Source organism: Strix aluco, chromosome W, assembly GCF_031877795.1.
Source record: "Strix aluco isolate bStrAlu1 chromosome W, bStrAlu1.hap1, whole genome shotgun sequence".
In the NCBI taxonomy this organism is placed as follows: Eukaryota; Metazoa; Chordata; class Aves; order Strigiformes; family Strigidae; genus Strix; species Strix aluco.
The window spans coordinates 11,724,689-11,795,855 of NC_133970.1; positions in this window are offsets into that span (position 1 = coordinate 11,724,689).

Consider the following 71,167-nt stretch of genomic DNA (forward strand, 5'->3'; position numbering starts at 1 on the left):
ATGCTGCAAATCATTTCACTGGAAAATGCCTCCTTTTTATGCTCCAGATGCCTCCTTTAGGGCACGATGTCTGAATGTTAGGTCCCAAAGATTTGGTTAAGAGCCCAAAGCTTTGAGTCTAGGGTTGAAAGCCTGCTTTTTACTCTACAAACCCTCCTGTTTAGGGTACAAACCCTCCTTTTTGGTGCACAAGCCCTCGCTGTTAGGGTGCAAACACTCACGTTAAGATTCCCAAGCTTCGAGTCCAGGGTTGAAATCCACATCTTTATGCTCCAAACGACCGCCTTTAGGCTTCAAATCCGACTTTTAATTCTGAAATCCCACTTTTTTACGCTCCAAACGCTACATTAAGGGCACAAAGTCTCCCTTTTAGGTCACAACGCTTCCTTTTTAGAGTCCGGAACGTTGGTTCCAGGGTTGAAAGCCTCCCTGTTCTGCTTCAAAGCGTCATTTAGAAGGTACAAGCCCTCATTTTTAGGGCGCAACGCCTCATTTTTTGGCCGCGAATCCTCCTTTTTAGGGGTCAATACGTCCTTTTTGCTGTAAAATCCCTCACTTTTATGTTCCAGACATCTCTTTTAGGGCACAAAGCCTTGTTTTGTGGTCCCAAAGCTTCCTCTTCAGAGTCCAAAGCTTTGATTCTGTGGTTGAATTCCTCGTTTTATAATCCAAACCCTCACGTTTATTGCACAAACCCTCATTTTTAGGGCCCAAACGCTCATTTTTATGCTGCAAATCATTTCACTGGAAAATGCCTCCTTTTTATGCTCCAGATGCCTCCTTTAGGGCACGATGTCTGAATGTTAGGTCCCAAAGATTTGGTTAAGAGCCCAAAGCTTTGAGTCTAGGGTTGAAAGCCTGCTTTTTACTCTACAAACCCTCCTGTTTAGGGTACAAACCCTCCTTTTTGGTGCACAAGCCCTCGCTGTTAGGGTGCAAACACTCACGTTAAGATTCCCAAGCTTCGAGTCCAGGGTTGAAATCCACATCTTTATGCTCCAAACGACCGCCTTTAGGCTTCAAATCCGACTTTTAATTCTGAAATCCCACTTTTTTACGCTCCAAACGCTACATTAAGGGCACAAAGTCTCCATTTTAGGTCACAACGCTTCCTTTTTAGAGTCCGGAACGTTGGTTCCAGGGTTGAAAGCCTCCCTGTTCTGCTTCAAAGCGTCATTTAGAAGGTACAAGCCCTCATTTTTAGGGCGCAACGCCTCATTTTTTGGCCGCGAATCCTCCTTTTTAGGGGTCAATACGTCCTTTTTGCTGTAAAATCCCTCACTTTTATGTTCCAGACATCTCTTTTAGGGCACAAAGCCTTGTTTTGTGGTCCCAAAGCTTCCTCTTCAGAGTCCAAAGCTTTGATTCTGTGGTTGAATTCCTCGTTTTATAATCCAAACCCTCACGTTTATTGTACAAACCCTCATTTTTAGGGCCCAAACGCTCATTTTTATGCTGCAAATCATTTCACTGGAAAATGCCTCCTTTTTATGCTCCAAACGCCTCCTTTAGGGCACGATGTCTGAATGTTAGGTCCCAAAGATTTGGTTAAGAGCCCAAAGCTTGGAGTCTAGGGTTGAAAGCCTGCTTTTTACTCTACAAACCCTCCTGTTTAGGGTACAAACCCTCCTTTTTGGTGCACAAGCCCTCGCTGTTAGGGTGCAAACACTCACGTTAAGATTCCCAAGCTTCGAGTCCAGGGTTGAAATCCACATCTTTATGCTCCAAACGACCGTCTTTAGGCTTCAAATCCGACTTTTAATTCTGAAATCCCACTTTTTTACGCTCCAAACGCTACATTAAGGGCACAAAGTCTCCCTTTTAGGTCACAACGCTTCCTTTTTAGAGTCCGGAACGTTGGTTGCAGGGTTGAAAGCCTCCCTGTTCTGCTTCAAAGCGTCATTTAGAAGGTACAAGCCCTCATTTTTAGGGCGCAACGCCTCATTTTTTGGCCGCGAATCCTCCTTTTTAGGGGTCAATACGTCCTTTTTGCTGTAAAATCCCTCACTTTTATGTTCCGGACATCTCATTTAGGGCACAAAGCCTTGTTTTGTGGTCCCAAAGCTTCCTCTTCAGAGTCCAAAGCTTTGATTCTGTGGTTGAATTCCTCGTTTTATAATCCAAACCCTCACGTTTATTGCACAAACCCTCATTTTTAGGGCCCAAACGCTCATTTTTATGCTGCAAATCATTTCACTGGAAAATGCCTCCTTTTTATGCTCCAAACGCCTCCTTTAGGGCACGATGTCTGAATGTTAGGTCCCAAAGATTTGGTTAAGAGCCCAAAGCTTTGAGTCTAGGGTTGAAAGCCTGCTTTTTACTCTACAAACCCTCCTGTTTAGGGTACAAACCCTCCTTTTTGGTGCACAAGCCCTCGCTGTTAGGGTGCAAACACTCACGTTAAGATTCCCAAGCTTCGAGTCCAGGGTTGAAATCCACATCTTTATGCTCCAAACGACCGTCTTTAGGCTTCAAATCCGACTTTTAATTCTGAAATCCCACTTTTTTACGCTCCAAACGCTACATTAAGGGCACAAAGTCTCCATTTTAGGTCACAACGCTTCCTTTTTAGAGTCCGGAACGTTGGTTGCAGGGTTGAAAGCCTCCCTGTTCTGCTTCAAAGCGTCATTTAGAAGGTACAAGCCCTCATTTTTAGGGCGCAACGCCTCATTTTTTGGCCGCGAATCCTCCTTTTTAGGGGTCAATACGTCCTTTTTGCTGTAAAATCCCTCACTTTTATGTTCCAGACATCTCTTTTAGGGCACAAAGCCTTGTTTTGTGGTCCCAAAGCTTCCTCTTCAGAGTCCAAAGCTTTGATTCTGTGGTTGAATTCCTCGTTTTATAATCCAAACCCTCACGTTTATTGTACAAACCCTCATTTTTAGGGCCCAAACGCTCATTTTTATGCTGCAAATCATTTCACTGGAAAATGCCTCCTTTTTATGCTCCAGATGCCTCCTTTAGGGCACGATGTCTGAATGTTAGGTCCCAAAGATTTGGTTAAGAGCCCAAAGCTTTGAGTCTAGGGTTGAAAGCCTGCTTTTTACTCTACAAACCCTCCTGTTTAGGGTACAAACCCTCCTTTTTGGTGCACAAGCCCTCGCTGTTAGGGTGCAAACACTCACGTTAAGATTCCCAAGCTTCGAGTCCAGGGTTGAAATCCACATCTTTATGCTCCAAACGACCGCCTTTAGGCTTCAAATCCGACTTTTAATTCTGAAATCCCACTTTTTTACGCTCCAAACGCTACATTAAGGGCACAAAGTCTCCCTTTTAGGTCACAACGCTTCCTTTTTAGAGTCCGGAACGTTGGTTCCAGGGTTGAAAGCCTCCCTGTTCTGCTTCAAAGCGTCATTTAGAAGGTACAAGCCCTCATTTTTAGGGCGCAACGCCTCATTTTTTGGCCGCGAATCCTCCTTTTTAGGGGTCAATACGTCCTTTTTGCTGTAAAATCCCTCACTTTTATGTTCCAGACATCTCTTTTAGGGCACAAAGCCTTGTTTTGTGGTCCCAAAGCTTCCTCTTCAGAGTCCAAAGCTTTGATTCTGTGGTTGAATTCCTCGTTTTATAATCCAAACCCTCACGTTTATTGCACAAACCCTCATTTTTAGGGCCCAAACGCTCATTTTTATGCTGCAAATCATTTCACTGGAAAATGCCTCCTTTTTATGCTCCAGATGCCTCCTTTAGGGCACGATGTCTGAATGTTAGGTCCCAAAGATTTGGTTAAGAGCCCAAAGCTTTGAGTCTAGGGTTGAAAGCCTGCTTTTTACTCTACAAACCCTCCTGTTTAGGGTACAAACCCTCCTTTTTGGTGCACAAGCCCTCGCTGTTAGGGTGCAAACACTCACGTTAAGATTCCCAAGCTTCGAGTCCAGGGTTGAAATCCACATCTTTATGCTCCAAACGACCGCCTTTAGGCTTCAAATCCGACTTTTAATTCTGAAATCCCACTTTTTTACGCTCCAAACGCTACATTAAGGGCACAAAGTCTCCATTTTAGGTCACAACGCTTCCTTTTTAGAGTCCGGAACGTTGGTTCCAGGGTTGAAAGCCTCCCTGTTCTGCTTCAAAGCGTCATTTAGAAGGTACAAGCCCTCATTTTTAGGGCGCAACGCCTCATTTTTTGGCCGCGAATCCTCCTTTTTAGGGGTCAATACGTCCTTTTTGCTGTAAAATCCCTCACTTTTATGTTCCAGACATCTCTTTTAGGGCACAAAGCCTTGTTTTGTGGTCCCAAAGCTTCCTCTTCAGAGTCCAAAGCTTTGATTCTGTGGTTGAATTCCTCGTTTTATAATCCAAACCCTCACGTTTATTGTACAAACCCTCATTTTTAGGGCCCAAACGCTCATTTTTATGCTGCAAATCATTTCACTGGAAAATGCCTCCTTTTTATGCTCCAAACGCCTCCTTTAGGGCACGATGTCTGAATGTTAGGTCCCAAAGATTTGGTTAAGAGCCCAAAGCTTGGAGTCTAGGGTTGAAAGCCTGCTTTTTACTCTACAAACCCTCCTGTTTAGGGTACAAACCCTCCTTTTTGGTGCACAAGCCCTCGCTGTTAGGGTGCAAACACTCACGTTAAGATTCCCAAGCTTCGAGTCCAGGGTTGAAATCCACATCTTTATGCTCCAAACGACCGTCTTTAGGCTTCAAATCCGACTTTAAATTCTGAAATCCCACTTTTTTACGCTCCAAACGCTACATTAAGGGCACAAAGTCTCCATTTTAGGTCACAACGCTTCCTTTTTAGAGTCCGGAACGTTGGTTGCAGGGTTGAAAGCCTCCCTGTTCTGCTTCAAAGCGTCATTTAGAAGGTACAAGCCCTCATTTTTAGGGCGCAACGCCTCATTTTTTGGCCGCGAATCCTCCTTTTTAGGGGTCAATACGTCCTTTTTGCTGTAAAATCCCTCACTTTTATGTTCCGGACATCTCATTTAGGGCACAAAGCCTTGTTTTGTGGTCCCAAAGCTTCCTCTTCAGAGTCCAAAGCTTTGATTCTGTGGTTGAATTCCTCGTTTTATAATCCAAACCCTCACGTTTATTGCACAAACCCTCATTTTTAGGGCCCAAACGCTCATTTTTATGCTGCAAATCATTTCACTGGAAAATGCCTCCTTTTTATGCTCCAAACGCCTCCTTTAGGGCACGATGTCTGAATGTTAGGTCCCAAAGATTTGGTTAAGAGCCCAAAGCTTTGAGTCTAGGGTTGAAAGCCTGCTTTTTACTCTACAAACCCTCCTGTTTAGGGTACAAACCCTCCTTTTTGGTGCACAAGCCCTCGCTGTTAGGGTGCAAACACTCACGTTAAGATTCCCAAGCTTCGAGTCCAGGGTTGAAATCCACATCTTTATGCTCCAAACGACCGTCTTTAGGCTTCAAATCCGACTTTTAATTCTGAAATCCCACTTTTTTACGCTCCAAACGCTACATTAAGGGCACAAAGTCTCCCTTTTAGGTCACAACGCTTCCTTTTTAGAGTCCGGAACGTTGGTTCCACGGTTGAAAGCCTCCCTGTTCTGCTTCAAAGCGTCATTTAGAAGGTGCAAGCCCTCATTTTTAGGGCGCAACGCCTCATTTCTTGGCCGCGAATCCTCCTTTTTAGGGGTCAATACGTCCTTTTTACTGTAAAATCCCTCACTTTTATGTTCCAGACATCTCTTTTAGGGCACAAAGCCTTGTTTTGTGGTCCCAAAGCTTCCTCTTCAGAGTCCAAAGCTTTGATTCTGTGGTTGAATTCCTCGTTTTATAATCCAAACCCTCACGTTTATTGTACAAACCCTCATTTTTAGGGCCCAAACGCTCATTTTTATGCTGCAAATCATTTCACTGGAAAATGCCTCCTTTTTATGCTCCAGATGCCTCCTTTAGGGCACGATGTCTGAATGTTAGGTCCCAAAGATTTGGTTAAGAGCCCAAAGCTTTGAGTCTAGGGTTGAAAGCCTGCTTTTTACTCTACAAACCCTCCTGTTTAGGGTACAAACCCTCCTTTTTGGTGCACAAGCCCTCGCTGTTAGGGTGCAAACACTCACGTTAAGATTCCCAAGCTTCGAGTCCAGGGTTGAAATCCACATCTTTATGCTCCAAACGACCGTCTTTAGGCTTCAAATCCGACTTTAAATTCTGAAATCCCACTTTTTTACGCTCCAAACGCTACATTAAGGGCACAAAGTCTCCCTTTTAGGTCACAACGCTTCCTTTTTAGAGTCCGGAACGTTGGTTGCAGGGTTGAAAGCCTCCCTGTTCTGCTTCAAAGCGTCATTTAGAAGGTACAAGCCCTCATTTTTAGGGCGCAACGCCTCATTTTTTGGCCGCGAATCCTCCTTTTTAGGGGTCAATACGTCCTTTTTGCTGTAAAATCCCTCACTTTTATGTTCCAGACATCTCATTTACGGCACAAAGCCTTGTTTTGTGGTCCCAAAGCTTCCTCTTCAGAGTCCAAAGCTTTGATTCTGTGGTTGAATTCCTCGTTTTATAATCCAAACCCTCACGTTTATTGTACAAACCCTCATTTTTAGGGCCCAAACGCTCATTTTTATGCTGCAAATCATTTCACTGGAAAATGCCTCCTTTTTATGCTCCAGATGCCTCCTTTAGGGCACGATGTCTGAATGTTAGGTCCCAAAGATTTGGTTAAGAGCCCAAAGCTTTGAGTCTAGGGTTGAAAGCCTGCTTTTTACTCTACAAACCCTCCTGTTTAGGGTACAAACCCTCCTTTTTGGTGCACAAGCCCTCGCTGTTAGGGTGCAAACACTCACGTTAAGATTCCCAAGCTTCGAGTCCAGGGTTGAAATCCACATCTTTATGCTCCAAACGACCGTCTTTAGGCTTCAAATCCGACTTTAAATTCTGAAATCCCACTTTTTTACGCTCCAAACGCTACATTAAGGGCACAAAGTCTCCCTTTTAGGTCACAACGCTTCCTTTTTAGAGTCCGGAACGTTGGTTGCAGGGTTGAAAGCCTCCCTGTTCTGCTTCAAAGCGTCATTTAGAAGGTACAAGCCCTCATTTTTAGGGCGCAACGCCTCATTTTTTGGCCGCGAATCCTCCTTTTTAGGGGTCAATACGTCCTTTTTGCTGTAAAATCCCTCACTTTTATGTTCCGGACATCTCATTTAGGGCACAAAGCCTTGTTTTGTGGTCCCAAAGCTTCCTCTTCAGAGTCCAAAGCTTTGATTCTGTGGTTGAATTCCTCGTTTTATAATCCAAACCCTCACGTTTATTGCACAAACCCTCATTTTTAGGGCCCAAACGCTCATTTTTATGCTGCAAATCATTTCACTGGAAAATGCCTCCTTTTTATGCTCCAAACGCCTCCTTTAGGGCACGATGTCTGAATGTTAGGTCCCAAAGATTTGGTTAAGAGCCCAAAGCTTTGAGTCTAGGGTTGAAAGCCTGCTTTTTACTCTACAAACCCTCCTGTTTAGGGTACAAACCCTCCTTTTTGGTGCACAAGCCCTCGCTGTTAGGGTGCAAACACTCACGTTAAGATTCCCAAGCTTCGAGTCCAGGGTTGAAATCCACATCTTTATGCTCCAAACGACCGTCTTTAGGCTTCAAATCCGACTTTTAATTCTGAAATCCCACTTTTTTACGCTCCAAACGCTACATTAAGGGCACAAAGTCTCCCTTTTAGGTCACAACGCTTCCTTTTTAGAGTCCGGAACGTTGGTTGCAGGGTTGAAAGCCTCCCTGTTCTGCTTCAAAGCGTCATTTAGAAGGTACAAGCCCTCATTTTTAGGGCGCAACGCCTCATTTTTTGGCCGCGAATCCTCCTTTTTAGGGGTCAATACGTCCTTTTTGCTGTAAAATCCCTCACTTTTATGTTCCGGACATCTCATTTAGGGCACAAAGCCTTGTTTTGTGGTCCCAAAGCTTCCTCTTCAGAGTCCAAAGCTTTGATTCTGTGGTTGAATTCCTCGTTTTATAATCCAAACCCTCACGTTTATTGCACAAACCCTCATTTTTAGGGCCCAAACGCTCATTTTTATGCTGCAAATCATTTCACTGGAAAATGCCTCCTTTTTATGCTCCAAACGCCTCCTTTAGGGCACGATGTCTGAATGTTAGGTCCCAAAGATTTGGTTAAGAGCCCAAAGCTTTGAGTCTAGGGTTGAAAGCCTGCTTTTTACTCTACAAACCCTCCTGTTTAGGGTACAAACCCTCCTTTTTGGTGCACAAGCCCTCGCTGTTAGGGTGCAAACACTCACGTTAAGATTCCCAAGCTTCGAGTCCAGGGTTGAAATCCACATCTTTATGCTCCAAACGACCGTCTTTAGGCTTCAAATCCGACTTTTAATTCTGAAATCCCACTTTTTTACGCTCCAAACGCTACATTAAGGGCACAAAGTCTCCCTTTTAGGTCACAACGCTTCCTTTTTAGAGTCCGGAACGTTGGTTGCAGGGTTGAAAGCCTCCCTGTTCTGCTTCAAAGCGTCATTTAGAAGGTACAAGCCCTCATTTTTAGGGCGCAACGCCTCATTTTTTGGCCGCGAATCCTCCTTTTTAGGGGTCAATACGTCCTTTTTGCTGTAAAATCCCTCACTTTTATGTTCCGGACATCTCATTTAGGGCACAAAGCCTTGTTTTGTGGTCCCAAAGCTTCCTCTTCAGAGTCCAAAGCTTTGATTCTGTGGTTGAATTCCTCGTTTTATAATCCAAACCCTCACGTTTATTGCACAAACCCTCATTTTTAGGGCCCAAACGCTCATTTTTATGCTGCAAATCATTTCACTGGAAAATGCCTCCTTTTTATGCTCCAAACGCCTCCTTTAGGGCACGATGTCTGAATGTTAGGTCCCAAAGATTTGGTTAAGAGCCCAAAGCTTTGAGTCTAGGGTTGAAAGCCTGCTTTTTACTCTACAAACCCTCCTGTTTAGGGTACAAACCCTCCTTTTTGGTGCACAAGCCCTCGCTGTTAGGGTGCAAACACTCACGTTAAGATTCCCAAGCTTCGAGTCCAGGGTTGAAATCCACATCTTTATGCTCCAAACGACCGTCTTTAGGCTTCAAATCCGACTTTAAATTCTGAAATCCCACTTTTTTACGCTCCAAACGCTACATTAAGGGCACAAAGTCTCCCTTTTAGGTCACAACGCTTCCTTTTTAGAGTCCGGAACGTTGGTTGCAGGGTTGAAAGCCTCCCTGTTCTGCTTCAAAGCGTCATTTAGAAGGTACAAGCCCTCATTTTTAGGGCGCAACGCCTCATTTTTTGGCCGCGAATCCTCCTTTTTAGGGGTCAATACGTCCTTTTTGCTGTAAAATCCCTCACTTTTATGTTCCGGACATCTCATTTAGGGCACAAAGCCTTGTTTTGTGGTCCCAAAGCTTCCTCTTCAGAGTCCAAAGCTTTGATTCTGTGGTTGAATTCCTCGTTTTATAATCCAAACCCTCACGTTTATTGCACAAACCCTCATTTTTAGGGCCCAAACGCTCATTTTTATGCTGCAAATCATTTCACTGGAAAATGCCTCCTTTTTATGCTCCAAACGCCTCCTTTAGGGCACGATGTCTGAATGTTAGGTCCCAAAGATTTGGTTAAGAGCCCAAAGCTTTGAGTCTAGGGTTGAAAGCCTGCTTTTTACTCTACAAACCCTCCTGTTTAGGGTACAAACCCTCCTTTTTGGTGCACAAGCCCTCGCTGTTAGGGTGCAAACACTCACGTTAAGATTCCCAAGCTTCGAGTCCAGGGTTGAAATCCACATCTTTATGCTCCAAACGACCGTCTTTAGGCTTCAAATCCGACTTTTAATTCTGAAATCCCACTTTTTTACGCTCCAAACGCTACATTAAGGGCACAAAGTCTCCCTTTTAGGTCACAACGCTTCCTTTTTAGAGTCCGGAACGTTGGTTGCAGGGTTGAAAGCCTCCCTGTTCTGCTTCAAAGCGTCATTTAGAAGGTACAAGCCCTCATTTTTAGGGCGCAACGCCTCATTTTTTGGCCGCGAATCCTCCTTTTTAGGGGTCAATACGTCCTTTTTGCTGTAAAATCCCTCACTTTTATGTTCCGGACATCTCATTTAGGGCACAAAGCCTTGTTTTGTGGTCCCAAAGCTTCCTCTTCAGAGTCCAAAGCTTTGATTCTGTGGTTGAATTCCTCGTTTTATAATCCAAACCCTCACGTTTATTGCACAAACCCTCATTTTTAGGGCCCAAACGCTCATTTTTATGCTGCAAATCATTTCACTGGAAAATGCCTCCTTTTTATGCTCCAAACGCCTCCTTTAGGGCACGATGTCTGAATGTTAGGTCCCAAAGATTTGGTTAAGAGCCCAAAGCTTTGAGTCTAGGGTTGAAAGCCTGCTTTTTACTCTACAAACCCTCCTGTTTAGGGTACAAACCCTCCTTTTTGGTGCACAAGCCCTCGCTGTTAGGGTGCAAACACTCACGTTAAGATTCCCAAGCTTCGAGTCCAGGGTTGAAATCCACATCTTTATGCTCCAAACGACCGTCTTTAGGCTTCAAATCCGACTTTAAATTCTGAAATCCCACTTTTTTACGCTCCAAACGCTACATTAAGGGCACAAAGTCTCCCTTTTAGGTCACAACGCTTCCTTTTTAGAGTCCGGAACGTTGGTTGCAGGGTTGAAAGCCTCCCTGTTCTGCTTCAAAGCGTCATTTAGAAGGTACAAGCCCTCATTTTTAGGGCGCAACGCCTCATTTTTTGGCCGCGAATCCTCCTTTTTAGGGGTCAATACGTCCTTTTTGCTGTAAAATCCCTCACTTTTATGTTCCGGACATCTCATTTAGGGCACAAAGCCTTGTTTTGTGGTCCCAAAGCTTCCTCTTCAGAGTCCAAAGCTTTGATTCTGTGGTTGAATTCCTCGTTTTATAATCCAAACCCTCACGTTTATTGCACAAACCCTCATTTTTAGGGCCCAAACGCTCATTTTTATGCTGCAAATCATTTCACTGGAAAATGCCTCCTTTTTATGCTCCAAACGCCTCCTTTAGGGCACGATGTCTGAATGTTAGGTCCCAAAGATTTGGTTAAGAGCCCAAAGCTTTGAGTCTAGGGTTGAAAGCCTGCTTTTTACTCTACAAACCCTCCTGTTTAGGGTACAAACCCTCCTTTTTGGTGCACAAGCCCTCGCTGTTAGGGTGCAAACACTCACGTTAAGATTCCCAAGCTTCGAGTCCAGGGTTGAAATCCACATCTTTATGCTCCAAACGACCGTCTTTAGGCTTCAAATCCGACTTTTAATTCTGAAATCCCACTTTTTTACGCTCCAAACGCTACATTAAGGGCACAAAGTCTCCCTTTTAGGTCACAACGCTTCCTTTTTAGAGTCCGGAACGTTGGTTCCAGGGTTGAAAGCCTCCCTGTTCTGCTTCAAAGCGTCATTTAGAAGGTACAAGCCCTCATTTTTAGGGCGCAACGCCTCATTTTTTGGCCGCGAATCCTCCTTTTTAGGGGTCAATACGTCCTTTTTACTGTAAAATCCCTCACTTTTATGTTCCAGACATCTCTTTTAGGGCACAAAGCCTTGTTTTGTGGTCCCAAAGCTTCCTCTTCAGAGTCCAAAGCTTTGATTCTGTGGTTGAATTCCTCGTTTTATAATCCAAACCCTCACGTTTATTGTACAAACCCTCATTTTTAGGGCCCAAACGCTCATTTTTATGCTGCAAATCATTTCACTGGAAAATGCCTCCTTTTTATGCTCCAGATGCCTCCTTTAGGGCACGATGTCTGAATGTTAGGTCCCAAAGATTTGGTTAAGAGCCCAAAGCTTTGAGTCTAGGGTTGAAAGCCTGCTTTTTACTCTACAAACCCTCCTGTTTAGGGTACAAACCCTCCTTTTTGGTGCACAAGCCCTCGCTGTTAGGGTGCAAACACTCACGTTAAGATTCCCAAGCTTCGAGTCCAGGGTTGAAATCCACATCTTTATGCTCCAAACGACCGTCTTTAGGCTTCAAATCCGACTTTAAATTCTGAAATCCCACTTTTTTACGCTCCAAACGCTACATTAAGGGCACTAAGTCTCCATTTTAGGTCACAACGCTTCCTTTTTAGAGTCCGGAACGTTGGTTGCAGGGTTGAAAGCCTCCCTGTTCTGCTTCAAAGCGTCATTTAGAAGGTACAAGCCCTCATTTTTAGGGCGCAACGCCTCATTTTTTGGCCGCGAATCCTCCTTTTTAGGGGTCAATACGTCCTTTTTACTGTAAAATCCCTCACTTTTATGTTCCGGACATCTCATTTAGGGCACAAAGCCTTGTTTTGTGGTCCCAAAGCTTCCTCTTCAGAGTCCAAAGCTTTGATTCTGTGGTTGAATTCCTCGTTTTATAATCCAAACCCTCACGTTTATTGCACAAACCCTCATTTTTAGGGCCCAAACGCTCATTTTTATGCTGCAAATCATTTCACTGGAAAATGCCTCCTTTTTATGCTCCAAACGCCTCCTTTAGGGCACGATGTCTGAATGTTAGGTCCCAAAGATTTGGTTAAGAGCCCAAAGCTTTGAGTCTAGGGTTGAAAGCCTGCTTTTTACTCTACAAACCCTCCTGTTTAGGGTACAAACCCTCCTTTTTGGTGCACAAGCCCTCGCTGTTAGGGTGCAAACACTCACGTTAAGATTCCCAAGCTTCGAGTCCAGGGTTGAAATCCACATCTTTATGCTCCAAACGACCGTCTTTAGGCTTCAAATCCGACTTTTAATTCTGAAATCCCACTTTTTTACGCTCCAAACGCTACATTAAGGGCACAAAGTCTCCCTTTTAGGTCACAACGCTTCCTTTTTAGAGTCCGGAACGTTGGTTCCAGGGTTGAAAGCCTCCCTGTTCTGCTTCAAAGCGTCATTTAGAAGGTACAAGCCCTCATTTTTAGGGCGCAACGCCTCATTTTTTGGCCGCGAATCCTCCTTTTTAGGGGTCAATACGTCCTTTTTGCTGTAAAATCCCTCACTTTTATGTTCCGGACATCTCATTTAGGGCACAAAGCCTTGTTTTGTGGTCCCAAAGCTTCCTCTTCAGAGTCCAAAGCTTTGATTCTGTGGTTGAATTCCTCGTTTTATAATCCAAACCCTCACGTTTATTGCACAAACCCTCATTTTTAGGGCCCAAACGCTCATTTTTATGCTGCAAATCATTTCACTGGAAAATGCCTCCTTTTTATGCTCCAAACGCCTCCTTTAGGGCACGATGTCTGAATGTTAGGTCCCAAAGATTTGGTTAAGAGCCCAAAGCTTTGAGTCTAGGGTTGAAAGCCTGCTTTTTACTCTACAAACCCTCCTGTTTAGGGTACAAACCCTCCTTTTTGGTGCACAAGCCCTCGCTGTTAGGGTGCAAACACTCACGTTAAGATTCCCAAGCTTCGAGTCCAGGGTTGAAATCCACATCTTTATGCTCCAAACGACCGTCTTTAGGCTTCAAATCCGACTTTAAATTCTGAAATCCCACTTTTTTACGCTCCAAACGCTACATTAAGGGCACAAAGTCTCCCTTTTAGGTCACAACGCTTCCTTTTTAGAGTCCGGAACGTTGGTTGCAGGGTTGAAAGCCTCCCTGTTCTGCTTCAAAGCGTCATTTAGAAGGTACAAGCCCTCATTTTTAGGGCGCAACGCCTCATTTTTTGGCCGCGAATCCTCCTTTTTAGGGGTCAATACGTCCTTTTTGCTGTAAAATCCCTCACTTTTATGTTCCGGACATCTCATTTAGGGCACAAAGCCTTGTTTTGTGGTCCCAAAGCTTCCTCTTCAGAGTCCAAAGCTTTGATTCTGTGGTTGAATTCCTCGTTTTATAATCCAAACCCTCACGTTTATTGCACAAACCCTCATTTTTAGGGCCCAAACGCTCATTTTTATGCTGCAAATCATTTCACTGGAAAATGCCTCCTTTTTATGCTCCAGATGCCTCCTTTAGGGCACGATGTCTGAATGTTAGGTCCCAAAGATTTGGTTAAGAGCCCAAAGCTTTGAGTCTAGGGTTGAAAGCCTGCTTTTTACTCTACAAACCCTCCTGTTTAGGGTACAAACCCTCCTTTTTGGTGCACAAGCCCTCGCTGTTAGGGTGCAAACACTCACATTAAGATTCCCAAGCTTCGAGTCCAGGGTTGAAATCCACATCTTTATGCTCCAAACGACCGTCTTTAGGCTTCAAATCCGACTTTTAATTCTGAAATCCCACTTTTTTACGCTCCAAACGCTACATTAAGGGCACAAAGTCTCCCTTTTAGGTCACAACGCTTCCATTTTAGAGTCCAGAACGTTGGTTGCAGGGTTGAAAGCCTCCCTGTTCTGCTTCAAAGCGTCATTTAGAAGGTACAAGCCCTCATTTTTAGGGCGCAACGCCTCATTTTTTGGCCGCGAATCCTCCTTTTTAGGGGTCAATACGTCCTTTTTGCTGTAAAATCCCTCACTTTTATGTTCCGGACATCTCATTTAGGGCACAAAGCCTTGTTTTGTGGTCCCAAAGCTTCCTCTTCAGAGTCCAAAGCTTTGATTCTGTGTTTGAATTCCTTGTTTTATAATCCAAACCCTCACGTTTATTGCACAAACCCTCATTTTTAGGGCCCAAACGCTCATTTTTATGCTGCAAATCATTTCACTGGAAAATGCCTCCTTTTTATGCTCCAAACGCCTCCTTTAGGGCACGATGTCTGAATGTTAGGTCCCAAAGATTTGGTTAAGAGCCCAAAGCTTTGAGTCTAGGGTTGAAAGCCTGCTTTTTACTCTACAAACCCTCCTGTTTAGGGTACAAACCCTCCTTTTTGGTGCACAAGCCCTCGCTGTTAGGGTGCAAACACTCACGTTAAGATTCCCAAGCTTCGAGTCCAGGGTTGAAATCCACATCTTTATGCTCCAAACGACCGTCTTTAGGCTTCAAATCCGACTTTAAATTCTGAAATCCCACTTTTTTACGCTCCAAACGCTACATTAAGGGCACAAAGTCTCCCTTTTAGGTCACAACGCTTCCTTTTTAGAGTCCGGAACGTTGGTTGCAGGGTTGAAAGCCTCCCTGTTCTGCTTCAAAGCGTCATTTAGAAGGTACAAGCCCTCATTTTTAGGGCGCAACGCCTCATTTTTTGGCCGCGAATCCTCCTTTTTAGGGGTCAATACGTCCTTTTTGCTGTAAAATCCCTCACTTTTATGTTCCGGACATCTCATTTAGGGCACAAAGCCTTGTTTTGTGGTCCCAAAGCTTCCTCTTCAGAGTCCAAAGCTTTGATTCTGTGGTTGAATTCCTCGTTTTATAATCCAAACCCTCACGTTTATTGCACAAACCCTCATTTTTAGGGCCCAAACGCTCATTTTTATGCTGCAAATCATTTCACTGGAAAATGCCTCCTTTTTATGCTCCAAACGCCTCCTTTAGGGCACGATGTCTGAATGTTAGGTCCCAAAGATTTGGTTAAGAGCCCAAAGCTTTGAGTCTAGGGTTGAAAGCCTGCTTTTTACTCTACAAACCCTCCTGTTTAGGGTACAAACCCTCCTTTTTGGTGCACAAGCCCTCGCTGTTAGGGTGCAAACACTCACGTTAAGATTCCCAAGCTTCGAGTCCAGGGTTGAAATCCACATCTTTATGCTCCAAACGACCGTCTTTAGGCTTCAAATCCGACTTTTAATTCTGAAATCCCACTTTTTTACGCTCCAAACGCTACATTAAGGGCACAAAGTCTCCCTTTTAGGTCACAACGCTTCCTTTTTAGAGTCCGGAACGTTGGTTCCAGGGTTGAAAGCCTCCCTGTTCTGCTTCAAAGCGTCATTTAGAAGGTACAAGCCCTCATTTTTAGGGCGCAACGCCTCATTTTTTGGCCGCGAATCCTCCTTTTTAGGGGTCAATACGTCCTTTTTACTGTAAAATCCCTCACTTTTATGTTCCAGACATCTCTTTTAGGGCACAAAGCCTTGTTTTGTGGTCCCAAAGCTTCCTCTTCAGAGTCCAAAGCTTTGATTCTGTGGTTGAATTCCTCGTTTTATAATCCAAACCCTCACGTTTATTGTACAAACCCTCATTTTTAGGGCCCAAACGCTCATTTTTATGCTGCAAATCATTTCACTGGAAAATGCCTCCTTTTTATGCTCCAGATGCCTCCTTTAGGGCACGATGTCTGAATGTTAGGTCCCAAAGATTTGGTTAAGAGCCCAAAGCTTTGAGTCTAGGGTTGAAAGCCTGCTTTTTACTCTACAAACCCTCCTGTTTAGGGTACAAACCCTCCTTTTTGGTGCACAAGCCCTCGCTGTTAGGGTGCAAACACTCACGTTAAGATTCCCAAGCTTCGAGTCCAGGGTTGAAATCCACATCTTTATGCTCCAAACGACCGTCTTTAGGCTTCAAATCCGACTTTAAATTCTGAAATCCCACTTTTTTACGCTCCAAACGCTACATTAAGGGCACAAAGTCTCCCTTTTAGGTCACAACGCTTCCTTTTTAGAGTCCGGAACGTTGGTTGCAGGGTTGAAAGCCTCCCTGTTCTGCTTCAAAGCGTCATTTAGAAGGTACAAGCCCTCATTTTTAGGGCGCAACGCCTCATTTTTTGGCCGCGAATCCTCCTTTTTAGGGGTCAATACGTCCTTTTTACTGTAAAATCCCTCACTTTTATGTTCCGGACATCTCATTTAGGGCACAAAGCCTTGTTTTGTGGTCCCAAAGCTTCCTCTTCAGAGTCCAAAGCTTTGATTCTGTGGTTGAATTCCTCGTTTTATAATCCAAACCCTCACGTTTATTGCACAAACCCTCATTTTTAGGGCCCAAACGCTCATTTTTATGCTGCAAATCATTTCACTGGAAAATGCCTCCTTTTTATGCTCCAAACGCCTCCTTTAGGGCACGATGTCTGAATGTTAGGTCCCAAAGATTTGGTTAAGAGCCCAAAGCTTTGAGTCTAGGGTTGAAAGCCTGCTTTTTACTCTACAAACCCTCCTGTTTAGGGTACAAACCCTCCTTTTTGGTGCACAAGCCCTCGCTGTTAGGGTGCAAACACTCACGTTAAGATTCCCAAGCTTCGAGTCCAGGGTTGAAATCCACATCTTTATGCTCCAAACGACCGTCTTTAGGCTTCAAATCCGACTTTTAATTCTGAAATCCCACTTTTTTACGCTCCAAACGCTACATTAAGGGCACAAAGTCTCCCTTTTAGGTCACAACGCTTCCTTTTTAGAGTCCGGAACGTTGGTTGCAGGGTTGAAAGCCTCCCTGTTCTGCTTCAAAGCGTCATTTAGAAGGTACAAGCCCTCATTTTTAGGGCGCAACGCCTCATTTTTTGGCCGCGAATCCTCCTTTTTAGGGGTCAATACGTCCTTTTTGCTGTAAAATCCCTCACTTTTATGTTCCGGACATCTCATTTAGGGCACAAAGCCTTGTTTTGTGGTCCCAAAGCTTCCTCTTCAGAGTCCAAAGCTTTGATTCTGTGGTTGAATTCCTCGTTTTATAATCCAAACCCTCACGTTTATTGCACAAACCCTCATTTTTAGGGCCCAAACGCTCATTTTTATGCTGTAAATCATTTCACTGGAAAATGCCTCCTTTTTATGCTCCAAACGCCTCCTTTAGGGCACGATGTCTGAATGTTAGGTCCCAAAGATTTGGTTAAGAGCCCAAAGCTTTGAGTCTAGGGTTGAAAGCCTGCTTTTTACTCTACAAACCCTCCTGTTTAGGGTACAAACCCTCCTTTTTGGTGCACAAGCCCTCGCTGTTAGGGTGCAAACACTCACGTTAAGATTCCCAAGCTTCGAGTCCAGGGTTGAAATCCACATCTTTATGCTCCAAACGACCGTCTTTAGGCTTCAAATCCGACTTTTAATTCTGAAATCCCACTTTTTTACGCTCCAAACGCTACATTAAGGGCACAAAGTCTCCATTTTAGGTCACAACGCTTCCTTTTTAGAGTCCGGAACGTTGGTTCTAGGGTTGAAAGCCTCCCTGTTCTGCTTCAAAGCGTCATTTAGAAGGTACAAGCCCTCATTTTTAGGGCGCAACGCCTCATTTTTTGGCCGCGAATCCTCCTTTTTAGGGGTCAATACGTCCTTTTTGCTGTAAAATCCCTCACTTTTATGTTCCAGACATCTCATTTAGGGCACAAAGCCTTGTTTTGTGGTCCCAAAGCTTCCTCTTCAGAGTCCAAAGCTTTGATTCTGTGGTTGAATTCCTCGTTTTATAATCCAAACCCTCACGTTTATTGTACAAACCCTCATTTTTAGGGCCCAAACGCTCATTTTTATGCTGTAAATCATTTCACTGGAAAATGCCTCCTTTTTATGCTCCAAATGCCTCCTTTAGGGCACGATGTCTGAATGTTAGGTCCCAAAGATTTGGTTAAGAGCCCAAAGCTTTGAGTCTAGGGTTGAAAGCCTGCTTTTTACTCTACAAACCCTCCTGTTTAGGGTACAAACCCTCCTTTTTGGTGCACAAGCCCTCGCTGTTAGGGTGCAAACACTCACGTTAAGATTCCCAAGCTTCGAGTCCAGGGTTGAAATCCACATCTTTATGCTCCAAACGACCGTCTTTAGGCTTCAAATCCGACTTTTAATTCTGAAATCCCACTTTTTTACGCTCCAAACGCTACATTAAGGGCACAAAGTCTCCCTTTTAGGTCACAACGCTTCCTTTTTAGAGTCCGGAACGTTGGTTCCAGGGTTGAAAGCCTCCCTGTTCTGCTTCAAAGCGTCATTTAGAAGGTACAAGCCCTCATTTTTAGGGCGCAACGCCTCATTTTTTGGCCGCGAATCCTCCTTTTTAGGGGTCAATACGTCCTTTTTGCTGTAAAATCCCTCACTTTTATGTTCCAGACATCTCATTTACGGCACAAAGCCTTGTTTTGTGGTCCCAAAGCTTCCTCTTCAGAGTCCAAAGCTTTGATTCTGTGGTTGAATTCCTCGTTTTATAATCCAAACCCTCACGTTTATTGTACAAACCCTCATTTTTAGGGCCCAAACGCTCATTTTTATGCTGCAAATCATTTCACTGGAAAATGCCTCCTTTTTATGCTCCAAACGCCTCCTTTAGGGCACGATGTCTGAATGTTAGGTCCCAAAGATTTGGTTAAGAGCCCAAAGCTTTGAGTCTAGGGTTGAAAGCCTGCTTTTTACTCTACAAACCCTCCTGTTTAGGGTACAAACCCTCCTTTTTGGTGCACAAGCCCTCGCTGTTAGGGTGCAAACACTCACGTTAAGATTCCCAAGCTTCGAGTCCAGGGTTGAAATCCACATCTTTATGCTCCAAACGACCGTCTTTAGGCTTCAAATCCGACTTTTAATTCTGAAATCCCACTTTTTTACGCTCCAAACGCTACATTAAGGGCACAAAGTCTCCCTTTTAGGTCACAACGCTTCCTTTTTAGAGTCCGGAACGTTGGTTGCAGGGTTGAAAGCCTCCCTGTTCTGCTTCAAAGCGTCATTTAGAAGGTACAAGCCCTCATTTTTAGGGCGCAACGCCTCATTTTTTGGCCGCGAATCCTCCTTTTTAGGGGTCAATACGTCCTTTTTGCTGTAAAATCCCTCACTTTTATGTTCCGGACATCTCTTTTAGGGCACAAAGCCTTGTTTTGTGGTCCCAAAGCTTCCTCTTCAGAGTCCAAAGCTTTGATTCTGTGGTTGAATTCCTCGTTTTATAATCCAAACCCTCACGTTTATTGCACAAACCCTCATTTTTAGGGCCCAAACGCTCATTTTTATGCTGCAAATCATTTCACTGGAAAATGCCTCCTTTTTATGCTCCAAACGCCTCCTTTAGGGCACGATGTCTGAATGTTAGGTCCCAAAGATTTGGTTAAGAGCCCAAAGCTTTGAGTCTAGGGTTGAAAGCCTGCTTTTTACTCTACAAACCCTCCTGTTTAGGGTACAAACCCTCCTTTTTGGTGCACAAGCCCTCGCTGTTAGGGTGCAAACACTCACGTTAAGATTCCCAAGCTTCGAGTCCAGGGTTGAAATCCACATCTTTATGCTCCAAACGACCGTCTTTAGGCTTCAAATCCGACTTTAAATTCTGAAATCCCACTTTTTTACGCTCCAAACGCTACATTAAGGGCACAAAGTCTCCCTTTTAGGTCACAACGCTTCCTTTTTAGAGTCCGGAACGTTGGTTGCAGGGTTGAAAGCCTCCCTGTTCTGCTTCAAAGCGTCATTTAGAAGGTACAAGCCCTCATTTTTAGGGCGCAACGCCTCATTTTTTGGCCGCGAATCCTCCTTTTTAGGGGTCAATACGTCCTTTTTGCTGTAAAATCCCTCACTTTTATGTTCCGGACATCTCATTTAGGGCACAAAGCCTTGTTTTGTGGTCCCAAAGCTTCCTCTTCAGAGTACAAAGCTTTGATTCTGTGGTTGAATTCCTCGTTTTATAATCCAAACCCTCACGTTTATTGCACAAACCCTCATTTTTAGGGCCCAAACGCTCATTTTTATGCTGCAAATCATTTCACTGGAAAATGCCTCCTTTTTATGCTCCAAACGCCTCCTTTAGGGCACGATGTCTGAATGTTAGGTCCCAAAGATTTGGTTAAGAGCCCAAAGCTTTGAGTCTAGGGTTGAAAGCCTGCTTTTTACTCTACAAACCCTCCTGTTTAGGGTACAAACCCTCCTTTTTGGTGCACAAGCCCTCGCTGTTAGGGTGCAAACACTCACGTTAAGATTCCCAAGCTTCGAGTCCAGGGTTGAAATCCACATCTTTATGCTCCAAACGACCGTCTTTAGGCTTCAAATCCGACTTTAAATTCTGAAATCCCACTTTTTTACGCTCCAAACGCTACATTAAGGGCACAAAGTCTCCCTTTTAGGTCACAACGCTTCCTTTTTAGAGTCCGGAACGTTGGTTGCAGGGTTGAAAGCCTCCCTGTTCTGCTTCAAAGCGTCATTTAGAAGGTACAAGCCCTCATTTTTAGGGCGCAACGCCTCATTTTTTGGCCGCGAATCCTCCTTTTTAGGGGTCAATACGTCCTTTTTGCTGTAAAATCCCTCACTTTTATGTTCCGGACATCTCATTTAGGGCACAAAGCCTTGTTTTGTGGTCCCAAAGCTTCCTCTTCAGAGTCCAAAGCTTTGATTCTGTGGTTGAATTCCTCGTTTTATAATCCAAACCCTCACGTTTATTGCACAAACCCTCATTTTTAGGGCCCAAACGCTCATTTTTATGCTGCAAATCATTTCACTGGAAAATGCCTCCTTTTTATGCTCCAAACGCCTCCTTTAGGGCACGATGTCTGAATGTTAGGTCCCAAAGATTTGGTTAAGAGCCCAAAGCTTTGAGTCTAGGGTTGAAAGCCTGCTTTTTACTCTACAAACCCTCCTGTTTAGGGTACAAACCCTCCTTTTTGGTGCACAAGCCCTCGCTGTTAGGGTGCAAACACTCACGTTAAGATTCCCAAGCTTCGAGTCCAGGGTTGAAATCCACATCTTTATGCTCCAAACGACCGTCTTTAGGCTTCAAATCCGACTTTAAATTCTGAAATCCCACTTTTTTACGCTCCAAACGCTACATTAAGGGCACAAAGTCTCCCTTTTAGGTCACAACGCTTCCTTTTTAGAGTCCGGAACGTTGGTTGCAGGGTTGAAAGCCTCCCTGTTCTGCTTCAAAGCGTCATTTAGAAGGTACAAGCCCTCATTTTTAGGGCGCAACGCCTCATTTTTTGGCCGCGAATCCTCCTTTTTAGGGGTCAATACGTCCTTTTTGCTGTAAAATCCCTCACTTTTATGTTCCGGACATCTCATTTAGGGCACAAAGCCTTGTTTTGTGGTCCCAAAGCTTCCTCTTCAGAGTCCAAAGCTTTGATTCTGTGGTTGAATTCCTTGTTTTATAATCCAAACCCTCACGTTTATTGCACAAACCCTCATTTTTAGGGCCCAAACGCTCATTTTTATGCTGCAAATCATTTCACTGGAAAATGCCTCCTTTTTATGCTCCAGATGCCTCCTTTAGGGCACGATGTCTGAATGTTAGGTCCCAAAGATTTGGTTAAGAGCCCAAAGCTTTGAGTCTAGGGTTGAAAGCCTGCTTTTTACTCTACAAACCCTCCTGTTTAGGGTACAAACCCTCCTTTTTGGTGCACAAGCCCTCGCTGTTAGGGTGCAAACACTCACGTTAAGATTCCCAAGCTTCGAGTCCAGGGTTGAAATCCACATCTTTATGCTCCAAACGACCGTCTTTAGGCTTCAAATCCGACTTTAAATTCTGAAATCCCACTTTTTTACGCTCCAAACGCTACATTAAGGGCACAAAGTCTCCCTTTTAGGTCACAACGCTTCCTTTTTAGAGTCCGGAACGTTGGTTGCAGGGTTGAAAGCCTCCCTGTTCTGCTTCAAAGCGTCATTTAGAAGGTACAAGCCCTCATTTTTAGGGCGCAACGCCTCATTTTTTGGCCGCGAATCCTCCTTTTTAGGGGTCAATACGTCCTTTTTGCTGTAAAATCCCTCACTTTTATGTTCCGGACATCTCATTTAGGGCACAAAGCCTTGTTTTGTGGTCCCAAAGCTTCCTCTTCAGAGTCCAAAGCTTTGATTCTGTGGTTGAATTCCTCGTTTTATAATCCAAACCCTCACGTTTATTGCACAAACCCTCATTTTTAGGGCCCAAACGCTCATTTTTATGCTGCAAATCATTTCACTGGAAAATGCCTCCTTTTTATGCTCCAAACGCCTCCTTTAGGGCACGATGTCTGAATGTTAGGTCCCAAAGATTTGGTTAAGAGCCCAAAGCTTTGAGTCTAGGGTTGAAAGCCTGCTTTTTACTCTACAAACCCTCCTGTTTAGGGTACAAACCCTCCTTTTTGGTGCACAAGCCCTCGCTGTTAGGGTGCAAACACTCACGTTAAGATTCCCAAGCTTCGAGTCCAGGGTTGAAATCCACATCTTTATGCTCCAAACGACCGTCTTTAGGCTTCAAATCCGACTTTTAATTCTGAAATCCCACTTTTTTACGCTCCAAACGCTACATTAAGGGCACAAAGTCTCCCTTTTAGGTCACAACGCTTCCTTTTTAGAGTCCGGAACGTTGGTTCCAGGGTTGAAAGCCTCCCTGTTCTGCTTCAAAGCGTCATTTAGAAGGTACAAGCCCTCATTTTTAGGGCGCAACGCCTCATTTTTTGGCCGCGAATCCTCCTTTTTAGGGGTCAATACGTCCTTTTTACTGTAAAATCCCTCACTTTTATGTTCCAGACATCTCTTTTAGGGCACAAAGCCTTGTTTTGTGGTCCCAAAGCTTCCTCTTCAGAGTCCAAAGCTTTGATTCTGTGGTTGAATTCCTCGTTTTATAATCCAAACCCTCACGTTTATTGTACAAACCCTCATTTTTAGGGCCCAAACGCTCATTTTTATGCTGCAAATCATTTCACTGGAAAATGCCTCCTTTTTATGCTCCAGATGCCTCCTTTAGGGCACGATGTCTGAATGTTAGGTCCCAAAGATTTGGTTAAGAGCCCAAAGCTTTGAGTCTAGGGTTGAAAGCCTGCTTTTTACTCTACAAACCCTCCTGTTTAGGGTACAAACCCTCCTTTTTGGTGCACAAGCCCTCGCTGTTAGGGTGCAAACACTCACGTTAAGATTCCCAAGCTTCGAGTCCAGGGTTGAAATCCACATCTTTATGCTCCAAACGACCGTCTTTAGGCTTCAAATCCGACTTTTAATTCTGAAATCCCACTTTTTTACGCTCCAAACGCTACATTAAGGGCACAAAGTCTCCCTTTTAGGTCACAACGCTTCCTTTTTAGAGTCCGGAACGTTGGTTGCAGGGTTGAAAGCCTCCCTGTTCTGCTTCAAAGCGTCATTTAGAAGGTACAAGCCCTCATTTTTAGGGCGCAACGCCTCATTTTTTGGCCGCGAATCCTCCTTTTTAGGGGTCAATACGTCCTTTTTGCTGTAAAATCCCTCACTTTTATGTTCCGGACATCTCATTTAGGGCACAAAGCCTTGTTTTGTGGTCCCAAAGCTTCCTCTTCAGAGTCCAAAGCTTTGATTCTGTGGTTGAATTCCTCGTTTTATAATCCAAACCCTCACGTTTATTGCACAAACCCTCATTTTTAGGGCCCAAACGCTCATTTTTATGCTGCAAATCATTTCACTGGAAAATGCCTCCTTTTTATGCTCCAGATGCCTCCTTTAGGGCACGATGTCTGAATGTTAGGTCCCAAAGATTTGGTTAAGAGCCCAAAGCTTTGAGTCTAGGGTTGAAAGCCTGCTTTTTACTCTACAAACCCTCCTGTTTAGGGTACAAACCCTCCTTTTTGGTGCACAAGCCCTCGCTGTTAGGGTGCAAACACTCACGTTAAGATTCCCAAGCTTCGAGTCCAGGGTTGAAATCCACATCTTTATGCTCCAAACGACCGTCTTTAGGCTTCAAATCCGACTTTTAATTCTGAAATCCCACTTTTTTACGCTCCAAACGCTACATTAAGGGCACAAAGTCTCCCTTTTAGGTCACAACGCTTCCTTTTTAGAGTCCGGAACGTTGGTTGCAGGGTTGAAAGCCTCCCTGTTCTGCTTCAAAGCGTCATTTAGAAGGTACAAGCCCTCATTTTTAGGGCGCAACGCCTCATTTTTTGGCCGCGAATCCTCCTTTTTAGGGGTCAATACGTCCTTTTTGCTGTAAAATCCCTCACTTTTATGTTCCGGACATCTCATTTAGGGCACAAAGCCTTGTTTTGTGGTCCCAAAGCTTCCTCTTCAGAGTCCAAAGCTTTGATTCTGTGGTTGAATTCCTCGTTTTATAATCCAAACCCTCACGTTTATTGCACAAACCCTCATTTTTAGGGCCCAAACGCTCATTTTTATGCTGTAAATCATTTCACTGGAAAATGCCTCCTTTTTATGCTCCAAATGCCTCCTTTAGGGCACGATGTCTGAATGTTAGGTCCCAAAGATTTGGTTAAGAGCCCAAAGCTTTGAGTCTAGGGTTGAAAGCCTGCTTTTTACTCTACAAACCCTCCTGTTTAGGGTACAAACCCTCCTTTTTGGTGCACAAGCCCTCGCTGTTAGGGTGCAAACACTCACGTTAAGATTCCCAAGCTTCGAGTCCAGGGTTGAAATCCACATCTTTATGCTCCAAACGACCGTCTTTAGGCTTCAAATCCGACTTTTAATTCTGAAATCCCACTTTTTTACGCTCCAAACGCTACATTAAGGGCACGAAGTCTCCATTTTAGGTCACAACGCTTCCTTTTTAGAGTCCGGAACGTTGGTTCCAGGGTTGAAAGCCTCCCTGTTCTGCTTCAAAGCGTCATTTAGAAGGTACAAGCCCTCATTTTTAGGGCGCAACGCCTCATTTCTTGGCCGCGAATCCTCCTTTTTAGGGGTCAATACGTCCTTTTTACTGTAAAATCCCTCACTTTTATGTTCCAGACATCTCTTTTAGGGCACAAAGCCTTGTTTTGTGGTCCCAAAGCTTCCTCTTCAGAGTCCAAAGCTTTGATTCTGTGGTTGAATTCCTCGTTTTATAATCCAAACCCTCACGTTTATTGTACAAACCCTCATTTTTAGGGCCCAAACGCTCATTTTTATGCTGCAAATCATTTCACTGGAAAATGCCTCCTTTTTATGCTCCAGATGCCTCCTTTAGGGCACGATGTCTGAATGTTAGGTCCCAAAGATTTGGTTAAGAGCCCAAAGCTTTGAGTCTAGGGTTGAAAGCCTGCTTTTTACTCTACAAACCCTCCTGTTTAGGGTACAAACCCTCCTTTTTGGTGCACAAGCCCTCGCTGTTAGGGTGCAAACACTCACGTTAAGATTCCCAAGCTTCGAGTCCAGGGTTGAAATCCACATCTTTATGCTCCAAACGACCGTCTTTAGGCTTCAAATCCGACTTTTAATTCTGAAATCCCACTTTTTTACGCTCCAAACGCTACATTAAGGGCACAAAGTCTCCCTTTTAGGTCACAACGCTTCCTTTTTAGAGTCCGGAACGTTGGTTCCAGGGTTGAAAGCCTCCCTGTTCTGCTTCAAAGCGTCATTTAGAAGGTACAAGCCCTCATTTTTAGGGCGCAACGCCTCATTTTTTGGCCGCGAATCCTCCTTTTTAGGGGTCAATACGTCCTTTTTGCTGTAAAATCCCTCACTTTTATGTTCCAGACATCTCATTTACGGCACAAAGCCTTGTTTTGTGGTCCCAAAGCTTCCTCTTCAGAGTCCAAAGCTTTGATTCTGTGGTTGAATTCCTCGTTTTATAATCCAAACCCTCACGTTTATTGTACAAACCCTCATTTTTAGGGCCCAAACGCTCATTTTTATGCTGCAAATCATTTCACTGGAAAATGCCTCCTTTTTATGCTCCAAACGCCTCCTTTAGGGCACGATGTCTGAATGTTAGGTCCCAAAGATTTGGTTAAGAGCCCAAAGCTTTGAGTCTAGGGTTGAAAGCCTGCTTTTTACTCTACAAACCCTCCTGTTTAGGGTACAAACCCTCCTTTTTGGTGCACAAGCCCTCGCTGTTAGGGTGCAAACACTCACGTTAAGATTCCCAAGCTTCGAGTCCAGGGTTGAAATCCACATCTTTATGCTCCAAACGACCGTCTTTAGGCTTCAAATCCGACTTTTAATTCTGAAATCCCACTTTTTTACGCTCCAAACGCTACATTAAGGGCACAAAGTCTCCATTTTAGGTCACAACGCTTCCTTTTTAGAGTCCGGAACGTTGGTTCCAGGGTTGAAAGCCTCCCTGTTCTGCTTCAAAGCGTCATTTAGAAGGTACAAGCCCTCATTTTTAGGGCGCAACGCCTCATTTTTTGGCCGCGAATCCTCCTTTTTAGGGGTCAATACGTCCTTTTTGCTGTAAAATCCCTCACTTTTATGTTCCAGACATCTCATTTAGGGCACAAAGCCTTGTTTTGTGGTCCCAAAGCTTCCTCTTCAGAGTCCAAAGCTTTGATTCTGTGGTTGAATTCCTCGTTTTATAATCCAAACCCTCACGTTTATTGTACAAACCCTCATTTTTAGGGCCCAAACGCTCATTTTTATGCTGTAAATCATTTCACTGGAAAATGCCTCCTTTTTATGCTCCAAATGCCTCCTTTAGGGCACGATGTCTGAATGTTAGGTCCCAAAGATTTGGTTAAGAGCCCAAAGCTTTGAGTCTAGGGTTGAAAGCCTGCTTTTTACTCTACAAACCCTCCTGTTTAGGGTACAAACCCTCCTTTTTGGTGCACAAGCCCTCGCTGTTAGGGTGCAAACACTCACGTTAAGATTCCCAAGCTTCGAGTCCAGGGTTGAAATCCACATCTTTATGATCCAAACGACCGTCTTTAGGCTTCAAATCCGACTTTTAATTCTGAAATCCCACTTTTTTACGCTCCAAACGCTACATTAAGGGCACAAAGTCTCCATTTTAGGTCACAACGCTTCCTTTTTAGAGTCCGGAACGTTGGTTCCAGGGTTGAAAGCCTCCCTGTTCTGCTTCAAAGCGTCATTTAGAAGGTACAAGCCCTCATTTTTAGGGCGCAACGCCTCATTTTTTGGCCGCGAATCCTCCTTTTTAGGGGTCAATACGTCCTTTTTGCTGTAAAATCCCTCACTTTTATGTTCCAGACATCTCATTTAGGGCACAAAGCCTTGTTTTGTGGTCCCAAAGCTTCCTCTTCAGAGTCCAAAGCTTTGATTCTGTGGTTGAATTCCTCGTTTTATAATCCAAACCCTCACGTTTATTGTACAAACCCTCATTTTTAGGGCCCAAACGCTCATTTTTATGCTGTAAATCATTTCACTGGAAAATGCTTCCTTTTTATGCTCCAAATGCCTCCTTTAGGGCACGATGTCTGAATGTTAGGTCCCAAAGATTTGGTTAAGAGCCCAAAGCTTTGAGTCTAGGGTTGAAAGCCTGCTTTTTACTCTACAAACCCTCCTGTTTAGGGTACAAACCCTCCTTTTTGGTGCACAAGCCCTCGCTGTTAGGGTGCAAACACTCACGTTAAGATTCCCAAGCTTCGAGTCCAGGGTTGAAATCCACATCTTTATGCTCCAAACGACCGTCTTTAGGCTTCAAATCCGACTTTTAATTCTGAAATCCCACTTTTTTACGCTCCAAACGCTACATTAAGGGCACAAAGTCTCCATTTTAGGTCACAACGCTTCCTTTTTAGAGTCCGGAACGTTGGTTCCAGGGTTGAAAGCCTCCCTGTTCTGCTTCAAAGCGTCATTTAGAAGGTGCAAGCCCTCATTTTTAGGGCGCAACGCCTCATTTCTTGGCCGCGAATCCTCCTTTTTAGGGGTCAATACGTCCTTTTTACTGTAAAATCCCTCACTTTTATGTTCCAGACATCTCTTTTAGGGCACAAAGCCTTGTTTTGTGGTCCCAAAGCTTCCTCTTCAGAGTCCAAAGCTTTGATTCTGTGGTTGAATTCCTCGTTTTATAATCCAAACCCTCACGTTTATTGTACAAACCCTCATTTTTAGGGCCCAAACGCTCATTTTTATGCTGTAAATCATTTCACTGGAAAATGCCTCCTTTTTATGCTCCAGATGCCTCCTTTAGGGCACGATGTCTGAATGTTAGGTCCCAAAGATTTGGTTAAGAGCCCAAAGCTTTGAGTCTAGGGTTGAAAGCCTGCTTTTTACTCTACAAACCCTCCTGTTTAGGGTACAAACCCTCCTTTTTGGTGCACAAGCCCTCGCTGTTAGGGTGCAAACACTCACGTTAAGATTCCCAAGCTTCGAGTCCAGGGTTGAAATCCACATCTTTATGCTCCAAACGACCGTCTTTAGGCTTCAAATCCGACTTTAAATTCTGAAATCCCACTTTTTTACGCTCCAAACGCTACATTAAGGGCACAAAGTCTCCCTTTTAGGTCACAACGCTTCCTTTTTAGAGTCCGGAACGTTGGTTGCAGGGTTGAAAGCCTCCCTGTTCTGCTTCAAAGCGTCATTTAGAAGGTACAAGCCCTCATTTTTAGGGCGCAACGCCTCATTTTTTGGCCGCGAATCCTCCTTTTTAGGGGTCAATACGTCCTTTTTGCTGTAAAATCCCTCACTTTTATGTTCCAGACATCTCATTTACGGCACAAAGCCTTGTTTTGTGGTCCCAAAGCTTCCTCTTCAGAGTCCAAAGCTTTGATTCTGTGGTTGAATTCCTCGTTTTATAATCCAAACCCTCACGTTTATTGTACAAACCCTCATTTTTAGGGCCCAAACGCTCATTTTTATGCTGCAAATCATTTCACTGGAAAATGCCTCCTTTTTATGCTCCAAACGCCTCCTTTAGGGCACGATGTCTGAATGTTAGGTCCCAAAGATTTGGTTAAGAGCCCAAAGCTTGGAGTCTAGGGTTGAAAGCCTGCTTTTTACTCTACAAACCCTCCTGTTTAGGGTACAAACCCTCCTTTTTGGTGCACAAGCCCTCGCTGTTAGGGTGCAAACACTCACGTTAAGATTCCCAAGCTTCGAGTCCAGGGTTGAAATCCACATCTTTATGCTCCAAACGACCGTCTTTAGGCTTCAAATCCGACTTTTAATTCTGAAATCCCACTTTTTTACGCTCCAAACGCTACATTAAGGGCACAAAGTCTCCATTTTAGGTCACAACGCTTCCTTTTTAGAGTCCGGAACGTTGGTTCCAGGGTTGAAAGCCTCCCTGTTCTGCTTCAAAGCGTCATTTAGAAGGTACAAGCCCTCATTTTTAGGGCGCAACGCCTCATTTTTTGGCCGCGAATCCTCCTTTTTAGGGGTCAATACGTCCTTTTTGCTGTAAAATCCCTCACTTTTATGTTCCAGACATCTCTTTTAGGGCACAAAGCCTTGTTTTGTGGTCCCAAAGCTTCCTCTTCAGAGTCCAAAGCTTTGATTCTGTGGTTGAATTCCTCGTTTTATAATCCAAACCCTCACGTTTATTGCACAAACCCTCATTTTTAGGGCCCAAACGCTCATTTTTATGCTGCAAATCATTTCACTGGAAAATGCCTCCTTTTTATGCTCCAGATGCCTCCTTTAGGGCACGATGTCTGAATGTTAGGTCCCAAAGATTTGGTTAAGAGCCCAAAGCTTTGAGTCTAGGGTTGAAAGCCTGCTTTTTACTCTACAAACCCTCCTGTTTAGGGTACAAACCCTCCTTTTTGGTGCACAAGCCCTCGCTGTTAGGGTGCAAACACTCACGTTAAGATTCCCAAGCTTCGAGTCCAGGGTTGAAATCCACATCTTTATGCTCCAAACGACCGCCTTTAGGCTTCAAATCCGACTTTTAATTCTGAAATCCCACTTTTTTACGCTCCAAACGCTACATTAAGGGCACAAAGTCTCCATTTTAGGTCACAACGCTTCCTTTTTAGAGTCCGGAACGTTGGTTCCAGGGTTGAAAGCCTCCCTGTTCTGCTTCAAAGCGTCATTTAGAAGGTGCAAGCCCTCATTTTTAGGGCGCAACGCCTCATTTTTTGGCCGCGAATCCTCCTTTTTAGGGGTCAATACGTCCTTTTTACTGTAAAATCCCTCACTTTTATGTTCCAGACATCTCTTTTAGGGCACAAAGCCTTGTTTTGTGGTCCCAAAGCTTCCTCTTCAGAGTCCAAAGCTTTGATTCTGTGGTTGAATTCCTCGTTTTATAATCCAAACCCTCACGTTTATTGCACAAACCCTCATTTTTAGGGCCCAAACGCTCATTTTTATGCTGCAAATCATTTCACTGGAAAATGCCTCCTTTTTATGCTCCAGATGCCTCCTTTAGGGCACGATGTCTGAATGTTAGGTCCCAAAGATTTGGTTAAGAGCCCAAAGCTTGGAGTCTAGGGTTGAAAGCCTGCTTTTTACTCTACAAACCCTCCTGTTTAGGGTACAAACCCTCCTTTTTGGTGCACAAGCCCTCGCTGTTAGGGTGCAAACACTCACGTTAAGATTCCCAAGCTTCGAGTCCAGGGTTGAAATCCACATCTTTATGCTCCAAACGACCGTCTTTAGGCTTCAAATCCGACTTTAAATTCTGAAATCCCACTTTTTTACGCTCCAAACGCTACATTAAGGGCACAAAGTCTCCCTTTTAGGTCACAACGCTTCCTTTTTAGAGTCCGGAATGTTGGTTCCAGGGTTGAAAGCCTCCCTGTTCTGCTTCAAAGCGTCATTTAGAAGGTACAAGCCCTCATTTTTAGGGCGCAACGCCTCATTTTTTGGCCGCGAATCCTCCTTTTTAGGGGTCAATACGTCCTTTTTGCTGTAAAATCCCTCACTTTTATGTTCCAGACATCTCTTTTAGGGCACAAAGCCTTGTTTTGTGGTCCCAAAGCTTCCTCTTCAGAGTCCAAAGCTTTGATTCTGTGGTTGAATTCCTCGTTTTATAATCCAAACCCTCACGTTTATTGTACAAACCCTCATTTTTAGGGCCCAAACGCTCATTTTTATGCTGCAAATCATTTCACTGGAAAATGCCTCCTTTTTATGCTCCAGATGCCTCCTTTAGGGCACGATGTCTGAATGTTAGGTCCCAAAGATTTGGTTAAGAGCCCAAAGCTTTGAGTCTAGGGTTGAAAGCCTGCTTTTTACTCTACAAACCCTCCTGTTTAGGGTACAAACCCTCCTTTTTGGTGCACAAGCCCTCGCTGTTAGGGTGCAAACACTCACGTTAAGATTCCCAAGCTTCGAGTCCAGGGTTGAAATCCACATCTTTATGCTCCAAACGACCGCCTTTAGGCTTCAAATCCGACTTTAAATTCTGAAATCCCACTTTTTTACGCTCCAAACGCTACATTAAGGGCACAAAGTCTCCATTTTAGGTCACAACGCTTCCTTTTTAGAGTCCGGAACGTTGGTTGCAGGGTTGAAAGCCTCCCTGTTCTGCTTCAAAGCGTCATTTAGAAGGTACAAGCCCTCATTTTTAGGGCGCAACGCCTCATTTTTTGGCCGCGAATCCTCCTTTTTAGGGGTCAATACGTCCTTTTTGCTGTAAAATCCCTCACTTTTATGTTCCAGACATCTCTTTTAGGGCACAAAGCCTTGTTTTGTGGTCCCAAAGCTTCCTCTTCAGAGTTCAAAGCTTTGATTCTGTGGTTGAATTCCTCGTTTTATAATCCAAACCCTCACGTTTATTGCACAAACCCTCATTTTTAGGGCCCAAACGCTCATTTTTATGCTGTAAATCATTTCACTGGAAAATGCCTCCTTTTTATGCTCCAAATGCCTCCTTTAGGGCACGATGTCTGAATGTTAGGTCCCAAAGATTTGGTTAAGAGCCCAAAGCTTTGAGTCTAGGGTTGAAAGCCTGCTTTTTACTCTACAAACCCTCCTGTTTAGGGTACAAACCCTCCTTTTTGGTGCACAAGCCCTCGCTGTTAGGGTGCAAACACTCACGTTAAGATTCCCAAGCTTCGAGTCCAGGGTTGAAATCCACATCTTTATGCTCCAAACGACCGTCTTTAGGCTTCAAATCCGACTTTTAATCCTGAAATCCCACTTTTTTACGCTCCAAACGCTACATTAAGGGCACAAAGTCTCCATTTTAGGTCACAACGCTTCCTTTTTAGAGTCCGGAACGTTGGTTCCAGGGTTGAAAGCCTCCCTGTTCTGCTTCAAAGCGTCATTTAGAAGGTACAAGCCCTCATTTTTAGGGCGCAACGCCTCATTTTTTGGCCGCGAATCCTCCTTTTTAGGGGTCAATACGTCCTTTTTGCTGTAAAATCCCTCACTTTTATGTTCCAGACATCTCTTTTAGGGCACAAAGCCTTGTTTTGTGGTCCCAAAGCTTCCTCTTCAGAGTCCAAAGCTTTGATTCTGTGGTTGAATTCCTCGTTTTATAATCCAAACCCTCACGTTTATTGCACAAACCCTCATTTTTAGGGCCCAAACGCTCATTTTTATGCTGCAAATCATTTCACTGGAAAATGCCTCCTTTTTATGCTCCAAACGCCTCCTTTAGGGCACGATGTCTGAATGTTAGGTCCCAAAGATTTGGTTAAGAGCCCAAAGCTTGGAGTCTAGGGTTGAAAGCCTGCTTTTTACTCTACAAACCCTCCTGTTTAGGGTACAAACCCTCCTTTTTGGTGCACAAGCCCTCGCTGTTAGGGTGCAAACACTCACGTTAAGATTCCCAAGCTTCGAGTCCAGGGTTGAAATCCACATCTTTATGCTCCAAACGACCGTCTTTAGGCTTCAAATCCGACTTTTAATTCTGAAATCCCACTTTTTTACGCTCCAAACGCTACATTAAGGGCACAAAGTCTCCCTTTTAGGTCACAACGCTTCCTTTTTAGAGTCCGGAACGTTGGTTCCAGGGTTGAAAGCCTCCCTGTTCTGCTTCAAAGCGTCATTTAGAAGGTACAAGCCCTCATTTTTAGGGCGCAACGCCTCATTTTTTGGCCGCGAATCCTCCTTTTTAGGGGTCAATACGTCCTTTTTGCTGTAAAATCCCTCACTTTTATGTTCCAGACATCTCTTTTAGGGCACAAAGCCTTGTTTTGTGGTCCCAAAGCTTCCTCTTCAGAGTCCAAAGCTTTGATTCTGTGGTTGAATTCCTCGTTTTATAATCCAAACCCTCACGTTTATTGCACAAACCCTCATTTTTAGGGCCCAAATGCTCATTTTTATGCTGCAAATCATTTCACTGGAAAATGCCTCCTTTTTATGCTCCAGATGCCTCCTTTAGGGCACGATGTCTGAATGTTAGGTCCCAAAGATTTGGTTAAGAGCCCAAAGCTTTGAGTCTAGGGTTGAAAGCCTGCTTTTTACTCTACAAACCCTCCTGTTTAGGGTACAAACCCTCCTTTTTGGTGCACAAGCCCTCGCTGTTAGGGTGCAAACACTCACGTTAAGATTCCCAAGCTTCGAGTCCAGGGTTGAAATCCACATCTTTATGCTCCAAACGACCGTCTTTAGGCTTCAAATCCGACTTTTAATTCTGAAATCCCACTTTTTTACGCTCCAAACGCTACATTAAGGGCACAAAGTCTCCATTTTAGGTCACAACGCTTCCTTTTTAGAGTCCGGAACGTTGGTTCCAGGGTTGAAAGCCTCCCTGTTCTGCTTCAAAGCGTCATTTAGAAGGTACAAGCCCTCATTTTTAGGGCGCAACGCCTCATTTTTTGGCCGCGAATCCTCCTTTTTAGGGGTCAATACGTCCTTTTTGCTGTAAAATCCCTCACTTTTATGTTCCAGACATCTCTTTTAGGGCACAAAGCCTTGTTTTGTGGTCCCAAAGCTTCCTCTTCAGAGTCCAAAGCTTTGATTCTGTGGTTGAATTCCTCGTTTTATAATCCAAACCCTCACGTTTATTGCACAAACCCTCATTTTTAGGGCCCAAACGCTCATTTTTATGCTGCAAATCATTTCACTGGAAAATGCCTCCTTTTTATGCTCCAGATGCCTCCTTTAGGGCACGATGTCTGAATGTTAGGTCCCAAAGATTTGGTTAAGAGCCCAAAGCTTTGAGTCTAGGGTTGAAAGCCTGCTTTTTACTCTACAAACCCTCCTGTTTAGGGTACAAACCCTCCTTTTTGGTGCACAAGCCCTCGCTGTTAGGGTGCAAACACTCACGTTAAGATTCCCAAGCTTCGAGTCCAGGGTTGAAATCCACATCTTTATGCTCCAAACGACCGTCTTTAGGCTTCAAATCCGACTTTTAATTCTGAAATCCCACTTTTTTACGCTCCAAACGCTACATTAAGGGCACGAAGTCTCCATTTTAGGTCACAACGCTTCCTTTTTAGAGTCCGGAACGTTGGTTCCAGGGTTGAAAGCCTCCCTGTTCTGCTTCAAAGCGTCATTTAGAAGGTACAAGCCCTCATTTTTAGGGCGCAACGCCTCATTTTTTGGCCGCGAATCCTCCTTTTTAGGGGTCAATACGTCCTTTTTGCTGTAAAATCCCTCACTTTTATGTTCCAGACATCTCATTTAGGGCACAAAGCCTTGTTTTGTGGTCCCAAAGCTTCCTCTTCAGAGTCCAAAGCTTTGATTCTGTGGTTGAATTCCTCGTTTTATAATCCAAACCCTCACGTTTATTGCACAAACCCTCATTTTTAGGGCCCAAACGCTCATTTTTATGCTGTAAATCATTTCACTGGAAAATGCCTCCTTTTTATGCTCCAAATGCCTCCTTTAGGGCACGATGTCTGAATGTTAGGTCCCAAAGATTTGGTTAAGAGCCCAAAGCTTTGAGTCTAGGGTTGAAAGCCTGCTTTTTACTCTACAAACCCTCCTGTTTAGGGTACAAACCCTCCTTTTTGGTGCACAAGCCCTCGCTGTTAGGGTGCAAACACTCACGTTAAGATTCCCAAGCTTCGAGTCCAGGGTTGAAATCCACATCTTTATGCTCCAAACGACCGTCTTTAGGCTTCAAATCCGACTTTTAATTCTGAAATCCCACTTTTTTACGCTCCAAACGCTACATTAAGGGCACAAAGTCTCCATTTTAGGTCACAACGCTTCCTTTTTAGAGTCCGGAACGTTGGTTCCAGGGTTGAAAGCCTCCCTGTTCTGCTTCAAAGCGTCATTTAGAAGGTGCAAGCCCTCATTTTTAGGGCGCAACGCCTCATTTCTTGGCCGCGAATCCTCCTTTTTAGGGGTCAATACGTCCTTTTTACTGTAAAATCCCTCACTTTTATGTTCCAGACATCTCTTTTAGGGCACAAAGCCTTGTTTTGTGGTCCCAAAGCTTCCTCTTCAGAGTCCAAAGCTTTGATTCTGTGGTTGAATTCCTCGTTTTATAATCCAAACCCTCACGTTTATTGTACAAACCCTCATTTTTAGGGCCCAAACGCTCATTTTTATGCTGCAAATCATTTCACTGGAAAATGCCTCCTTTTTATGCTCCAGATGCCTCCTTTAGGGCACGATGTCTGAATGTTAGGTCCCAAAGATTTGGTTAAGAGCCCAAAGCTTTGAGTCTAGGGTTGAAAGCCTGCTTTTTACTCTACAAACCCTCCTGTTTAGGGTACAAACCCTCCTTTTTGGTGCACAAGCCCTCGCTGTTAGGGTGCAAACACTCACGTTAAGATTCCCAAGCTTCGAGTCCAGGGTTGAAATCCACATCTTTATGCTCCAAACGACCGTCTTTAGGCTTCAAATCCGACTTTTAATTCTGAAATCCCACTTTTTTACGCTCCAAACGCTACATTAAGGGCACAAAGTCTCCCTTTTAGGTCACAACGCTTCCTTTTTAGAGTCCGGAACGTTGGTTCCAGGGTTGAAAGCCTCCCTGTTCTGCTTCAAAGCGTCATTTAGAAGGTACAAGCCCTCATTTTTAGGGCGCAACGCCTCATTTTTTGGCCGCGAATCCTCCTTTTTAGGGGTCAATACGTCCTTTTTGCTGTAAAATCCCTCACTTTTATGTTCCAGACATCTCATTTACGGCACAAAGCCTTGTTTTGTGGTCCCAAAGCTTCCTCTTCAGAGTCCAAAGCTTTGATTCTGTGGTTGAATTCCTCGTTTTATAATCCAAACCCTCACGTTTATTGTACAAACCCTCATTTTTAGGGCCCAAACGCTCATTTTTATGCTGCAAATCATTTCACTGGAAAATGCCTCCTTTTTATGCTCCAAACGCCTCCTTTAGGGCACGATGTCTGAATGTTAGGTCCCAAAGATTTGGTTAAGAGCCCAAAGCTTTGAGTCTAGGGTTGAAAGCCTGCTTTTTACTCTACAAACCCTCCTGTTTAGGGTACAAACCCTCCTTTTTGGTGCACAAGCCCTCGCTGTTAGGGTGCAAACACTCACGTTAAGATTCCCAAGCTTCGAGTCCAGGGTTGAAATCCACATCTTTATGCTCCAAACGACCGTCTTTAGGCTTCAAATCCGACTTTTAATTCTGAAATCCCACTTTTTTACGCTCCAAACGCTACATTAAGGGCACAAAGTCTCCATTTTAGGTCACAACGCTTCCTTTTTAGAGTCCGGAACGTTGGTTCCAGGGTTGAAAGCCTCCCTGTTCTGCTTCAAAGCGTCATTTAGAAGGTACAAGCCCTCATTTTTAGGGCGCAACGCCTCATTTTTTGGCCGCGAATCCTCCTTTTTAGGGGTCAATACGTCCTTTTTGCTGTAAAATCCCTCACTTTTATGTTCCAGACATCTCATTTAGGGCACAAAGCCTTGTTTTGTGGTCCCAAAGCTTCCTCTTCAGAGTCCAAAGCTTTGATTCTGTGGTTGAATTCCTCGTTTTATAATCCAAACCCTCACGTTTATTGTACAAACCCTCATTTTTAGGGCCCAAACGCTCATTTTTATGCTGTAAATCATTTCACTGGAAAATGCCTCCTTTTTATGCTCCAAATGCCTCCTTTAGGGCACGATGTCTGAATGTTAGGTCCCAAAGATTTGGTTAAGAGCCCAAAGCTTTGAGTCTAGGGTTGAAAGCCTGCTTTTTACTCTACAAACCCTCCTGTTTAGGGTACAAACCCTCCTTTTTGGTGCACAAGCCCTCGCTGTTAGGGTGCAAACACTCACGTTAAGATTCCCAAGCTTCGAGTCCAGGGTTGAAATCCACATCTTTATGATCCAAACGACCGTCTTTAGGCTTCAAATCCGACTTTTAATTCTGAAATCCCACTTTTTTACGCTCCAAACGCTACATTAAGGGCACAAAGTCTCCATTTTAGGTCACAACGCTTCCTTTTTAGAGTCCGGAACGTTGGTTCCAGGGTTGAAAGCCTCCCTGTTCTGCTTCAAAGCGTCATTTAGAAGGTACAAGCCCTCATTTTTAGGGCGCAACGCCTCATTTTTTGGCCGCGAATCCTCCTTTTTAGGGGTCAATACGTCCTTTTTGCTGTAAAATCCCTCACTTTTATGTTCCAGACATCTCATTTAGGGCACAAAGCCTTGTTTTGTGGTCCCAAAGCTTCCTCTTCAGAGTCCAAAGCTTTGATTCTGTGGTTGAATTCCTCGTTTTATAATCCAAACCCTCACGTTTATTGTACAAACCCTCATTTTTAGGGCCCAAACGCTCATTTTTATGCTGTAAATCATTTCACTGGAAAATGCCTCCTTTTTATGCTCCAAATGCCTCCTTTAGGGCACGATGTCTGAATGTTAGGTCCCAAAGATTTGGTTAAGAGCCCAAAGCTTTGAGTCTAGGGTTGAAAGCCTGCTTTTTACTCTACAAACCCTCCTGTTTAGGGTACAAACCCTCCTTTTTGGTGCACAAGCCCTCGCTGTTAGGGTGCAAACACTCACGTTAAGATTCCCAAGCTTCGAGTCCAGGGTTGAAATCCACATCTTTATGCTCCAAACGACCGTCTTTAGGCTTCAAATCCGACTTTTAATTCTGAAATCCCACTTTTTTACGCTCCAAACGCTACATTAAGGGCACAAAGTCTCCATTTTAGGTCACAACGCTTCCTTTTTAGAGTCCGGAACGTTGGTTCCAGGGTTGAAAGCCTCCCTGTTCTGCTTCAAAGCGTCATTTAGAAGGTGCAAGCCCTCATTTTTAGGGCGCAACGCCTCATTTCTTGGCCGCGAATCCTCCTTTTTAGGGGTCAATACGTCCTTTTTACTGTAAAATCCCTCACTTTTATGTTCCAGACATCTCTTTTAGGGCACAAAGCCTTGTTTTGTGGTCCCAAAGCTTCCTCTTCAGAGTCCAAAGCTTTGATTCTGTGGTTGAATTCCTCGTTTTATAATCCAAACCCTCACGTTTATTGTACAAACCCTCATTTTTAGGGCCCAAACGCTCATTTTTATGCTGTAAATCATTTCACTGGAAAATGCCTCCTTTTTATGCTCCAGATGCCTCCTTTAGGGCACGATGTCTGAATGTTAGGTCCCAAAGATTTGGTTAAGAGCCCAAAGCTTTGAGTCTAGGGTTGAAAGCCTGCTTTTTACTCTACAAACCCTCCTGTTTAGGGTACAAACCCTCCTTTTTGGTGCACAAGCCCTCGCTGTTAGGGTGCAAACACTCACGTTAAGATTCCCAAGCTTCGAGTCCAGGGTTGAAATCCACATCTTTATGCTCCAAACGACCGTCTTTAGGCTTCAAATCCGACTTTAAATTCTGAAATCCCACTTTTTTACGCTCCAAACGCTACATTAAGGGCACAAAGTCTCCCTTTTAGGTCACAACGCTTCCTTTTTAGAGTCCGGAACGTTGGTTGCAGGGTTGAAAGCCTCCCTGTTCTGCTTCAAAGCGTCATTTAGAAGGTACAAGCCCTCATTTTTAGGGCGCAACGCCTCATTTTTTGGCCGCGAATCCTCCTTTTTAGGGGTCAATACGTCCTTTTTGCTGTAAAATCCCTCACTTTTATGTTCCAGACATCTCATTTACGGCACAAAGCCTTGTTTTGTGGTCCCAAAGCTTCCTCTTCAGAGTCCAAAGCTTTGATTCTGTGGTTGAATTCCTCGTTTTATAATCCAAACCCTCACGTTTATTGTACAAACCCTCATTTTTAGGGCCCAAACGCTCATTTTTATGCTGCAAATCATTTCACTGGAAAATGCCTCCTTTTTATGCTCCAAACGCCTCCTTTAGGGCACGATGTCTGAATGTTAGGTCCCAAAGATTTGGTTAAGAGCCCAAAGCTTGGAGTCTAGGGTTGAAAGCCTGCTTTTTACTCTACAAACCCTCCTGTTTAGGGTACAAACCCTCCTTTTTGGTGCACAAGCCCTCGCTGTTAGGGTGCAAACACTCACGTTAAGATTCCCAAGCTTCGAGTCCAGGGTTGAAATCCACATCTTTATGCTCCAAACGACCGTCTTTAGGCTTCAAATCCGACTTTTAATTCTGAAATCCCACTTTTTTACGCTCCAAACGCTACATTAAGGGCACAAAGTCTCCATTTTAGGTCACAACGCTTCCTTTTTAGAGTCCGGAACGTTGGTTCCAGGGTTGAAAGCCTCCCTGTTCTGCTTCAAAGCGTCATTTAGAAGGTACAAGCCCTCATTTTTAGGGCGCAACGCCTCATTTTTTGGCCGCGAATCCTCCTTTTTAGGGGTCAATACGTCCTTTTTGCTGTAAAATCCCTCACTTTTATGTTCCAGACATCTCTTTTAGGGCACAAAGCCTTGTTTTGTGGTCCCAAAGCTTCCTCTTCAGAGTCCAAAGCTTTGATTCTGTGGTTGAATTCCTCGTTTTATAATCCAAACCCTCACGTTTATTGCACAAACCCTCATTTTTAGGGCCCAAACGCTCATTTTTATGCTGCAAATCATTTCACTGGAAAATGCCTCCTTTTTATGCTCCAGATGCCTCCTTTAGGGCACGATGTCTGAATGTTAGGTCCCAAAGATTTGGTTAAGAGCCCAAAGCTTTGAGTCTAGGGTTGAAAGCCTGCTTTTTACTCTACAAACCCTCCTGTTTAGGGTACAAACCCTCCTTTTTGGTGCACAAGCCCTCGCTGTTAGGGTGCAAACACTCACGTTAAGATTCCCAAGCTTCGAGTCCAGGGTTGAAATCCACATCTTTATGCTCCAAACGACCGCCTTTAGGCTTCAAATCCGACTTTTAATTCTGAAATCCCACTTTTTTACGCTCCAAACGCTACATTAAGGGCACAAAGTCTCCATTTTAGGTCACAACGCTTCCTTTTTAGAGTCCGGAACGTTGGTTCCAGGGTTGAAAGCCTCCCTGTTCTGCTTCAAAGCGTCATTTAGAAGGTGCAAGCCCTCATTTTTAGGGCGCAACGCCTCATTTTTTGGCCGCGAATCCTCCTTTTTAGGGGTCAATACGTCCTTTTTACTGTAAAATCCCTCACTTTTATGTTCCAGACATCTCTTTTAGGGCACAAAGCCTTGTTTTGTGGTCCCAAAGCTTCCTCTTCAGAGTCCAAAGCTTTGATTCTGTGGTTGAATTCCTCGTTTTATAATCCAAACCCTCACGTTTATTGCACAAACCCTCATTTTTAGGGCCCAAACGCTCATTTTTATGCTGCAAATCATTTCACTGGAAAATGCCTCCTTTTTATGCTCCAGATGCCTCCTTTAGGGCACGATGTCTGAATGTTAGGTCCCAAAGATTTGGTTAAGAGCCCAAAGCTTGGAGTCTAGGGTTGAAAGCCTGCTTTTTACTCTACAAACCCTCCTGTTTAGGGTACAAACCCTCCTTTTTGGTGCACAAGCCCTCGCTGTTAGGGTGCAAACACTCACGTTAAGATTCCCAAGCTTCGAGTCCAGGGTTGAAATCCACATCTTTATGCTCCAAACGACCGTCTTTAGGCTTCAAATCCGACTTTAAATTCTGAAATCCCACTTTTTTACGCTCCAAACGCTACATTAAGGGCACAAAGTCTCCCTTTTAGGTCACAACGCTTCCTTTTTAGAGTCCGGAATGTTGGTTCCAGGGTTGAAAGCCTCCCTGTTCTGCTTCAAAGCGTCATTTAGAAGGTACAAGCCCTCATTTTTAGGGCGCAACGCCTCATTTTTTGGCCGCGAATCCTCCTTTTTAGGGGTCAATACGTCCTTTTTGCTGTAAAATCCCTCACTTTTATGTTCCAGACATCTCTTTTAGGGCACAAAGCCTTGTTTTGTGGTCCCAAAGCTTCCTCTTCAGAGTCCAAAGCTTTGATTCTGTGGTTGAATTCCTCGTTTTATAATCCAAACCCTCACGTTTATTGTACAAACCCTCATTTTTAGGGCCCAAACGCTCATTTTTATGCTGCAAATCATTTCACTGGAAAATGCCTCCTTTTTATGCTCCAGATGCCTCCTTTAGGGCACGATGTCTGAATGTTAGGTCCCAAAGATTTGGTTAAGAGCCCAAAGCTTTGAGTCTAGGGTTGAAAGCCTGCTTTTTACTCTACAAACCCTCCTGTTTAGGGTACAAACCCTCCTTTTTGGTGCACAAGCCCTCGCTGTTAGGGTGCAAACACTCACGTTAAGATTCCCAAGCTTCGAGTCCAGGGTTGAAATCCACATCTTTATGCTCCAAACGACCGCCTTTAGGCTTCAAATCCGACTTTAAATTCTGAAATCCCACTTTTTTACGCTCCAAACGCTACATTAAGGGCACAAAGTCTCCATTTTAGGTCACAACGCTTCCTTTTTAGAGTCCGGAACGTTGGTTGCAGGGTTGAAAGCCTCCCTGTTCTGCTTCAAAGCGTCATTTAGAAGGTACAAGCCCTCATTTTTAGGGCGCAACGCCTCATTTTTTGGCCGCGAATCCTCCTTTTTAGGGGTCAATACGTCCTTTTTGCTGTAAAATCCCTCACTTTTATGTTCCAGACATCTCTTTTAGGGCACAAAGCCTTGTTTTGTGGTCCCAAAGCTTCCTCTTCAGAGTTCAAAGCTTTGATTCTGTGGTTGAATTCCTCGTTTTATAATCCAAACCCTCACGTTTATTGCACAAACCCTCATTTTTAGGGCCCAAACGCTCATTTTTATGCTGTAAATCATTTCACTGGAAAATGCCTCCTTTTTATGCTCCAAATGCCTCCTTTAGGGCACGATGTCTGAATGTTAGGTCCCAAAGATTTGGTTAAGAGCCCAAAGCTTTGAGTCTAGGGTTGAAAGCCTGCTTTTTACTCTACAAACCCTCCTGTTTAGGGTACAAACCCTCCTTTTTGGTGCACAAGCCCTCGCTGTTAGGGTGCAAACACTCACGTTAAGATTCCCAAGCTTCGAGTCCAGGGTTGAAATCCACATCTTTATGCTCCAAACGACCGTCTTTAGGCTTCAAATCCGACTTTTAATCCTGAAATCCCACTTTTTTACGCTCCAAACGCTACATTAAGGGCACAAAGTCTCCATTTTAGGTCACAACGCTTCCTTTTTAGAGTCCGGAACGTTGGTTCCAGGGTTGAAAGCCTCCCTGTTCTGCTTCAAAGCGTCATTTAGAAGGTACAAGCCCTCATTTTTAGGGCGCAACGCCTCATTTTTTGGCCGCGAATCCTCCTTTTTAGGGGTCAATACGTCCTTTTTGCTGTAAAATCCCTCACTTTTATGTTCCAGACATCTCTTTTAGGGCACAAAGCCTTGTTTTGTGGTCCCAAAGCTTCCTCTTCAGAGTCCAAAGCTTTGATTCTGTGGTTGAATTCCTCGTTTTATAATCCAAACCCTCACGTTTATTGCACAAACCCTCATTTTTAGGGCCCAAACGCTCATTTTTATGCTGCAAATCATTTCACTGGAAAATGCCTCCTTTTTATGCTCCAAACGCCTCCTTTAGGGCACGATGTCTGAATGTTAGGTCCCAAAGATTTGGTTAAGAGCCCAAAGCTTGGAGTCTAGGGTTGAAAGCCTGCTTTTTACTCTACAAACCCTCCTGTTTAGGGTACAAACCCTCCTTTTTGGTGCACAAGCCCTCGCTGTTAGGGTGCAAACACTCACGTTAAGATTCCCAAGCTTCGAGTCCAGGGTTGAAATCCACATCTTTATGCTCCAAACGACCGTCTTTAGGCTTCAAATCCGACTTTTAATTCTGAAATCCCACTTTTTTACGCTCCAAACGCTACATTAAGGGCACAAAGTCTCCCTTTTAGGTCACAACGCTTCCTTTTTAGAGTCCGGAACGTTGGTTCCAGGGTTGAAAGCCTCCCTGTTCTGCTTCAAAGCGTCATTTAGAAGGTACAAGCCCTCATTTTTAGGGCGCAACGCCTCATTTTTTGGCCGCGAATCCTCCTTTTTAGGGGTCAATACGTCCTTTTTGCTGTAAAATCCCTCACTTTTATGTTCCAGACATCTCTTTTAGGGCACAAAGCCTTGTTTTGTGGTCCCAAAGCTTCCTCTTCAGAGTCCAAAGCTTTGATTCTGTGGTTGAATTCCTCGTTTTATAATCCAAACCCTCACGTTTATTGCACAAACCCTCATTTTTAGGGCCCAAATGCTCATTTTTATGCTGCAAATCATTTCACTGGAAAATGCCTCCTTTTTATGCTCCAGATGCCTCCTTTAGGGCACGATGTCTGAATGTTAGGTCCCAAAGATTTGGTTAAGAGCCCAAAGCTTTGAGTCTAGGGTTGAAAGCCTGCTTTTTACTCTACAAACCCTCCTGTTTAGGGTACAAACCCTCCTTTTTGGTGCACAAGCCCTCGCTGTTAGGGTGCAAACACTCACGTTAAGATTCCCAAGCTTCGAGTCCAGGGTTGAAATCCACATCTTTATGCTCCAAACGACCGTCTTTAGGCTTCAAATCCGACTTTTAATTCTGAAATCCCACTTTTTTACGCTCCAAACGCTACATTAAGGGCACAAAGTCTCCATTTTAGGTCACAACGCTTCCTTTTTAGAGTCCGGAACGTTGGTTCCAGGGTTGAAAGCCTCCCTGTTCTGCTTCAAAGCGTCATTTAGAAGGTACAAGCCCTCATTTTTAGGGCGCAACGCCTCATTTTTTGGCCGCGAATCCTCCTTTTTAGGGGTCAATACGTCCTTTTTGCTGTAAAATCCCTCACTTTTATGTTCCAGACATCTCTTTTAGGGCACAAAGCCTTGTTTTGTGGTCCCAAAGCTTCCTCTTCAGAGTCCAAAGCTTTGATTCTGTGGTTGAATTCCTCGTTTTATAATCCAAACCCTCACGTTTATTGCACAAACCCTCATTTTTAGGGCCCAAACGCTCATTTTTATGCTGCAAATCATTTCACTGGAAAATGCCTCCTTTTTATGCTCCAGATGCCTCCTTTAGGGCACGATGTCTGAATGTTAGGTCCCAAAGATTTGGTTAAGAGCCCAAAGCTTGGAGTCTAGGGTTGAAAGCCTGCTTTTTACTCTACAAACCCTCCTGTTTAGGGTACAAACCCTCCTTTTTGGTGCACAAGCCCTCGCTGTTAGGGTGCAAACACTCACGTTAAGATTCCCAAGCTTCGAGTCCAGGGTTGAAATCCACATCTTTATGCTCCAAACGACCGCCTTTAGGCTTCAAATCCGACTTTTAATTCTGAAATCCCACTTTTTTACGCTCCAAACGCTACATTAAGGGCACGAAGTCTCCATTTTAGGTCACAACGCTTCCTTTTTAGAGTCCGGAACGTTGGTTCCAGGGTTGAAAGCCTCCCTGATCTGCTTCAAAGCGTCATTTAGAAGGTACAAGCCCTCATTTTTAGGGCGCAACGCCTCATTTTTTGGCCGCGAATCCTCCTTTTTAGAGGTCAATACGTCCTTTTTACTGTAAAATCCCTCACTTTTATGTTCCAGACATCTCTTTTAGGGCACAAAGCCTTGTTTTGTGGTCCCAAAGCTTCCTCTTCAGAGTTCAAAGCTTTGATTCTGTGGTTGAATTCCTCGTTTTATAATCCAAACCCTCACGTTTATTGTACAAACCCTCATTTTTAGGGCCCAAACGCTCATTTTTATGCTGCAAATCATTTCACTGGAAAATGCCTCCTTTTTATGCTCCAAACGCCTCCTTTAGGGCACGATGTCTGAATGTTAGGTCCCAAAGATTTGGTTAAGAGCCCAAAGCTTTGAGTCTAGGGTTGAAAGCCTGCTTTTTACTCTACAAACCCTCCTGTTTAGGGTACAAACCCTCCTTTTTGGTGCACAAGCCCTCGCTGTTAGGGTGCAAACACTCACGTTAAGATTCCCAAGCTTCGAGTCCAGGGTTGAAATCCACATCTTTATGCTCCAAACGACCGTCTTTAGGCTTCAAATCCGACTTTTAATTCTGAAATCCCACTTTTTTACGCTCCAAACGCTACATTAAGGGCACAAAGTCTCCATTTCAGTTCACAACGCTTCCTTTTTAGAGTCCGGAACGTTGGTTCCAGGGTTGAAAGCCTCCCTGTTCTGCTTCAAAGCGTCATTTAGAAGGTACAAGCCCTCATTTTTAGGGCGCAACGCCTCATTTTTTGGCCGCGAATCCTCCTTTTTAGGGGTCAATACGTCCTTTTTACTGTAAAATCCCTCACTTTTATGTTCCAGACATCTCTTTTAGGGCACAAAGCCTTGTTTTGTGGTCCCAAAGCTTCCTCTTCAGAGTCCAAAGCTTTGATTCTGTGGTTGAATTCCTCGTTTTATAATCCAAACCCTCACGTTTATTGCACAAACCCTCATTTTTAGGGCCCAAACGCTCATTTTTATGCTGCAAATCATTTCACTGGAAAATGCCTCCTTTTTATGCTCCAGATGCCTCCTTTAGGGCACGATGTCTGAATGTTAGGTCCCAAAGATTTGGTTAAGAGCCCAAAGCTTTGAGTCTAGGGTTGAAAGCCTGCTTTTTACTCTACAAACCCTCCTGTTTAGGGTACAAACCCTCCTTTTTGGTGCACAAGCCCTCGCTGTTAGGGTGCAAACACTCACGTTAAGATTCCCAAGCTTCGAGTCCAGGGTTGAAATCCACATCTTTATGCTCCAAACGACCGTCTTTAGGCTTCAAATCCGACTTTTAATTCTGAAATCCCACTTTTTTACGCTCCAAACGCTACATTAAGGGCACAAAGTCTCCCTTTTAGGTCACAACGCTTCCTTTTTAGAGTCCGGAACGTTGGTTCCAGGGTTGAAAGCCTCCCTGTTCTGCTTCAAAGCGTCATTTAGAAGGTACAAGCCCTCATTTTTAGGGCGCAACGCCTCATTTTTTGGCCGCGAATCCTCCTTTTTAGGGGTCAATACGTCCTTTTTGCTGTAAAATCCCTCACTTCTATGTTCCGGACATCTCATTTAGGGCACAAAGCCTTGTTTTGTGGTCCCAAAGCTTCCTCTTCAGAGTCCAAAGCTTTGATTCTGTGGTTGAATTCCTCGTTTTATAATCCAAACCCTCACGTTTATTGTACAAACCCTCATTTTTAGGGCCCAAACGCTCATTTTTATGCTGTAAATCATTTCACTGGAAAATGCCTCCTTTTTATGCTCCAAACGCCTCCTTTAGGGCACGATGTCTGAATGTTAGGTCCCAAAGATTTGGTTAAGAGCCCAAAGCTTTGAGTCTAGGGTTGAAAGCCTGCTTTTTACTCTACAAACCCTCCTGTTTAGGGTACAAACCCTCCTTTTTGGTGCACAAGCCCTCGCTGTTAGGGTGCAAACACTCACGTTAAGATTCCCAAGCTTCGAGTCCAGGGTTGAAATCCACATCTTTATGCTCCAAACGACCGCCTTTAGGCTTCAAATCCGACTTTTAATTCTGAAATCCCACTTTTTTACGCTCCAAACGCTACATTAAGGGCACAAAGTCTCCATTTTAGGTCACAACGCTTCCTTTTTAGAGTCCGGAACGTTGGTTCCAGGGTTGAAAGCCTCCCTGTTCTGCTTCAAAGCGTCATTTAGAAGGTACAAGCCCTCATTTTTAGGGCGCAACGCCTCATTTTTTGGCCGCGAATCCTCCTTTTTAGGGGTCAATACGTCCTTTTTACTGTAAAATCCCTCACTTTTATGTTCCAGACATCTCTTTTAGGGCACAAAGCCTTGTTTTGTGGTCCCAAAGCTTCCTCTTCAGAGTTCAAAGCTTTGATTCTGTGGTTGAATTCCTCGTTTTATAATCCAAACCCTCACGTTTATTGTACAAACCCTCATTTTTAGGGCCCAAATGCTCATTTTTATGCTGCAAATCATTTCACTGGAAAATGCCTCCTTTTTATGCTCCAAACGCCTCCTTTAGGGCACGATGTCTGAATGTTAGGTCCCAAAGATTTGGTTAAGAGCCCAAAGCTTGGAGTCTAGGGTTGAAAGCCTGCTTTTTACTCTACAAACCCTCCTGTTTAGGGTACAAACCCTCCTTTTTGGTGCACAAGCCCTCGCTGTTAGGGTGCAAACACTCACGTTAAGATTCCCAAGCTTCGAGTCCAGGGTTGAAATCCACATCTTTATGCTCCAAACGACCGCCTTTAGGCTTCAAATCCGACTTTTAATTCTGAAATCCCACTTTTTTACGCTCCAAACGCTACATTAAGGGCACAAAGTCTCCATTTTAGGTCACAACGCTTCCTTTTTAGAGTCCGGAACGTTGGTTCCAGGGTTGAAAGCCTCCCTGTTCTGCTTCAAAGCGTCATTTAGAAGGTACAAGCCCTCATTTTTAGGGCGCAACGCCTCATTTTTTGGCCGCGAATCCTCCTTTTTAGGGGTCAATACGTCCTTTTTACTGTAAAATCCCTCACTTTTATGTTCCGGACATCTCATTTAGGGCACAAAGCCTTGTTTTGTGGTCCCAAAGTTTCCTCTTCAGAGTCCAAAGCTTTGATTCTGTGGTTGAATTCCTCGTTTTATAATCCAAACCCTCACGTTTATTGTACAAACCCTCATTTTTAGGGCCCAAACGCTCATTTTTATGCTGTAAATCATTTCACTGGAAAATACCTCCTTTTTATGCTCCAAACGCCTCCTTTGGGGCACGATGTCTGAATGTTAGGTCCCAAAGATTTGGTTAAGAGCCCAAAGCTTTGAGTCTAGGGTTGAAAGCCTGCTTTTTACTCTACAAACCCTCCTGTTTAGGGTACAAACCCTCCTTTTTGGTGCACAAGCCCTCGCTGTTAGGGTGCAAACACTCACGTTAAGATTCCCAAGCTTCGAGTCCAGGGTTGAAATCCACATCTTTATGCTCCAAACGACCGTCTTTAGGCTTCAAATCCGACTTTTAATTCTGAAATCCCACTTTTTTACGCTCCAAACGCTACATTAAGGGCACAAAGTCTCCCTTTTAGGTCACAACGCTTCCTTTTTAGAGTCCGGAACGTTGGTTCCAGGGTTGAAAGCCTCCCTGATCTGCTTCAAAGCGTCATTTAGAAGGTACAAGCCCTCATTTTTAGGGCGCAACGCCTCATTTTTTGGCCGCGAATCCTCCTTTTTAGGGGTCAATACGTCCTTTTTGCTGTAAAATCCCTCACTTTTATGTTCCGGACATCTCATTTAGGGCACAAAGCCTTGTTTTGTGGTCCCAAAGCTTCCTCTTCAGAGTCCAAAGCTTTGATTCTGTGGTTGAATTCCTCGTTTTATAATCCAAACCCTCACGTTTATTGCACAAACCCTCATTTTTAGGGCCCAAACGCTCATTTTTATGCTGCAAATCATTTCACTGGAAAATGCCTCCTTTTTATGCTCCAAACGCCTCCTTTAGGGCACGATGTCTGAATGTTAGGTCCCAAAGATTTGGTTAAGAGCCCAAAGCTTTGAGTCTAGGGTTGAAAGCCTGCTTTTTACTCTACAAACCCTCCTGTTTAGGGTACAAACCCTCCTTTTTGGTGCACAAGCCCTCGCTGTTAGGGTGCAAACACTCACGTTAAGATTCCCAAGCTTCGAGTCCAGGGTTGAAATCCACATCTTTATGCTCCAAACGACCGCCTTTAGGCTTCAAATCCGACTTTAAATTCTGAAATCCCACTTTTTTACGCTCCAAACGCTACATTAAGGGCACAAAGTCTCCATTTTAGGTCACAACGCTTCCTTTTTAGAGTCCGGAACGTTGGTTCCAGGGTTGAAAGCCTCCCTGTTCTGCTTCAAAGCGTCATTTAGAAGGTACAAGCCCTCATTTTTAGGGCGCAACGCCTCATTTTTTGGCCGCGAATCCTCCTTTTTAGGGGTCAATACGTCCTTTTTGCTGTAAAATCCCTCACTTTTATGTTCCAGACATCTCATTTAGGGCACAAAGCCTTGTTTTGTGTTCCCAAAGTTTCCTCTTCAGAGTCCAAAGCTTTGATTCTGTGGTTGAATTCCTCGTTTTATAATCCAAACCCTCACGTTTATTGCACAAACCCTCATTTTTAGGGCCCAAACGCTCATTTTTATGCTGCAAATCATTTCACTGGAAAATGCCTCCTTTTTATGCTCCAGATGCCTCCTTTAGGGCACGATGTCTGAATGTTAGGTCCCAAAGATTTGGTTAAGAGCCCAAAGCTTTGAGTCTAGGGTTGAAAGCCTGCTTTTTACTGTACAAACCCTCCTGTTTAGGGTACAAACCCTCCTTTTTGGTGCACAAGCCCTCGCTGTTAGGGTGCAAACACTCACGTTAAGATTCCCAAGCTTCGAGTCCAGGGTTGAAATCCACATCTTTATGCTCCAAACGACCGTCTTTAGGCTTCAAATCCGACTTTTAATTCTGAAATCCCACTTTTTTACGCTCCAAACGCTACATTAAGGGCACAAAGTCTCCCTTTTAGGTCACAACGCTTCCTTTTTAGAGTCCGGAACGTTGGTTCCAGGGTTGAAAGCCTCCCTGATCTGCTTCAAAGCGTCATTTAGAAGGTACAAGCCCTCATTTTTAGGGCGCAACGCCTCATTTTTTGGCCGCGAATCCTCCTTTTTAGGGGTCAATACGTCCTTTTTGCTGTAAAATCCCTCACTTTTATGTTCCGGACATCTCATTTAGGGCACAAAGCCTTGTTTTGTGGTCCCAAAGCTTCCTCTTCAGAGTCCAAAGCTTTGATTCTGTGGTTGAATTCCTTGTTTTATAATCCAAACCCTCACGTTTATTGTACAAACCCTCATTTTTAGGGCCCAAACGCTCATTTTTATGCTGCAAATCATTTCACTGGAAAATGCCTCCTTTTTATGCTCCAAATGCCTCCTTTAGGGCACGATGTCTGAATGTTAGGTCCCAAAGATTTGGTTAAGAGCCCAAAGCTTTGAGTCTAGGGTTGAAAGCCTGCTTTTTACTCTACAAACCCTCCTGTTTAGGGTACAAACCCTCCTTTTTGGTGCACAAGCCCTCGCTGTTAGGGTGCAAACACTCACGTTAAGATTCCCAAGCTTCGAGTCCAGGGTTGAAATCCACATCTTTATGCTCCAAACGACCGCCTTTAGGCTTCAAATCCGACTTTTAATTCTGAAATCCCACTTTTTTACGCTCCAAACGCTACATTAAGGGCACAAAGTCTCCATTTTAGGTCACAACGCTTCCTTTTTAGAGTCCGGAACGTTGGTTCCAGGGTTGAAAGCCTCCCTGTTCTGCTTCAAAGCGTCATTTAGAAGGTACAAGCCCTCATTTTTAGGGCGCAACGCCTCATTTTTTGGCCGCGAATCCTCCTTTTTAGGGGTCAATACGTCCTTTTTGCTGTAAAATCCCTCACTTTTATGTTCCGGACATCTCATTTAGGGCACAAAGCCTTGTTTTGTGGTCCCAAAGCTTCCTCTTCAGAGTCCAAAGCTTTGATTCTGTGGTTGAATTCCTCGTTTTATAATCCAAACCCTCACGTTCATTGTACAAACCCTCATTTTTAGGGCCCAAACGCTCATTTTTATGCTGCAAATCATTTCACTGGAAAATGCCTCCTTTTTATGCTCCAAACGCCTCCTTTAGGGCACGATGTCTGAATGTTAGGTCCCAAAGATTTGGTTAAGAGCCCAAAGCTTTGAGTCTAGGGTTGAAAGCCTGCTTTTTACTCTACAAACCCTCCTGTTTAGGGTACAAACCCTCCTTTTTGGTGCACAAGCCCTCGCTGTTAGGGTGCAAACACTCACGTTAAGATTCCCAAGCTTCGAGTCCAGGGTTGAAATCCACATCTTTATGCTCCAAACGACCGTCTTTAGGCTTCAAATCCGACTTTTAATTCTGAAATCCCACTTTTTTACGCTCCAAACGCTACATTAAGGGCACAAAGTCTCCATTTTAGGTCACAACGCTTCCTTTTTAGAGTCCGGAACGTTGGTTCCAGGGTTGAAAGCCTCCCTGTTCTGCTTCAAAGCGTCATTTAGAAGGTACAAGCCCTCATTTTTAGGGCGCAACGCCTCATTTTTTGGCCGCGAATCCTCCTTTTTAGGGGTCAATACGTCCTTTTTGCTGTAAAATCCCTCACTTTTATGTTCCAGACATCTCATTTAGGGCACAAAGCCTTGTTTTGTGGTCCCAAAGCTTCCTCTTCAGAGTCCAAAGCTTTGATTCTGTGGTTGAATTCCTCGTTTTATAATCCAAACCCTCACGTTTATTGTACAAACCCTCATTTTTAGGGCCCAAACGCTCATTTTTATGCTGTAAATCATTTCACTGGAAAATGCCTCCTTTTTATGCTCCAAACGCCTCCTTTAGGGCACGATGTCTGAATGTTAGGTCCCAAAGATTTGGTTAAGAGCCCAAAGCTTTGAGTCTAGGGTTGAAAGCCTGCTTTTTACTCTACAAACCCTCCTGTTTAGGGTACAAACCCTCCTTTTTGGTGCACAAGCCCTCGCTGTTAGGGTGCAAACACTCACGTTAAGATTCCCAAGCTTCGAGTCCAGGGTTGAAATCCACATCTTTATGCTCCAAACGACCGCCTTTAGGCTTCAAATCCGACTTTTAATTCTGAAATCCCACTTTTTTACGCTCCAAACGCTACATTAAGGGCACAAAGTCTCCCTTTTAGGTCACAACGCTTCCTTTTTAGAGTCCGGAACGTTGGTTCCAGGGTTGAAAGCCTCCCTGATCTGCTTCAAAGCATCATTTAGAAGGTACAAGCCCTCATTTTTAGGGCGCACCGCCTCATTTTTTCGCCGCGAATCCTCCTTTTTAGGGGTCAATACGTCCTTTTTACTGTAAAATCCCTCACTTTTATGTTCCAGACATCTCTTTTAGGGCACAAAGCCTTGTTTTGTGGTCCCAAAGCTTCCTCTTCAGAGTCCAAAGCTTTGATTCTGTGGTTGAATTCCTCGTTTTATAATCCAAACCCTCACGTTTATTGCACAAACCCTCATTTTTAGGGCCCAAACGCTCATTTTTATGCTGCAAATCATTTCACTGGAAAATGCCTCCTTTTTATGCTCCAGATGCCTCCTTTAGGGCACGATGTCTGAATGTTAGGTCCCAAAGATTTGGTTAAGAGCCCAAAGCTTTGAGTCTAGGGTTGAAAGCCTGCTTTTTACTCTACAAACCCTCCTGTTTAGGGTACAAACCCTCCTTTTTGGTGCACAAGCCCTCGCTGTTAGGGTGCAAACACTCACGTTAAGATTCCCAAGCTTCGAGTCCAGGGTTGAAATCCACATCTTTATGCTCCAAACGACCGTCTTTAGGCTTCAAATCCGACTTTTAATTCTGAAATCCCACTTTTTTACGCTCCAAACGCTACATTAAGGGCACAAAGTCTCCATTTTAGGTCACAACGCTTCCTTTTTAGAGTCCGGAACGTTGGTTCCAGGGTTGAAAGCCTCCCTGTTCTGCTTCAAAGCGTCATTTAGAAGGTACAAGCCCTCATTTTTAGGGCGCAACGCCTCATTTTTTGGCCGCGAATCCTCCTTTTTAGGGGTCAATACGTCCTTTTTGCTGTAAAATCCCTCACTTTTATGTTCCGGACATCTCATTTAGGGCACAAAGCCTTGTTTTGTGGTCCCAAAGTTTCCTCTTCAGAGTCCAAAGCTTTGATTCTGTGGTTGAATTCCTCGTTTTATAATCCAAACCCTCACGTTTATTGCACAAACCCTCATTTTTAGGGCCCAAACGCTCATTTTTATGCTGCAAATCATTTCACTGGAAAATGCCTCCTTTTTATGCTCCAGATGCCTCCTTTAGGGCACGATGTCTGAATGTTAGGTCCCAAAGATTTGGTTAAGAGCCCAAAGCTTGGAGTCTACGGTTGAAAGCCTGCTTTTTACTCTACAAACCCTCCTGTTTAGGGTACAAACCCTCCTTTTTGGTGCACAAGCCCTCGCTGTTAGGGTGCAAACACTCACGTTAAGATTCCCAAGCTTCGAGTCCAGGGTTGAAATCCACATCTTTATGCTCCAAACGACCGCCTTTAGGCTTCAAATCCGACTTTTAATTCTGAAATCCCACTTTTTTACGCTCCAAACGCTACATTAAGGGCACAAAGTCTCCATTTTAGGTCACAACGCTTCCTTTTTAGAGTCCGGAACGTTGGTTCCAGGGTTGAAAGCCTCCCTGTTCTGCTTCAAAGCGTCATTTAGAAGGTACAAGCCCTCATTTTTAGGGCGCAACGCCTCATTTTTTGGCCGCGAATCCTCCTTTTTAGGGGTCAATACGTCCTTTTTGCTGTAAAATCCCTCACTTTTATGTTCCAGACATCTCATTTACGGCACAAAGCCTTGTTTTGTGGTCCCAAAGCTTCCTCTTCAGAGTCCAAAGCTTTGATTCTGTGGTTGAATTCCTCGTTTTATAATCCAAACCCTCACGTTTATTGTACAAACCCTCATTTTTAGGGCCCAAACGCTCATTTTTATGCTGTAAATCATTTCACTGGAAAATGCCTCCTTTTTATGCTCCAAACGCCTCCTTTAGGGCACGATGTCTGAATGTTAGGTCCCAAAGATTTGGTTAAGAGCCCAAAGCTTGGAGTCTAGGGTTGAAAGCCTGCTTTTTACTCTACAAACCCTCCTGTTTAGGGTACAAACCCTCCTTTTTGGTGCACAAGCCCTCGCTGTTAGGGTGCAAACACTCACGTTAAGATTCCCAAGCTTCGAGTCCAGGGTTGAAATCCACATCTTTATGCTCCAAACGACCGTCTTTAGGCTTCAAATCCGACTTTTAATTCTGAAATCCCACTTTTTTACGCTCCAAACGCTACATTAAGGGCACAAAGTCTCCATTTTAGGTCACAACGCTTCCTTTTTAGAGTCCGGAACGTTGGTTCCAGGGTTGAAAGCCTCCCTGTTCTGCTTCAAAGCGTCATTTAGAAGGTACAAGCCCTCATTTTTAGGGCGCAACGCCTCATTTTTTGGCCGCGAATCCTCCTTTTTAGGGGTCAATACGTCGTTTTTGCTGTAAAATCCCTCACTTTTATGTTCCAGACATCTCTTTTAGGGCACAAAGCCTTGTTTTGTGGTCCCAAAGCTTCCTCTTCAGAGTCCAAAGCTTTGATTCTGTGTTTGAATTCCTTGTTTTATAATCCAAACCCTCACGTTTATTGTACAAACCCTCATTTTTAGGGCCCAAACGCTCATTTTTATGCTGCAAATCATTTCACTGGAAAATGCCTCCTTTTTATGCTCCAAACGCCTCCTTTAGGGCACGATGTCTGAATGTTAGGTCCCAAAGATTTGGTTAAGAGCCCAAAGCTTGGAGTCTAGGGTTGAAAGCCTGCTTTTTACTCTACAAACCCTCCTGTTTAGGGTACAAACCCTCCTTTTTGGTGCACAAGCCCTCGCTGTTAGGGTGCAAACACTCACGTTAAGATTCCCAAGCTTCGAGTCCAGGGTTGAAATCCACATCTTTATGCTCCAAACGACCGCCTTTAGGCTTCAAATCCGACTTTAAATTCTGAAATCCCACTTTTTTACGCTCCAAACGCTACATTAAGGGCACAAAGTCTCCCTTTTAGGTCACAACGCTTCCTTTTTAGAGTCCGGAACGTTGGTTCCAGGGTTGAAAGCCTCCCTGTTCTGCTTCAAAGCGTCATTTAGAAGGTACAAGCCCTCATTTTTAGGGCGCAACGCCTCATTTTTTGGCCGCGAATCCTCCTTTTTAGGGGTCAATATGTCCTTTTTACTGTAAAATCCCTCACTTTTATGTTCCAGACATCTCTTTTAGGGCACAAAGCCTTGTTTTGTGGTCCCAAAGCTTCCTCTTCAGAGTTCAAAGCTTTGATTCTGTGGTTGAATTCCTCGTTTTATAATCCAAACCCTCACGTTTATTGTACAAACCCTCATTTTTAGGGCCCAAACGCTCATTTTTATGCTGCAAATCATTTCACTGGAAAATGCCTCCTTTTTATGCTCCAAACGCCTCCTTTAGGGCACGATGTCTGAATGTTAGGTCCCAAAGATTTGGTTAAGAGCCCAAAGCTTTGAGTCTAGGGTTGAAAGCCTGCTTTTTACTCTACAAACCCTCCTGTTTAGGGTACAAACCCTCCTTTTTGGTGCACAAGCCCTCGCTGTTAGGGTGCAAACACTCACGTTAAGATTCCCAAGCTTCGAGTCCAGGGTTGAAATCCACATCTTTATGCTCCAAACGACCGTCTTTAGGCTTCAAATCCGACTTTTAATTCTGAAATCCCACTTTTTTACGCTCCAAACGCTACATTAAGGGCACAAAGTCTCCATTTCAGTTCACAACGCTTCCTTTTTAGAGTCCGGAACGTTGGTTCCAGGGTTGAAAGCCTCCCTGTTCTGCTTCAAAGCGTCATTTAGAAGGTACAAGCCCTCATTTTTAGGGCGCAACGCCTCATTTTTTGGCCGCGAATCCTCCTTTTTAGGGGTCAATACGTCCTTTTTACTGTAAAATCCCTCACTTTTATGTTCCAGACATCTCTTTTAGGGCACAAAGCCTTGTTTTGTGGTCCCAAAGCTTCCTCTTCAGAGTTCAAAGCTTTGATTCTGTGGTTGAATTCCTCGTTTTATAATCCAAACCCTCACGTTTATTGTACAAACCCTCATTTTTAGGGCCCAAACGCTCATTTTTATGCTGTAAATCATTTCACTGGAAAATGCCTCCTTTTTATGCTCCAAACGCCTCCTTTAGGGCACGATGTCTGAATGTTAGGTCCCAAAGATTTGGTTAAGAGCCCAAAGCTTTGAGTCTAGGGTTGAAAGCCTGCTTTTTACTCTACAAACCCTCCTGTTTAGGGTACAAACCCTCCTTTTTGGTGCACAAGCCCTCGCTGTTAGGGTGCAAACACTCACGTTAAGATTCCCAAGCTTCGAGTCCAGGGTTGAAATCCACATCTTTATGCTCCAAACGACCGCCTTTAGGCTTCAAATCCGACTTTTAATTCTGAAATCCCACTTTTTTACGCTCCAAACGCTACATTAAGGGCACAAAGTCTCCATTTTAGGTCACAACGCTTCCTTTTTAGAGTCCGGAACGTTGGTTCCAGGGTTGAAAGCCTCCCTGTTCTGCTTCAAAGCGTCATTTAGAAGGTACAAGCCCTCATTTTTAGGGCGCAACGCCTCATTTTTTGGCCGCGAATCCTCCTTTTTAGGGGTCAATACGTCCTTTTTACTGTAAAATCCCTCACTTTTATGTTCCAGACATCTCTTTTAGGGCACAAAGCCTTGTTTTGTGGTCCCAAAGCTTCCTCTTCAGAGTTCAAAGCTTTGATTCTGTGGTTGAATTCCTCGTTTTATAATCCAAACCCTCACGTTTATTGTACAAACCCTCATTTTTAGGGCCCAAACGCTCATTTTTATGCTGCAAATCATTTCACTGGAAAATGCCTCCTTTTTATGCTCCAAACGCCTCCTTTAGGGCACGATGTCTGAATGTTAGGTCCCAAAGATTTGGTTAAGAGCCCAAAGCTTTGAGTCTAGGGTTGAAAGCCTGCTTTTTACTCTACAAACCCTCCTGTTTAGGGTACAAACCCTCCTTTTTGGTGCACAAGCCCTCGCTGTTAGGGTGCAAACACTCACGTTAAGATTCCCAAGCTTCGAGTCCAGGGTTGAAATCCACATCTTTATGCTCCAAACGACCGTCTTTAGGCTTCAAATCCGACTTTTAATTCTGAAATCCCACTTTTTTACGCTCCAAACGCTACATTAAGGGCACAAAGTCTCCATTTCAGTTCACAACGCTTCCTTTTTAGAGTCCGGAACGTTGGTTCCAGGGTTGAAAGCCTCCCTGTTCTGCTTCAAAGCGTCATTTAGAAGGTACAAGCCCTCATTTTTAGGGCGCAACGCCTCATTTTTTGGCCGCGAATCCTCCTTTTTAGGGGTCAATACGTCCTTTTTACTGTAAAATCCCTCACTTTTATGTTCCAGACATCTCTTTTAGGGCACAAAGCCTTGTTTTGTGGTCCCAAAGCTTCCTCTTCAGAGTTCAAAGCTTTGATTCTGTGGTTGAATTCCTCGTTTTATAATCCAAACCCTCACGTTTATTGTACAAACCCTCATTTTTAGGGCCCAAACGCTCATTTTTATGCTGTAAATCATTTCACTGGAAAATGCCTCCTTTTTATGCTCCAAACGCCTCCTTTAGGGCACGATGTCTGAATGTTAGGTCCCAAAGATTTGGTTAAGAGCCCAAAGCTTTGAGTCTAGGGTTGAAAGCCTGCTTTTTACTCTACAAACCCTCCTGTTTAGGGTACAAACCCTCCTTTTTGGTGCACAAGCCCTCGCTGTTAGGGTGCAAACACTCACGTTAAGATTCCCAAGCTTCGAGTCCAGGGTTGAAATCCACATCTTTATGCTCCAAACGACCGCCTTTAGGCTTCAAATCCGACTTTTAATTCTGAAATCCCACTTTTTTACGCTCCAAACGCTACATTAAGGGCACAAAGTCTCCATTTTAGGTCACAACGCTTCCTTTTTAGAGTCCGGAACGTTGGTTCCAGGGTTGAAAGCCTCCCTGTTCTGCTTCAAAGCGTCATTTAGAAGGTACAAGCCCTCATTTTTAGGGCGCAACGCCTCATTTTTTGGCCGCGAATCCTCCTTTTTAGGGGTCAATACGTCCTTTTTACTGTAAAATCCCTCACTTTTATGTTCCAGACATCTCTTTTAGGGCACAAAGCCTTGTTTTGTGGTCCCAAAGCTTCCTCTTCAGAGTTCAAAGCTTTGATTCTGTGGTTGAATTCCTCGTTTTATAATCCAAACCCTCACGTTTATTGTACAAACCCTCATTTTTAGGGCCCAAACGCTCATTTTTATGCTGCAAATCATTTCACTGGAAAATGCCTCCTTTTTATGCTCCAAATGCCTCCTTTAGGGCACGATGTCTGAATGTTAGGTCCCAAAGATTTGGTTAAGAGCCCAAAGCTTTGAGTCTAGGGTTGAAAGCCTGCTTTTTACTCTACAAACCCTCCTGTTTAGGGTACAAACCCTCCTTTTTGGTGCACAAGCCCTCGCTGTTAGGGTGCAAACACTCACGTTAAGATTCCCAAGCTTCGAGTCCAGGGTTGAAATCCACATCTTTATGCTCCAAACGACCGTCTTTAGGCTTCAAATCCGACTTTTAATTCTAAAATCCCACTTTTTTACGCTCCAAACGCTACATTAAGGGCACAAAGTCTCCATTTTAGGTCACAACGCTTCCTTTTTAGAGTCCGGAACGTTGGTTCCAGGGTTGAAAGCCTCCCTGTTCTGCTTCAAAGCGTCATTTAGAAGGTACAAGCCCTCATTTTTAGGGCGCAACGCCTCATTTTTTGGCCGCGAATCCTCCTTTTTAGGGGTCAATACGTCCTTTTCGCTGTAAAATCCCTCACTTTTATGTTCCAGACATCTCATTTAGGGCACAAAGCCTTGTTTTGTGGTCCCAAAGTTTCCTCTTCAGAGTCCAAAGCTTTGATTCTGTGGTTGAATTCCTCGTTTTATAATCCAAACCCTCACGTTTATTGTACAAACCCTCATTTTTAGGGCCCAAACGCTCATTTTTATGCTGTAAATCATTTCACTGGAAAATACCTCCTTTTTATGCTCCAAACGCCTCCTTTGGGGCACGATGTCTGAATGTTAGGTCCCAAAGATTTGGTTAAGAGCCCAAAGCTTTGAGTCTAGGGTTGAAAGCCTGCTTTTTACTCTACAAACCCTCCTGTTTAGGGTACAAACCCTCCTTTTTGGTGCACAAGCCCTCGCTGTTAGGGTGCAAACACTCACGTTAAGATTCCCAAGCTTCGAGTCCAGGGTTGAAATCCACATCTTTATGCTCCAAACGACCGTCTTTAGGCTTCAAATCCGACTTTTAATTCTGAAATCCCACTTTTTTACGCTCCAAACGCTACATTAAGGGCACAAAGTCTCCCTTTTAGGTCACAACGCTTCCTTTTTAGAGTCCGGAACGTTGGTTCCAGGGTTGAAAGCCTCCCTGTTCTGCTTCAAAGCATCATTTAGAAGGTACAAGCCCTCATTTTTAGGGCGCAACGCCTCATTTTTTGGCCGCGAATCCTCCTTTTTAGGGGTCAATACGTCCTTTTTGCTGTAAAATCCCTCACTTTTATGTTCCGGACATCTCATTTAGGGCACAAAGCCTTGTTTTGTGGTCCCAAAGTTTCCTCTTCAGAGTCCAAAGCTTTGATTCTGTGGTTGAATTCCTCGTTTTATAATCCAAACCCTCACGTTTATTGCACAAACCCTCATTTTTAGGGCCCAAACGCTCATTTTTATGCTGCAAATCATTTCACTGGAAAATGCCTCCTTTTTATGCTCCAAACGCCTCCTTTAGGGCACGATGTCTGAATGTTAGGTCCCAAAGATTTGGTTAAGAGCCCAAAGCTTTGAGTCTAGGGTTGAAAGCCTGCTTTTTACTCTACAAACCCTCCTGTTTAGGGTACAAACCCTCCTTTTTGGTGCACAAGCCCTCGCTGTTAGGGTGCAAACACTCACGTTAAGATTCCCAAGCTTCGAGTCCAGGGTTGAAATCCACATCTTTATGCTCCAAACGACCGCCTTTAGGCTTCAAATCCGACTTTAAATTCTGAAATCCCACTTTTTTACGCTCCAAACGCTACATTAAGGGCACAAAGTCTCCATTTTAGGTCACAACGCTTCCTTTTTAGAGTCCGGAACGTTGGTTCCAGGGTTGAAAGCCTCCCTGTTCTGCTTCAAAGCGTCATTTAGAAGGTACAAGCCCTCATTTTTAGGGCGCAACGCCTCATTTTTTGGCCGCGAATCCTCCTTTTTAGGGGTCAATACGTCCTTTTTGCTGTAAAATCCCTCACTTTTATGTTCCGGACATCTCATTTAGGGCACAAAGCCTTGTTTTGTGGTCCCAAAGTTTCCTCTTCAGAGTCCAAAGCTTTGATTCTGTGGTTGAATTCCTCGTTTTATAATCCAAACCCTCACGTTTATTGTACAAACCCTCATTTTTAGGGCCCAAACGCTCATTTTTATGCTGCAAATCATTTCACTGGAAAATGCCTCCTTTTTATGCTCCAAACGCCTCCTTTAGGGCACGATGTCTGAATGTTAGGTCCCAAAGATTTGGTTAAGAGCCCAAAGCTTTGAGTCTAGGGTTGAAAGCCTGCTTTTTACTCTACAAACCCTCCTGTTTAGGGTACAAACCCTCCTTTTTGGTGCACAAGCCCTCGCTGTTAGGGTGCAAACACTCACGTTAAGATTCCCAAGCTTCGAGTCCAGGGTTGAAATCCACATCTTTATGCTCCAAACGACCGTCTTTAGGCTTCAAATCCGACTTTTAATTCTGAAATCCCACTTTTTTACGCTCCAAACGCTACATTAAGGGCACAAAGTCTCCATTTTAGGTCACAACGCTTCCTTTTTAGAGTCCGGAACGTTGGTTCCAGGGTTGAAAGCCTCCCTGATCTGCTTCAAAGCGTCATTTAGAAGGTACAAGCCCTCATTTTTAGGGCGCAACGCCTCATTTTTTGGCCGCGAATCCTCCTTTTTAGGGGTCAATACGTCCTTTTTGCTGTAAAATCCCTCACTTTTATGTTCCGGACATCTCATTTAGGGCACAAAGCCTTGTTTTGTGGTCCCAAAGCTTCCTCTTCAGAGTCCAAAGCTTTGATTCTGTGGTTGAATTCCTTGTTTTATAATCCAAACCCTCACGTTTATTGTACAAACCCTCATTTTTAGGGCCCAAACGCTCATTTTTATGCTGCAAATCATTTCACTGGAAAATGCCTCCTTTTTATGCTCCAAATGCCTCCTTTAGGGCACGATGTCTGAATGTTAGGTCCCAAAGATTTGGTTAAGAGCCCAAAGCTTTGAGTCTAGGGTTGAAAGCCTGCTTTTTACTCTACAAACCCTCCTGTTTAGGGTACAAACCCTCCTTTTTGGTGCACAAGCCCTCGCTGTTAGGGTGCAAACACTCACGTTAAGATTCCCAAGCTTCGAGTCCAGGGTTGAAATCCACATCTTTATGCTCCAAACGACCGCCTTTAGGCTTCAAATCCGACTTTAAATTCTGAAATCCCACTTTTTTACGCTCCAAACGCTACATTAAGGGCACAAAGTCTCCATTTTAGGTCACAACGCTTCCTTTTTAGAGTCCGGAACGTTGGTTCCAGGGTTGAAAGCCTCCCTGTTCTGCTTCAAAGCGTCATTTAGAAGGTACAAGCCCTCATTTTTAGGGCGCAACGCCTCATTTTTTGGCCGCGAATCCTCCTTTTTAGGGGTCAATACGTCCTTTTTGCTGTAAAATCCCTCACTTTTATGTTCCGGACATCTCATTTAGGGCACAAAGCCTTGTTTTGTGGTCCCAAAGCTTCCTCTTCAGAGTCCAAAGCTTTGATTCTGTGGTTGAATTCCTCGTTTTATAATCCAAACCCTCACGTTTATTGTACAAACCCTCATTTTTAGGGCCCAAACGCTCATTTTTATGCTGCAAATCATTTCACTGGAAAATGCCTCCTTTTTATGCTCCAAACGCCTCCTTTAGGGCACGATGTCTGAATGTTAGGTCCCAAAGATTTGGTTAAGAGCCCAAAGCTTTGAGTCTAGGGTTGAAAGCCTGCTTTTTACTCTACAAACCCTCCTGTTTAGGGTACAAACCCTCCTTTTTGGTGCACAAGCCCTCGCTGTTAGGGTGCAAACACTCACGTTAAGATTCCCAAGCTTCGAGTCCAGGGTTGAAATCCACATCTTTATGCTCCAAACGACCGTCTTTAGGCTTCAAATCCGACTTTTAATTCTGAAATCCCACTTTTTTACGCTCCAAATGCTACATTAAGGGCACAAAGTCTCCATTTTAGGTCACAACGCTTCCTTTTTAGAGTCCGGAACGTTGGTTCCAGGGTTGAAAGCCTCCCTGTTCTGCTTCAAAGCGTCATTTAGAAGGTACAAGCCCTCATTTTTAGGGCGCAACGCCTCATTTTTTGGCCGCGAATCCTCCTTTTTAGGGGTCAATACGTCCTTTTTGCTGTAAAATCCCTCACTTTTATGTTCCAGACATCTCATTTAGGGCACAAAGCCTTGTTTTGTGTTCCCAAAGTTTCCTCTTCAGAGTCCAAAGCTTTGATTCTGTGGTTGAATTCCTCGTTTTATAATCCAAACCCTCACGTTTATTGTACAAACCCTCATTTTTAGGGCCCAAACGCTCATTTTTATGCTGCAAATCATTTCACTGGAAAATGCCTCCTTTTTATGCTCCAGATGCCTCCTTTAGGGCACGATGTCTGAATGTTAGGTCCCAAAGATTTGGTTAAGAGCCCAAAGCTTTGAGTCTAGGGTTGAAAGCCTGCTTTTTACTCTACAAACCCTCCTGTTTAGGGTACAAACCCTCCTTTTTGGTGCACAAGCCCTCGCTGTTAGGGTGCAAACACTCACGTTAAGATTCCCAAGCTTCGAGTCCAGGGTTGAAATCCACATCTTTATGCTCCAAACGACCGCCTTTAGGCTTCAAATCCGACTTTTAATTCTGAAATCCCACTTTTTTACGCTCCAAACGCTACATTAAGGGCACAAAGTCTCCATTTTAGGTCACAACGCTTCCTTTTTAGAGTCCGGAACGTTGGTTCCAGGGTTGAAAGCCTCCCTGTTCTGCTTCAAAGCGTCATTTAGAAGGTACAAGCCCTCATTTTTAGGGCGCAACGCCTCATTTTTTGGCCGCGAATCCTCCTTTTTAGGGGTCAATACGTCCTTTTTGCTGTAAAATCCCTCACTTTTATGTTCCAGACATCTCATTTAGGGCACAAAGCCTTGTTTTGTGGTCCCAAAGTTTCCTCTTCAGAGTCCAAAGCTTTGATTCTGTGGTTGAATTCCTCGTTTTATAATCCAAACCCTCACGTTTATTGTACAAACCCTCATTTTTAGGGCCCAAACGCTCATTTTTATGCTGCAAATCATTTCACTGGAAAATGCCTCCTTTTTATGCTCCAAACGCCTCCTTTAGGGCACGATGTCTGAATGTTAGGTCCCAAAGATTTGGTTAAGAGCCCAAAGCTTTGAGTCTAGGGTTGAAAGCCTGCTTTTTACTCTACAAACCCTCCTGTTTAGGGTACAAACCCTCCTTTTTGGTGCACAAGCCCTCGCTGTTAGGGTGCAAACACTCACGTTAAGATTCCCAAGCTTCGAGTCCAGGGTTGAAATCCACATCTTTATGCTCCAAACGACCGTCTTTAGGCTTCAAATCCGACTTTTAATTCTGAAATCCCACTTTTTTACGCTCCAAACGCTACATTAAGGGCACAAAGTCTCCATTTTAGGTCACAACGCTTCCTTTTTAGAGTCCGGAACGTTGGTTCCAGGGTTGAAAGCCTCCCTGATCTGCTTCAAAGCGTCATTTAGAAGGTACAAGCCCTCATTTTTAGGGCGCAACGCCTCATTTTTTGGCCGCGAATCCTCCTTTTTAGGGGTCAATACGTCCTTTTTGCTGTAAAATCCCTCACTTTTATGTTCCGGACATCTCATTTAGGGCACAAAGCCTTGTTTTGTGGTCCCAAAGCTTCCTCTTCAGAGTCCAAAGCTTTGATTCTGTGGTTGAATTCCTTGTTTTATAATCCAAACCCTCACGTTTATTGTACAAACCCTCATTTTTAGGGCCCAAACGCTCATTTTTATGCTGCAAATCATTTCACTGGAAAATGCCTCCTTTTTATGCTCCAAATGCCTCCTTTAGGGCACGATGTCTGAATGTTAGGTCCCAAAGATTTGGTTAAGAGCCCAAAGCTTTGAGTCTAGGGTTGAAAGCCTGCTTTTTACTCTACAAACCCTCCTGTTTAGGGTACAAACCCTCCTTTTTGGTGCACAAGCCCTCGCTGTTAGGGTGCAAACACTCACGTTAAGATTCCCAAGCTTCGAGTCCAGGGTTGAAATCCACATCTTTATGCTCCAAACGACCGCCTTTAGGCTTCAAATCCGACTTTAAATTCTGAAATCCCACTTTTTTACGCTCCAAACGCTACATTAAGGGCACAAAGTCTCCATTTTAGGTCACAACGCTTCCTTTTTAGAGTCCGGAACGTTGGTTCCAGGGTTGAAAGCCTCCCTGTTCTGCTTCAAAGCGTCATTTAGAAGGTACAAGCCCTCATTTTTAGGGCGCAACGCCTCATTTTTTGGCCGCGAATCCTCCTTTTTAGGGGTCAATACGTCCTTTTTGCTGTAAAATCCCTCACTTTTATGTTCCGGACATCTCATTTAGGGCACAAAGCCTTGTTTTGTGGTCCCAAAGCTTCCTCTTCAGAGTCCAAAGCTTTGATTCTGTGGTTGAATTCCTCGTTTTATAATCCAAACCCTCACGTTTATTGTACAAACCCTCATTTTTAGGGCCCAAACGCTCATTTTTATGCTGCAAATCATTTCACTGGAAAATGCCTCCTTTTTATGCTCCAAACGCCTCCTTTAGGGCACGATGTCTGAATGTTAGGTCCCAAAGATTTGGTTAAGAGCCCAAAGCTTTGAGTCTAGGGTTGAAAGCCTGCTTTTTACTCTACAAACCCTCCTGTTTAGGGTACAAACCCTCCTTTTTGGTGCACAAGCCCTCGCTGTTAGGGTGCAAACACTCACGTTAAGATTCCCAAGCTTCGAGTCCAGGGTTGAAATCCACATCTTTATGCTCCAAACGACCGTCTTTAGGCTTCAAATCCGACTTTTAATTCTGAAATCCCACTTTTTTACGCTCCAAACGCTACATTAAGGGCACAAAGTCTCCATTTTAGGTCACAACGCTTCCTTTTTAGAGTCCGGAACGTTGGTTCCAGGGTTGAAAGCCTCCCTGTTCTGCTTCAAAGCGTCATTTAGAAGGTACAAGCCCTCATTTTTAGGGCGCAACGCCTCATTTTTTGGCCGCGAATCCTCCTTTTTAGGGGTCAATACGTCCTTTTTGCTGTAAAATCCCTCACTTTTATGTTCCAGACATCTCATTTAGGGCACAAAGCCTTGTTTTGTGTTCCCAAAGTTTCCTCTTCAGAGTCCAAAGCTTTGATTCTGTGGTTGAATTCCTCGTTTTATAATCCAAACCCTCACGTTTATTGTACAAACCCTCATTTTTAGGGCCCAAACGCTCATTTTTATGCTGCAAATCATTTCACTGGAAAATGCCTCCTTTTTATGCTCCAGATGCCTCCTTTAGGGCACGATGTCTGAATGTTAGGTCCCAAAGATTTGGTTAAGAGCCCAAAGCTTTGAGTCTAGGGTTGAAAGCCTGCTTTTTACTCTACAAACCCTCCTGTTTAGGGTACAAACCCTCCTTTTTGGTGCACAAGCCCTCGCTGTTAGGGTGCAAACACTCACGTTAAGATTCCCAAGCTTCGAGTCCAGGGTTGAAATCCACATCTTTATGCTCCAAACGACCGTCTTTAGGCTTCAAATCCGACTTTAAATTCTGAAATCCCACTTTTTTACGCTCCAAACGCTACATTAAGGGCACAAAGTCTCCATTTTAGGTCACAACGCTTCCTTTTTAGAGTCCGGAACGTTGGTTCCAGGGTTGAAAGCCTCCCTGATCTGCTTCAAAGCGTCATTTAGAAGGTACAAGCCCTCATTTTTAGGGCGCACCGCCTCATTTTTTCGCCGCGAATCCTCCTTTTTAGGGGTCAATACGTCCTTTTTACTGTAAAATCCCTCACTTTTATGTTCCAGACATCTCTTTTAGGGCACAAAGCCTTGTTTTGTGGTCCCAAAGCTTCCTCTTCAGAGTCCAAAGCTTTGATTCTGTGGTTGAATTCCTCGTTTTATAATCCAAACCCTCACGTTTATTGCACAAACCCTCATTTTTAGGGCCCAAACGCTCATTTTTATGCTGCAAATCATTTCACTGGAAAATGCCTCCTTTTTATGCTCCAAACGCCTCCTTTAGGGCACGATGTCTGAATGTTAGGTCCCAAAGATTTGGTTAAGAGCCCAAAGCTTGGAGTCTAGGGTTGAAAGCCTGCTTTTTACTCTACAAACCCTCCTGTTTAGGGTACAAACCCTCCTTTTTGGTGCACAAGCCCTCGCTGTTAGGGTGCAAACACTCACGTTAAGATTCCCAAGCTTCGAGTCCAGGGTTGAAATCCACATCTTTATGCTCCAAACGACCGTCTTTAGGCTTCAAATCCGACTTTTAATTCTGAAATCCCACTTTTTTACGCTCCAAACGCTACATTAAGGGCACAAAGTCTCCATTTTAGGTCACAACGCTTCCTTTTTAGAGTCCGGAACGTTGGTTCCAGGGTTGAAAGCCTCCCTGTTCTGCTTCAAAGCGTCATTTAGAAGGTACAAGCCCTCATTTTTAGGGCGCAACGCCTCATTTTTTGGCCGCGAATCCTCCTTTTTAGGGGTCAATACGTCCTTTTTGCTGTAAAATCCCTCACTTTTATGTTCCGGACATCTCATTTAGGGCACAAAGCCTTGTTTTGTGGTCCCAAAGCTTCCTCTTCAGAGTCCAAAGCTTTGATTCTGTGGTTGAATTCCTCGTTTTATAATCCAAACCCTCACGTTTATTGTACAAACCCTCATTTTTAGGGCCCAAACGCTCATTTTTATGCTGCAAATCATTTCACTGGAAAATGCCTCCTTTTTATGCTCCAGATGCCTCCTTTAGGGCACGATGTCTGAATGTTAGGTCCCAAAGATTTGGTTAATAGCCCAAAGCTTTGAGTCTAGGGTTGAAAGCCTGCTTTTTACTCTACAAACCCTCCTGTTTAGGGTACAAACCCTCCTTTTTGGTGCACAAGCCCTCGCTGTTAGGGTGCAAACACTCACGTTAAGATTCCCAAGCTTCGAGTCCAGGGTTGAAATCCACATCTTTATGCTCCAAACGACCGTCTTTAGGCTTCAAATCCGACTTTTAATTCTGAAATCCCACTTTTTTACGCTCCAAACGCTACATTAAGGGCACAAAGTCTCCATTTTAGGTCACAACGCTTCCTTTTTAGAGTCCGGAACGTTGGTTCCAGGGTTGAAAGCCTCCCTGTTCTGCTTCAAAGCATCATTTAGAAGGTACAAGCCCTCATTTTTAGGGCGCAACGCCTCATTTTTTGGCCGCGAATCCTCCTTTTTAGGGGTCAATACGTCCTTTTTGCTGTAAAATCCCTCACTTTTATGTTCCAGACATCTCATTTAGGGCACAAAGCCTTGTTTTGTGGTCCCAAAGCTTCCTCTTCAGAGTCCAAAGCTTTGATTCTGTGGTTGAATTCCTCGTTTTATAATCCAAACCCTCACGTTCATTGTACAAACCCTCATTTTTAGGGCCCAAACGCTCATTTTTATGCTGCAAATCATTTCACTGGAAAATGCCTCCTTTTTATGCTCCAAACGCCTCCTTTAGGGCACGATGTCTGAATGTTAGGTCCCAAAGATTTGGTTAAGAGCCCAAAGCTTTGAGTCTAGGGTTGAAAGCCTGCTTTTTACTCTACAAACCCTCCTGTTTAGGGTACAAACCCTCCTTTTTGGTGCACAAGCCCTCGCTGTTAGGGTGCAAACACTCACGTTAAGATTCCCAAGCTTCGAGTCCAGGGTTGAAATCCACATCTTTATGCTCCAAACGACCGTCTTTAGGCTTCAAATCCGACTTTTAATTCTGAAATCCCACTTTTTTACGCTCCAAACGCTACATTAAGGGCACAAAGTCTCCATTTTAGGTCACAACGCTTCCTTTTTAGAGTCCGGAACGTTGGTTCCAGGGTTGAAAGCCTCCCTGTTCTGCTTCAAAGCGTCATTTAGAAGGTACAAGCCCTCATTTTTAGGGCGCAACGCCTCATTTTTTGGCCGCGAATCCTCCTTTTTAGGGGTCAATACGTCCTTTTTGCTGTAAAATCCCTCACTTTTATGTTCCGGACATCTCATTTAGGGCACAAAACCTTGTTTTGTGGTCCCAAAGTTTCCTCTTCAGAGTCCAAAGCTTTGATTCTGTGGTTGAATTCCTTGTTTTATAATCCAAACCCTCACGTTTATTGTACAAACCCTCATTTTTAGGGCCCAAACGCTCATTTTTATGCTGCAAATCATTTCACTGGAAAATGCCTCCTTTTCATGCTCCAAACGCCTCCTTTAGGGCACGATGTCTGAATGTTAGGTCCCAAAGATTTGGTTAAGAGCCCAAAGCTTTGAGTCTAGGGTTGAAAGCCTGCTTTTTACTCTACAAACCCTCCTGTTTAGGGTACAAACCCTCCTTTTTGGTGCACAAGCCCTCGCTGTTAGGGTGCAAACACTCACGTTAAGATTCCCAAGCTTCGAGTCCAGGGTTGAAATCCACATCTTTATGCTCCAAACGACCGTCTTTAGGCTTCAAATCCGACTTTTAATTCTGAAATCCCACTTTTTTACGCTCCAAACGCTACATTAAGGGCACAAAGTCTCCCTTTTAGGTCACAACGCTTCCTTTTTAGAGTCCGGAACGTTGGTTCCAGGGTTGAAAGCCTCCCTGTTCTGCTTCAAAGCGTCATTTAGAAGGTACAAGCCCTCATTTTTAGGGCGCAACGCCTCATTTTTTGGCCGCGAATCCTCCTTTTTAGGGGTCAATACGTCCTTTTTGCTGTAAAATCCCTCACTTTTATGTTCCGGACATCTCATTTAGGGCACAAAGCCTTGTTTTGTGGTCCCAAAGCTTCCTCTTCAGAGTCCAAAGCTTTGATTCTGTGGTTGAATTCCTCGTTTTATAATCCAAACCCTCACGTTTATTGTACAAACCCTCATTTTTAGGGCCCAAATGCTCATTTTTATGCTGCAAATCATTTCACTGGAAAATGCCTCCTTTTTATGCTCCAAACGCCTCCTTTAGGGCACGATGTCTGAATGTTAGGTCCCAAAGATTTGGTTAAGAGCCCAAAGCTTTGAGTCTAGGGTTGAAAGCCTGCTTTTTACTGTACAAACCCTCCTGTTTAGGGTACAAACCCTCCTTTTTGGTGCACAAGCCCTCGCTGTTAGGGTGCAAACACTCACGTTAAGATTCCCAAGCTTCGAGTCCAGGGTTGAAATCCACATCTTTATGCTCCAAACGACCGTCTTTAGGCTTCAAATCCGACTTTTAATTCTGAAATCCCACTTTTTTACGCTCCAAACGCTACATTAAGGGCACAAAGTCTCCATTTTAGGTCACAACGCTTCCTTTTTAGAGTCCGGAACGTTGGTTGCAGGGTTGAAAGCCTCCCTGTTCTGCTTCAAAGCGTCATTTAGAAGGTACAAGCCCTCATTTTTAGGGCGCAACGCCTCATTTTTTGGCCGCGAATCCTCCTTTTTAGGGGTCAATACGTCCTTTTTGCCGTAAAATCCCTCACTTTTATGTTCCAGACATCTCATTTAGGGCACAAAGCCTTGTTTTGTGGTCCCAAAGCTTCCTCTTCAGAGTCCAAAGCTTTGATTCTGTGGTTGAATTCCTCGTTTTATAATCCAAACCCTCACGTTCATTGTACAAACCCTCATTTTTAGGGCCCAAACGCTCATTTTTATGCTGCAAATCATTTCACTGGAAAATGCCTCCTTTTTATGCTCCAAACGCCTCCTTTAGGGCACGATGTCTGAATGTTAGGTCCCAAAGATTTGGTTAAGAGCCCAAAGCTTTGAGTCTAGGGTTGAAAGCCTGCTTTTTACTCTACAAACCCTCCTGTTTAGGGTACAAACCCTCCTTTTTGGTGCACAAGCCCTCGCTGTTAGGGTGCAAACACTCACGTTAAGATTCCCAAGCTTCGAGTCCAGGGTTGAAATCCACATCTTTATGCTCCAAACGACCGTCTTTAGGCTTCAAATCCGACTTTTAATTCTGAAATCCCACTTTTTTACGCTCCAAACGCTACATTAAGGGCACAAAGTCTCCATTTTAGGTCACAACGCTTCCTTTTTAGAGTCCGGAACGTTGGTTCCAGGGTTGAAAGCCTCCCTGTTCTGCTTCAAAGCGTCATTTAGAAGGTACAAGCCCTCATTTTTAGGGCGCAACGCCTCATTTTTTGGCCGCGAATCCTCCTTTTTAGGGGTCAATACGTCCTTTTTGCTGTAAAATCCCTCACTTTTATGTTCCGGACATCTCATTTAGGGCACAAAGCCTTGTTTTGTGGTCCCAAAGCTTCCTCTTCAGAGTCCAAAGCTTTGATTCTGTGGTTGAATTCCTCGTTTTATAATCCAAACCCTCACGTTTATTGTACAAACCCTCATTTTTAGGGCCCAAACGCTCATTTTTATGCTGCAAATCATTTCACTGGAAAATGCCTCCTTTTTATGCTCCAAACGCCTCCTTTAGGGCACGATGTCTGAATGTTAGGTCCCAAAGATTTGGTTAAGAGCCCAAAGCTTTGAGTCTAGGGTTGAAAGCCTGCTTTTTACTCTACAAACCCTCCTGTTTAGGGTACAAACCCTCCTTTTTGGTGCACAAGCCCTCGCTGTTAGGGTGCAAACACTCACGTTAAGATTCCCAAGCTTCGAGTCCAGGGTTGAAATCCACATCTTTATGCTCCAAACGACCGTCTTTAGGCTTCAAATCCGACTTTTAATTCTGAAATCCCACTTTTTTACGCTCCAAACGCTACATTAAGGGCACAAAGTCTCCATTTTAGGTCACAACGCTTCCTTTTTAGAGTCCGGAACGTTGGTTCCAGGGTTGAAAGCCTCCCTGTTCTGCTTCAAAGCGTCATTTAGAAGGTACAAGCCCTCATTTTTAGGGCGCAACGCCTCATTTTTTGGCCGCGAATCCTCCTTTTTAGGGGTCAATACGTCCTTTTTACTGTAAAATCCCTCACTTTTATGTTCCGGACATCTCATTTAGGGCACAAAGCCTTGTTTTGTGGTCCCAAAGCTTCCTCTTCAGAGTCCAAAGCTTTGATTCTGTGGTTGAATTCCTCGTTTTATAATCCAAACCCTCACGTTTATTGTACAAACCCTCATTTTTAGGGCCCAAACGCTCATTTTTATGCTGCAAATCATTTCAC